This window comes from Calonectris borealis, chromosome 2 (genome assembly GCF_964195595.1).
Source record: "Calonectris borealis chromosome 2, bCalBor7.hap1.2, whole genome shotgun sequence".
Taxonomy (NCBI): domain Eukaryota; kingdom Metazoa; phylum Chordata; class Aves; order Procellariiformes; family Procellariidae; genus Calonectris; species Calonectris borealis.
Window position 1 is genome coordinate 98,694,012 of NC_134313.1, and position 71,663 is coordinate 98,765,674.

General features: G+C 44.3%; 1 protein-coding gene across 1 annotated transcript; it reads right to left on the minus strand.

The window, feature by feature from the left end:
• Positions 1-10,747: 10,747 nt before the first annotated feature.
• On the minus strand, positions 10,748-44,060 carry ADTRP (androgen dependent TFPI regulating protein). Its single transcript, XM_075140706.1, has 6 exons — positions 43,859-44,060; positions 36,721-36,855; positions 35,187-35,288; positions 23,129-23,244; positions 18,050-18,201; positions 10,748-11,893 (listed from the first exon to the last, which is right to left on the minus strand). The coding sequence occupies exons 1-6, from the start codon at positions 44,009-44,011 to the stop codon at positions 11,850-11,852; spliced, it is 702 nt and encodes a 233-aa protein (XP_074996807.1). The 5' UTR covers positions 44,012-44,060; the 3' UTR covers positions 10,748-11,849.
• Between the last annotated feature and the right edge of the window lie 27,603 nt (positions 44,061-71,663).

Consider the following 71,663-nt stretch of genomic DNA (forward strand, 5'->3'; position numbering starts at 1 on the left):
GTCAGCAACAAAGATGTTAAACAGTACTGACCCCTGAGGAACTCCACTTGTCACTGGTCTCCGCTTGGGTGTCGAGCCGTTGACCACAACTCTTTGAGTGCAACCATCCAGCCAATTCCGTACCCACCAGGTGGTCCATCTGTCAAATCCATGTCTCTCCAATTTAGAGACAAGGACGTCATGTGAGACAGTGTCAAATGCTTTGCACAAGTCCAGGTAGATGACGTCAGTTGCTCTTCCCTTATCCAACAATGCTGTAACCCTGTTATAGAAGACCACCGAATTTGTCAGGCATGATTTGCTCTTAGTGAAGCCATATTGGCTGTCACCAATCACCTCCTTATTTTCCATGTACCTTAGCATAATTTCCAGGAGGATCTGCTCCATGATTTTGCTGGGCACAGAAGTAAGACTGACCAGCCTGTAGTTCCCTGGGTCTTCCTTTTTTCCCTTTTTAAGAATGGTGGCTATGTTTCCCCTTTTCCAGTCAGTGGGAACTTCACCGCGACAACTTCTCAAATATGATGGATAGTGGCTTAACAACTTCATCTGCCAGTTCCCTCAGGACCCATGGATGCATCTTATCAGGTCCCATGGACTTGTGCACCTTCAGATTCCTTAGATGGTCTCGAACCTGATCTTCTCCTACAGTGGGCGGTTCTTCATTCTCCCAGTCCCTGCCTTTGCCTTCTGCGACTCGGGCGGTGTGGCCCGAGCAATTGCCGGTGAAGACTGAGGCAAAAAATGGTGTCTCCTTGCATTGTAACATCATTTACTGCCACATCGTTGCCAAGGCACACCCATGTCGCCCCTGTCAAAATGTCAGTTTAGATCGGTACAGCGATGGAACGTAATTCAGCTGTCGACATGATGCAAGGTCACTGCTCACAACAAAGCAACAATGAACTGCTCCAAGCTGGTAAGCTGGCAGTAGGGCTTGGGAGAAGGGAGGGCAGGAGAGGAAGGTGAGTGTGTGTGAATAAAACAAATAGGGAACCGTAACTGCAACAAATGTGCTTAGCTTGATTACTTGATAACCTTGGTTTTCAGCTCAGTGTGACCATGTGAACTCTGTGGCCAAAACTTCACTGAAACAATAGATAGAGCTGTGTAACCTTTACTAATTAAAACCATAATAATAGCATGTGACTGTATGGGAATGCATAGCTGAGTGGATGGCCAAAGTTAAAGCCCAGTGGAAACATTTTTTGCATGCATTGATCCAAAGCCCAGTAAAGACAAAGGGAATGAAATGAGGGTCTTGTGCCAGGAGCCAGAAGACCCAGATCCTCTTCTGATAAGTCGGGAGTGTTCTAGCCAGGCCTGTTAGCTTCATGTGTCTTAAAAGTAGCTTTTGGTTTATATGCTTTTCTATTTGAGGATAATCCAGTATGAGACCCCTACGACCTGGCCATCAAAAGTACTGCCAGGCAACTATTTCCCCAACTTCTGTTAGGTTGAACTGTACTGAAAATCCAGTCTAGATGCATTTTCATGTGCACCCATCCACAAGCAGTGGATATCATGGATTACCTGGGTCTTGTCTTCTCAAGACTCAGTTTCCCTGCTTGTAAATGTGGTATTAAAGTATTTGTGCTATTTTTAGGCTTAATTAATATTTTTTTGATATTGAGATTTTCTTAGATGAAAGAGCCACAATAGAGTTACATTATGCCAGGTCAGCAACTCCAAACTTAAACTGACATGATCCCACTAACTTCAGATAGAGCTATGCTGACACCCAACTAAAGTTTCTACCCAAAGTACCTGGAGAGCTGTGCAAACGATAGTTTAATATCCTCTTAGGAAGAAGGTCAATCTGCTGAAAAAGAATTTCTGATTATTATCCTTTGACATTCACTCTTGCTTAAAGCTGCAAGGAAGCTGTGGCCCTGGGATACCAAAAAATCTATTAATATATAGCAAACTATGGACCTTTTCCTGAATAACTCTTCATTATCTAGAGTTAATAATGTTTTATAAAGTTTCCATGTCTGCCTCGGAACAGAAGTTTCGAACAGGAGAACAAAGAGGAATAGTGCTTCTGGGAGGTCCTGAGGGGAAGGAGGAGGGAAACTTGGAAAGGGAATATGGCTTTTTGTAGAGGGTTGGTGATTGCCGACTGCTAGGGAGTCAAGTCTGGGATGGAGGAGGAGGAGGAAAGGAGGAAAAAAAGAGGTAGGAAGGCTTCCTGTTAACTCAATCTGTTTAAGACAGGCATGGAAAGTTTGAAAGACAGAAGAAAGGAGAGGTGGTCCTAACGTTTCCAACCCCTCCAGGGGACAAGGGATGCTCTGGAGTAGAAATTGAGAACCAGTTACAGAGGCAAAACTTAGATTCAAATTTAAGTGCTTTCTTCAATATTTGGCTTTTAGAAATGCTTTCATGAGTGGTCAGAGGGATAGATTGGGTGATAGAGGTTGAAGTGGTGGCAGTGACCTGTCCTTGGACATCAGCAGCCTTGTCATGGAAGAAATTGTGAAGTTTTCCTCGTGGGAAGGCTGGGGGAATAGAATGGAGAAGAACAAAGCGGGGCACCTGGAAGCAGATTGTAACACTAATTGGTGATTCTTCTGTGTTATATGAAATGTTGTCATACATTTTGAGGTCTAGTAAGGTAAAGGGAATTTTAGCAGGGCATACTCTGGTACAAATATGAGGGGAAAAACAGATGGAGTGGTTTGAGAACAGGACAAAGCTTTTTAGGAGTGTGAGGATCACAAAAAGATAAAAACAGTAGTCATCCTTGGGGTGGCTATACCCATCAAATCGCAAGGCAAAGACCACTCAGATGTATTCTAGTGGCGTGGAACTGCAGCATCATCTGAGATGTCAGAGGCTTAGTGGCAGTGAACCGTTAAGAAAATCATCCTATGGATAGAAAATATTAGGGGGAAAAAAAAAAAAAAAAAGCTCTCCTGCAAAAGAGAGGGTTTCTCCCAGCAGAAACCAAGGCCAGTGCTTCCACAGGGGAATGCTGTGCAAAACCAATATAAAGTATGTGCAGAAATAAAAACTATATGCAAGCATGGTGAGGCATTATGGCAGACTGATAGCTGCACTGTAGGAAAGTACAATGCGTTTCAGAGTTGAAAATTTGAAATAACAACAGACTTTTCCTAAAGCACAGGGCACCTGCTAAATTTCTTTCGCAAGTAAGTGCAAGACAGCTGAAGAACTGCATCCTTTGCATTATATTTTCTCTCCCCTTCAGCAGTCGCTGCTGGTGGAGGGCACCCAAGGAGCACAGATCCGCTCCCCATTGGATGGGCGAGCCGTTGTTCCTCGAAGCTGCATGCCAAACCAGGAGTCGGGCACGTAGCAGCACGCTCGTGTCGCTTTGGCAGCAATGGAGCAAGCCGTTCTCCTTCCACCCCCACTCCCCCTGACTCCATCCTCTCCTCGCACAGGAATACCCTAACCAGGGAAGTATGCACGGGCTGTTTAGCGAAGGGGTCAAATCCATTTGGATGAAATTCCAGGGCTGCAGGGATAACAATGGCAGGAAGCGAGGTCCTTGAGCTGGCCCGCGCTGCCGGCCCGTAGCAGCACGTTGTTGAAAGACGTGGCCTGCTGCCGGCCGCCCCGCGCTGCCCGCCCTTGGAAAGCCCAGGCTGCTCCCGACACCACCAAGAACCGAAAGCTTGCCGCAAGTGGAGTTAAATGGCAGGAACTCCTCAGTTAATTATGAAATTATTAGTGACCGTACCACTTGCCCAAACCTAAATCTCCTCTTTTTAACCCTTTGGAAGAATCGTGGGATTGTATGTTAGCAAACGGTGAATTCCCCTTTGGCCCTTGCTTCCTTCCCAGAGGAAAACCCTCCTACACGAACCCCAGTGTGAGCATGCTTTGCATTACAAGCCCAGGTCTCAGATATTTTCGGTCTGTCTGAGGGAAATCACGCTTTACTGATTGCTCCTCAAAGCATGCAAAGCAATACACAAATAAGATACAGCGCACGGGTTTCACGAGCTTGTTACTGATGTTTGATACAATGGTTTATTTTTCATTCCTTCAGCTACTGTTTTTTCTGCTTTGTTGAAACTCCCCATTAGTTAAGGTAGCAAACCCAGGGCACAAGGCCGCTGTAGCCTGGGAGACGTTTCTCTATCTGGCTCTGACCCTGAGACGAGGAGGAGGAGGGACCGGAGGGCTAGTCCCAGTTTTGAAAGAGCATAAGCACATTTTTTCATTTCTAACATGCCATGCAGTGCTCCGATTGCCTGATAGCGACTGTATGGGAAAATTCCATCTTATCAATTTGTTAAAAATGTCTTTCTCATTGGGGAATAGGAGACGGCACTCACATGCACAAACAGAGAACGTAGGAGTGCTTTGTGAGTGCTCTGATAATTGGGAAACTCCAAACCCCAGTAACTAAGCAAAACAAACCAGAAACTCCTAAGGCACCACCACCACTGAAAGGAAATGCATTTTTTTCTGTCTGCGTAATGACCAGATCAACCTCATTTCCATTGTGACTGTTTTGTTTGGGGTTTTTTTCCAGCTGATGACAAGAGCACACTGGTGGAACGACGTCCCGCACCATTTCCTCCAGGTCGTTTCCTTTTTCTTCAGCTCTGGAAGCAGCTTGCACCGTGTGGACTCGGGTGGTCGGACCTGGACCCATGTGCTTGTTTCTCTAGATGTATAGATGCCGGCTCCCCCGAGGAGGAAGTTGCTGCAGCTGTATGTTCAGTGGAACATACTTTTACGATGAGCATATAGACACGCCACCAGGGACAGAGATTGGGGGATGCATCTGCATGGCACAGGCTTTGCCTACAGTCCGTGCTTCACACTGGTAATGTTTTTCTCCCTTATAAGGGAGGGTCATATTTGAAGAGAGAGCATAACTGAGTCTCTCCCACAGTCTGGTCTTGCTGGCCACTTGGGGTTTGGGGTTTTTCTCTCCCCTCCCTCATCCCCCCCTTGTTTCTCTACTATTCTTCTGTGACCTTCTAGCACTGCAGATCATTTATCAAATAGCCAGTAATAGCTAAACAGAAGCCTATTATAGCAGGCATTTGCAACATTTTGTTAGCAATAAATATGCTGTGGTTAGTGAATATGTTGTAATTGGATAGCATTACATGGAAACATGAGCTTCAGTATTTGCCAGAATTTCAAACTGGACTTGAAAGAAAAATTTCAAAATTAGCTTTCATCTGAAATAGTGGAGGTGACTTTTCTTAGCCCATTTTTTTGGTTTTCCTACACCTTTGATTCAGGACTTAGATCAAAGTTCAGCTCTAAATTTGTGTCAGGACCTAGAACTGAGACTTGGGGTGACTATGTAGACTGATGACTGGAAGTGGAAATACGGAAGAAAACTTGAAAGTCAACCTTTCACACAATGTACACTGTGCATGTGGATTTGTCCTTTCTTTCAGGGCTTTCTTTATTGGTAAGATAAAAGTATTACTGATGGAAGATGAATGATCTTTATTTTATATCAAAAAATGCATGCACAGACAACCAGCAATATGAAGTTCCACTGGTTGACCAAGATGCCTCTACTGTGGCCTGGACTGTTGACAGCAGAAAAGCTAAGCTGATCCTTCACTGGTATTTTTTGAACTACAGGTAGGAAATAAATTTGGTAACTAAGAAGGCGTTTTGGAATGACTCCGTTTTGTTTCCTGGATTTTCTGCAAAGTTTTGAATTCAGTGCAGACCGCCCATAAGCCACAGGCCGTGTATATTTAGCTGTGTGTCTGTGATGCCTATGGTTTCCAGATATTTCGTCTTCAAATAACTTTTTTCCCCAACCAGGAGGGGTAGCCATTTTATGTTCCCTTACAAAATGATGTTTGTGTCTTGAGAACCAACACTGGCAAAGTTGTAGTAAAAGTTGAAGAAAGGGGAAAAAAGCTAAAAGAGAAAACTACTTCAGCCTTCTGTATCTTTTTCCCTCTTTGCAACTCATTTTCTTTCTAAATCAGAGCCACATAAAAGAACCATTTAAGGTGCAAGCACACAACTACCCTGCTCAAGAATAATACGCAAGTCTTAATGATATGAGCACATAGACAGAGTACTCAAATATTTGTGATTTGTTTTCATCTACGCAACAACATAAAAACAGCTGCTTAACTTAAACGCTTTGCTATCTTTTAATATAAACTCTTCCTCATAAGATTTTTATTCTCTTCCATCCCCTACCACTTTCTTATTCCTACTCCACCCACTACCAATGTTTCTACCTGCTTTCCAAGTTGTTCCGCTCCTTTTTGGTTTATTTATTTGTGCTGTACACCATCCATAAAGTCATCTCTGGAACTTATGAGTGCTTTTGCAAAGACAGCAGTGGGAAGGCAGTTGCACATCGTATTATTTTTGGCTAGATCCTCCTGGAACAATGGCTATTGTTTGGCAGCTAGCAACAAGGAGGCTGCTTTAGCGATGTAATGGTTTAAAGCCTGGGGGTTGTTCTTCAAAAGGTTGTGAGCCATTTTAAGGTATGTGTGATTCAAGGTCAAAACTATTTGGCAACATCTGTTCTAAAAGAAAAAAAGAAAAGAAAAGAAAAGAAAAAAAGCAAAAACCAACCCCAAATCTGAGATATGGATAAAAATAAGGTATTCCATTCACTTTTGTTTCTTTCCTCTTGCACATGTTACATGACCAACTTTCTATTCTCCCTGTGATTTTGACTTAATAACACAGTACTGGTTGGTTGTGAGACGACACAGTGGGACAGAACGTGGAGGTTTTCTTTTGGGCTGGGCCTGGTTTGGACTCCCAGATGTGCAACTGGAAATAATGCCCGCGCCAAAGTCTCCACCGGTGCTTGAGGAGTAAGTGCTAGCGCATCTGTGGCAAATTCAAGGTGGCGTGCCTTGTAATGAAATATTAATTAACACTGCTTATAATGCTGAAGTGACACCCAGTTGCAGCATCCCTGAACATCATAGTTAACGTTGAAATAACCCGCAGCTGCAGCTTTTTCCGCAGCTGCAGCTTTTTCTGCAGCTGCACATAATGCTGCAAGGTGTGTGTGTGTGCGCGGGCAGCTTTCTGGAATGAGGCACGGCCCCTCCTGGCGCTTAGGGCCGGGCAGCAGCCGCGGGACTTTGCGTGGGACCCTCCACGCCCGTGTGCGCGCCGCTCCGCGGGGGCGCGGGCAGGCGGCGGCGCCCGCGCGCCCCACCAGGTGGCGCTGTGGCGCCTCGGGAGCCGCGCGGCCGGGCCCGCCCCCCCGCCCCGCCCTCGGGGAAATTAAAGAAAAAAAAAATTAAAGAGTCAAAATGTCCGAGCCTTCCATGCAACGAAGGTGCTGAATTTTGGTCCATTTTTCTGGGGCGTGAGAGCCCAGCGGTAGCAACACCCCCGCTTCAGAGTGTGTTTCCTCCCTTTCGGAGGCACACTTCCAAAATTGTCCTTCTCCCTGCCAGCGTCTAGAAAAGCCTGAGGGAAACAAATGCTTAAGCACGGAGCCCCTCTTCTTATATACACGGGTCCTCACCTCCCGCTTGGGCACCGATGCCTGGGCGCGCCGAACCCTGCTGCGGCCGTGCCGCGGTGCACAGAGCTGTCACGTCCCCGCAGCCTGTGCGAGCTCTGACTCGGGAGCTGAGACTCTTCCCGTGATTTTGGGAGTTCCCGCTGCTGGCTGGGGCAGGGAAAGGTGATTTGTGGGCCTGGACAAGAACAGCCCCTTGCAAGCCTGTGGGTGAGAGCTCCGTCAGCCAGGCAGGGAGGTGTGCTGCCCGCCCCATTGCCTCTGCCATGGGAAAGGTCACCTCCGGGCCCCGGGGACGGTCACCTCTGCAGCAGAGCGCTTGTAAACTGGGGGCCTGAACTCTTCACAGACGGACCCTTTCCCCGCGTGCGTGTGCCATGCGGCGCGCCTGTGCGCTGCGTCAGGGCCAGGGGATGCTGCTACCAGAGCTTTTGATCCTGATGTGGAAGAAAAGCAGCAGAAGGAAAAACTGGTGTTTCCACACACAGGCAGGAGTGGCGGTGTGTTGTGGCACACGGACTTTTAGTAGACTAAGTGACGAACGTGTCTTTCACCTGCCAGCTGGTGATGGCATCGTTGCTGAGTGGTTCCATGCCACAAACTTGAATGAACAACTCAAAATGAAAAGCAGGTATGTGTTGGTATATGTAGGTTTCCGTCTCTTCTCCTTGAGGAACGTAGTCCTTACCGACAGTGACACCAGATCGTCCTGCGTACTCGGAGAAGGTAGTTCTGTTTGTCTCAGGTGTAGGAAAAAGCGTTACTTTCTTATATATGCGCTGCTCTCTGGGTAGCGAGGGGAATTACCCTCTCAAGGCGAAAGGAACTTGAAGGTTTGCTTAAATGTATTGAGAGCGTTTGCTAGAAGGTAACATTTGGAACGCCAAGTAGTATTATTAAATTTTATAGCTCAGAACTGTTACTGGGTCATATCCTAGAGGTTTTACTCAAACCAGTGTTTTTAAACACTGATGTCTGGAAGTTAAACTAAAGTGTATTGACATCAAACACCTTAGATATTTGGTTTGCTTTTCAGAAGCATCGAACTCCTTGCAGGGTGGGGCCTCTGGAGACTTCAAAAAGGCAAAAATTTCACTTTGAAGTTTTCGACCACTTGGTACGAGGTCTCACCTATTGTAATCATATTTGGTTTTTACCTGCTGTTTTTTCCAAAAGGTTAATTCGATCACAAACAGTTCTTAGCTGTAAGCAGTAGCTTTAGTTCAAGAGCAGAACTTGATATTGGGGTTATTCATATGACTCCACACAGCCAATAACCTCTTCCTCTGAGGTAACCAGATAATCAGTAAGGTTAATTATTATGAGCCCATATATGAATGCAATGATTTTTTCCAGTATTTACTGAGTAACTTGCCTGGGAAATGGGTCTTAGTTTGTGTCTCATGGTTGATTCTAAGCCTCCTCTTACCAACACCCCTGAGACTCTCTGGTTAATTTTGTGGCACAAAATATTTAATTATGTGCTCTGCCAAGTGAATACAAGGTCTCAAATTGAATTTCAGCCTCTCTGGGCAACTATTTTAGACACTTTGGTAGAATGTAAATGCATATTTTCTGCATGCCAGATCCCAGCCCCATATCCATCAAAGTAAATCTTCACTGAAGGCTTGGAACAATCCTCAGTTATGTTATTGAGGTCAGATTGTGACCCTGAAGCTCTGGCAGAGACCCAAACCAAGAAATTTGTGTGGGAAATTGGGGAGGGAATAAATTAGCACTTGCCTATGCTTTTTGTAGGAGTAAACTGTTACAAAGGTGTGAGCTAAGATGAAAGCTCCTAATCGTGGTGGATATTGCTTTCCAGCTGTTTCTGCTGGAAACAGCTCTCTGTGTGCCTATGGGATGGGTCCTTATTTTTCTCATGATGCTCTGTCTCAAATAACAACCAATTTTACTTTTACTTCCCCTGACTGTCCCCGACCCCCTCACTTCCTCCAAAGAAAAATCACTTAAACTTGTAAAAAGAAAGGCCAGGGCTAGGTTCTAGTTTTGGGGTTTTTTGCTCTGGTGAATTTTAACCTTCATTTTCTCTCTACCAAACAAAAGTGGCAGGTCTAAATAGTATTAGGAAATTGTGGTTGTCATATTGCACACTGTACTGCAGAAAAAATTAATTGCTGTTTTTTCGCCCGAGGGTTTAAGCGGCGGTCCCTTGGTCTGACTGGGAGCGTGTCATTTTCCTCCCGATGGAGATTGCGTACCGTCGAGCAGCATGAAAGGATTCCTGTACAGCTGCACTGGGTGAGTGGGCGGGCATCTCATTCAGTAATAACATCTAATTTATACAGCCATGAAAATCTACAGCTATAAATAAACAGTTCTGACTGATTTTGCATACTTACTCAAAATAAAATGAGAGAGACAAACAGACTGGAAAGAGAAATCTAGTGTAAATGTCATAAGGGCCAGACCCTTACTCAGTGTACCGCAGTAAAGCCTTTTTGAAATCACGGGGGAAATGTGGGTTTGTGATCATTGACGTACACTTGCCTCCTTATAGGGCTTCGTGTGCATCAGAGAAAGGAGCAAAGCAAACCCGAGATCCCGGCAGTTGTGTTTTGGGGAGAGGGGTTCCTGATTGCTTCCCCAAAGCGCATGACTGGGATCCAGCCTCTCCATGCAGGACAGAGAGCAGGGCCTCTTCTGAGCCCTTTTTGAAGAAAGAAACCCCCCGTCCCCCGTCCCAAAGGTAAATCTTGGTGTGAGCGGGAGCCAAGGGAGAGATCTGCCATCCGTCTCCTGGCTGGACGTGGAAAGAAGTGCCCCTCTGTGTCAGGGCCCAGGCTTTGTTTTGAGTTTCTGACATTTAAACTGCTTGCACTGGACTATTAGTTTAAAAAAAAAAAAAACAACCCACACACCAAACACAAAAAAACTCACCAAAACAAAAAAAAAACCCAACCTCCAAAAACCCCACTCCAACAAACCTGTACAGGGAGTCTCCTGAACTTTCTCCTCTTCCCTAATTTCCTTCATGGTTTTTCCGCGTGCCTCTCTGAAATACTTCCTTCAGCATCTTTCAGCTGAATTCTTTCCATGTTCTCCTTTAGCTTCAAAAGGAGGGGGAGGTGTGTGTGTAATTGCTTACATTCCCTTTGCGAAGTTAGCTGGAGCGAGTTATCCAGATAAGCTGGGAATTATTGAATGCGCGCACGTCTTTCATTGAGTTAACTTAGTTTACAGTCTAGCTCTAGTATGTTAACTTCCCAGACTAGAATTTTATCAGGTGCTTAACATGTGAGAAGAACAGTCTTATGTATACACATAATTTTTTTTATTGCTCACAGGCAGCTTACAATGTGTTTCGTTTTTACTAAGCTCCAGCAGCATTTGAAAGATGAAAATAACACCCTGGTGAACTGCGTGCACAGTAGCTCTAAGCTAGGGGGTTTGGCAATGAAGATGGAGTTAGACATTTAAGTACTGCAACTAGTTTCAAATCCTCGTTTAAATGCAAGGCTAATAACAGAGATCTTTCTTTTTCATGTTGACCATTAAGGAACACTTATGCCACTGTCGGTTTTGCCTGTTTATTGGAGGTTTGCAAAGCAGATCTCCAGTGTTTTAGATGTTAACGAGATGTTGAGGCTAATAACAGAAATCAACTATATTGAGCAAGATTAGTAAACATGTGAATGGAGTGTAATTATATGGCAGGCAGCTTTATGTTAAACAGTGCTTTAAATTAACATGCTTTCTGTCAAAGCAATCATACAGTCAGTATAATTAGGTTACTTTTGCTGCAAGATTAACTGAAACCAAGAAAAAGGAAGAAAGTGTTGCGATCAGATTTCCTGTTAAAATGGAGGGGAGATATTATGCATATTAATATTCCAGAATGTTTCTCGTTAGAAGAACTTGGCTTCATGGTGAACTTTCTGAGCAGACATTCCTAATTACAGTCCTTGTTAGCCCAATTTGTTATCTAGCTAGCTTGGAAGTCACAGCGCTGTTAAAATTACCCCTCCTCTTAATTTTTTCCAGACTTGATGAAGGGTAATCCAAACAAGAGCTGGCTTGCATTCAGAGGTCTTTTACAGAGTTGTGCCAAGCTCATGAGGGAGTTCGTTTACCAGCGACGATTTTTAACCATGGACACATCCTCACGTACATTGTGCAAGAGATGAGAAATCTGTGTAAACAGATGAACACAATTTTCTTATTCATAGCAGTTGCAGAGTTATCATGTAAGAGGCAAACATTTCATATTTTCCACCAGTTTTCCATATGTCTGATGACATAATGGCTTCACCAGAAGCTGCAATGCATTGGAGAAAGGATTTATCACAGCTGCATTTATTTTCCTCTACTTCATGGCTTCAGCATTCATGGAGACGTTGTTTGGCTTGAAGAGGAGGATTCACTTGCCTTTCCGCCTGTAGTCCAGTATTACTACTGAATCTCCTGTTTGGAGGCAGAGGAGAACAGATTATTGGGAAAAAAGGCACCACGGAGAAGTCCTCTCTCAGACCACGCATGCTGTTGGGAGGAGGATGTGAACCTGGCCCCAGCTTCCCAACATCCCTGGGGAACCGAACCCGTCTGGGAGAGGGAGTAAGCCGTGAGTGCATGGCTTGGACCAGCTGCTAATGCCAAAGTGCTGCAGAAGTCGAATGAGCCTGGGATGTCCCTAGCAAGTAAGGGATTACTTGCCTACTGAGGAATGATTTGAAATCTACCGCGGGCCACATCCCTTGACAATAAGGGTGCTTTGCTAGTGGGGAAAAAGTATCTGCTGCCAAACAAGCCTAGCTTGGTGCAAGAATACGTGAAAAGCTTTAAAAATAAAGTTCATCTTAAAAGGCAGCAGATGATTAATCCCGCAGCTAGGATATCTGGAGCATCCTCACGTGTCTGGCCAGGATGGCAGAGGACCTACCAAAGACCCACAGCTTTCTGAAGCACCAGCTAGAGACCAGATGTGCTACTGTGGGGCACCAAGTGTGGCAATAACCAAATATATTTGGGTACCCTTATCTAAAGCACTCTCTCAGCCTCTCTTCTTCCCCGTTGATGATCATTCACCCACAGAGAACCCTCTTTTAAAGGTGCTTTCCTTCTCCATAGACCTCAGAGGCTCTGAAACACTAATTGCTGTATTTTATTTATCTCCAGCCTGCACAGCATTTGGCAATTGACCTGATATGGAACAAAATTCTGGCATTTCTTCCTTCCCAAATGATCCTGTAAGAAATAGAAATTTTAAAGATGAGAGAGAAAAAACTCCACCAAAAAAGAGACCAGCCTATTAGGCCAGGGACAGCATATTAGCAAGCACCTGCTAATGTCTGGCCTCCAGTGATGAAACCGTAAGCCCTGGGTTGCCAGAGCTTCCGATCCGGTCTCCCTCCAGTGGATCATCAGATAAACTTGTCAGCAAGAGTAGGGCATGTGACAGATGGTGCAGGTGTCCTTTAAATAGCTAGACTCCTCTACCCGAGGGGTAAACTGCAGCTTGGGGGAGTGACAAATATGTAGGTTATAAATATGCCATCACAGGTTTGTGGCACAACTAGGATGAACGGATGAGACAAAAGTAAATATTTATATTTAGTTTGCAAACTCTAGGCTGTAAATCCTCTTAAATTTGAGTTCCATTCATCACTAGCAATACGGTGAAATCGTAGATATAAACATTATTTGTTCACTGAAAGAAATAGATATACCCTGGACTCTTATTCTTTGTTTTTAAAGGCATGATAGAACAAATGAAGATATCTTCTAGAAAGGAGGCTCAGTTTAAAAATCCCTCCTGGACACTATAATAACAAAGGGTGGAACCTGTATCTGGATTGATAACTATCTGCAGAACATGAGCGTTTTACCATTCATAAGCCTGTACCAGTAGAATGGTAGAATGACTTCGTACCCTGTACTGTTGCCCTTTGCATCCCTTTATTTGCCACTCAGGTTTCTGCAATCTCAACAGCTGCTCAGAAGAATGAGAGCATCGAGAATTCAATCTTATTATAGTATTTGTATCACACAGATTCATGCGCTGTCACATAGGCTGGGTTTCCCAATAGCTGACTACAGGGTATTAAGAGAGCTTGGTTTCACAAGCATGTAAATACAAAAATAAAACACAGGGAAAACAATCAGTTCCTAAAACATGTCCTATGTTTCTGGAAAATGCATTTAATGCAAAAGTACTCCAAAAAGAAGAGGAAAAATACGTTGAAGGGAAGATTGCCGTTTAACTTTAGCTCAGCCTTAGGTGAATACGTTTCAGCAATGTCTCTGCAAGATATTGAAGAGCTTGTAGAAGAGCACTGGGCACGAGGAAGTTACTCCACCATAAGTTTCCTCTTTTTCCTGAGAGCAGTGGCCCTTATTCTTGTTGTACTGCCTTATCCCTCGCTTTACAGTATCTTTAATTCTGGCTTTGTCCCCTTGGTGTTCCTCAGCCAGCTGCTGGCCGAAGCTTTCCCTTCTGGAGGACAGTGAGCATCCAGGCATGGGTCTGTGGGAGCTGCTGCCCGCTCCGACAGCCAGCCTCCCTTTCTGCTCCATTTCTCTCCCAAAGGTCGGTTCCACCACCTGGGGATGAGCGTTTCTCTGGACTTGGCCGAGGACTTGTGGCTGTAAAAAAAAAAAGTGGTTTGCCCAGTGTCCCTCAGCAGGCATTTGAATCACTGGTGGAGCGGGTAGCTGTTGCTAGCTATAGCTCCTATCCACCCGCATTTCAGAGTCTTGAAATGAAGCAGCCGATGAATGTTGTTTGGGTTTTTTTTTTCAGGTGTGTTAGATGGAAGACAAATGAATCCGCTCCATCTTCAAATGCTGGTGCCAGAGAAGAGACCTCACCTGAAATGTTGCTCTGTCTGATGTGGAGAACTTTGATTCGAATTTCTCCCAAGGATCTGGTTGTCTCACCAGGAGCAAAACCCGAGGGGAAACTGCTTTGCTTTGTTTTTGAGGGTTCTAGTTTGACTGGTCAAAGTAACATGAGATCAGTTGCCTGCGTGATGTTTTCTACCCATTGGGAACGGGAGAAGCTATAGCACTGTTCGTCTTTGGTACTCGGACCGTGCAGCCAAATTCTTGGCTGAGGTAAATTTATGGCAGTAAAAGAATCGGCCCATTGTTTCCAATTATCCTCTTTGGAGTTTCTGTATTGCTCAACATTGTCTAGTACTCTAGAAACTCTGGGATTTAAAACAAAAAAAAGTCATTACTGGTACTATTTTCTGTGCCTCTCAGGCTGTGCAGCTGGGTTGCCTTAGTTACCACCAATCCAACTGTGCAAGGGGAGGGAGAGGCACATGAGAGATAATACATTTTTAAAATCTACAATACTGTATGAAACAATTTGGCTATAAATAATAAAACAAATTTAGGGTCTGGCATCTTTTGGTTGTTCTGAAAAGGAAAAACAAGGTTATATTATTTGACAGCCTGGATTTTCCAGCTCTCAGAAATGACACTGTATCTTTTTGGTCAAGCACAGGACATATAGCTTTAAAAATTGCTTGCTTGAAGCTGGAAGCTGCCATCCATAGGCTTTGGAATAAGTTGGAACTGAGTATACCTTTAAGGGTGAAAAAGTAAGTACTTACAGAGTTGGTTTTAGGAAAAGTGATAGTGGCCTGAAGCTATAAAGGAACATGGAAGAGAGCCTATATGAAGCATGGTATGCAGTGGGACAAGCTTCATTTGCAGCCTACGGTCTGCCACAGGATGTAAGTCCAGAAGGAAACCAGCCTTGCCACTCATGCGGAGCTATTTGTTAATCACTTCTTGCACCTTCGAATAAACATAACTTATCTGGGCGCAAACTCAGCAAGCTTTCTTCCTTCAAGTGGGAAAGAAAGGAAAAGAAGAAGCTGCCCCAGAGCCTTTCCCTTTGGGGCGAATCCTGGTCACAGCAGCCCAGGCAGGACTCTCCGCCTTGGCAGATGCCACCAGCATCAGCTCTAAGTGCTTGGTGGCTACAGGTCTTATTGGAGAAGGTGTTTCCAGATGTGCCTATAGGAACCTAGTGGACAATTGCATTACTCTGTAACTCAAACTGTGCTTTTGGGAGACTGAGCACGAAGCAAAAGAGAGGCCAGAAGTGCCCTTCCACGTCCCCTTTATTTTGGGGGAGGGAGGAGGTGGGCAGGGGGGAGGGTACGGAGAGATGAAGAGGTCTGTCCTCTACCACCACGGATTATTTTGCTTTTTGTGTGGGTTTTTTTTTTTCTGCAGGGTTATTTTAACTGCATCATCTCCCTTATTGTGTGAGAAGGTGAGACAGGAAAGGGTAGGATGAAAAAAAGTACGTGGAGCCATTTTTGCTGTGAGAAGAAAGGTATGTTGGAATCGCGTCTTCATTCAGTTTGCAGCTGTTTTTACTCTGGCAATGCTGAGCCAAAGATTTGTCTCAGTCAGGAACATATTAAGACTCTGGCACACTGTAATTTGGAATAGCTTCCCTCTGGCTGTGTTTCAATGCTTATTGGGACCTTGTTATCAATACCAGCTTAAGGAAGTTCTACCCTTCTCTTGGGTGGACACAGCTGGGAAATGGATCGAGAAAATGATCCGAGTTGAAAACAGCCCCTGCTTGCAAGAAACAGGCATGTGGGGGGGGGAGTAGGAAGGAGCGAGGGGCCGTGGGCAGGAGCTTATTGAGAAGTTATTGCTGCCAAAGCCCCTGTATTATCAAACTGCAGTCTCAGATCCTGCAGAGCTGCAGCTTCTTTTATCAGCGTACAGCAAATCCAGGGAATGCTGCCAGTCCTGGGGGTGAAGAGCTGAGGATGCACGTGAAGTAGCAAGAGTTTGCACAAACATGGGGAACTGTAACTCAGGGGGAGTGTCCTGCACGTGGATGAAAACACCATGTAATTAAGGCCATGATTTTGTGGCTCCTTTGAAGAATATCAAGTATGCATGGAGAGGCCAACCCACCACACACAGGAGGCCTCCATGGATTGCAAGAGCACACCAGATACCAACAGAGGATATCGTGTATGCTGGGTTTATATAAATTCTCTGAGGTTACATTTGTGCTATCACAACTTTTTCAGCCTTTTCAGCCTTTCTATGCACAGAAAAGAATCTTGAGTGCTTGCCACAGTTTCTTTAGAAATCTCTTAAATTAACATCTCTTAAGTGAGTATATTTGGTCAGCTGTTCAAAATGCATCTAATTTTTCCAGTTAATTTGATCTCTGCTTGGCACAAGCTTTTGTCTGATCAATCAACACCTTGGAAGTCAAATTATTTTAATTCTGATTATCTCCAACTTACGCATCAGGCATACTCTAGGCCTGAAATTACTAATATGTACTCAGCGATGAAAAAATCTGATACCTAGATGTATCAGATATCAGATCTCATATAAAGACCTATACTGTCTTGTAGTGATGATGTGGTCTTTGATTAGTAATAGTTACTATTTATGTGATGCCTCTTAAACCAGAGCTAGTGCAGAAAGGCTGCAGATCTGTTTTCATTTACCAGCAATACTCATCTCGTATCGTGTTTATGCAAGAATAGAATTCGGCCAAAATTTCCAAACATGGACATGTAGAGCAAGCATCTTATTTGCAAAGGTATCAAGCGGTGAAGTTGGTTATTCAGCACATTTGAAAGTCAATCTGCTGCTTTTAGGTAGCTGAGTACGGATGGTGAGAGACTAGCTACAGACACTCTACTTTGGCTTGACAAGCATGTGAGACTTCACAAAACGGATCAGGCATCAAATGTTCCCTGAGAACAGAGAAAGGTTGTCTTATTTTCAGAGGTGTTTTCTTTCATCAGAAAGCTAGTTTAAGAAATTGCAAATGTTCACGCATTTGTCCCAAATAAAATACAAGCGTTTTCCTGACAGAAACACTTTCATCCTCAAAAACTTAATCTTGAATGAAAAAGGAGAGAGGAAACCAGAATGGGGGAAAAAAATATATAAATAAATAATAATGTCCCATGCCAAACCCCCAAAGCTGTCTGATCAGTTCTTTCTTTCTTCCACCTGTTGAATGAGTCTTCCTAAACTACTTTTTTTTTTTTCATAACTGCCCATTTGCCCAAGAAAGCTGCCTTTCATTTTCTTTAAATCACTACTGATTATACCGCTACCGAAGCAGAAGGGAGGTGATCTCAACAGTTTGTAAAACTTTCCGAAGTGCTGTTTTACTCACCGAGCTGCTGCCATGCTTTCACTTGGATACACTAATACCTTCCTATAAATTGTCAGTAAACAGTGCCATTCCCTAGTCTGACAAACGCCACGTGATGCAGGTGTAAGAGGGATTTGGCTTCTCTGGACCCTTGTTTGAGAAGGAATTCAGAATCCAGTGATTGTGCTGGTGAGAGGTACTTCTCGAACCACATTAGAGAAACCTGGCCCAGCCTTCTATCTGGTAGGGTTGGGATTCTTGCTCTGTTTGTTCTCTGTTTTGTTCTCTGTTTGTTGGCAATTGGTTAGGACCTCGCAATCTCTATCAGACAGCCAAATACCACCCCCCAGTGCCCCCTTCCACTCCCCACCTGCCTAGGCCATCACAGGAATTCATTTTAGATAAAATTTCTTTTCGTATGGATAGAAGTGAAAACCAAAACTTGGACTGACCCCATATCATACGGTTGAGGAACTCCCCGAAGTTGTAGAAAGACATGATGATGGCAAGGCTACCGGCGAAAAAGGCTGCTAGCCCGGCCGGGCTGAACAAAGCAAAGAGAGGATATACCCACTCTCCCGTTACAGAATAAATCCACAGGACCCTAGGCAAGGAGAGAAATGACCTTTGGTTAGGACCATTCAGTTAGAATGAACCACTTCATGATTTCTAACTCCTGAAGGGCCAAGTTATCAAAACAATCTTGATAGAGAGAAAATTAGCTCAGCTGTCGATACATGTCCTCGGCATTTGGGCAATTTGCTGTGAAGCACACTTGAGCCGCTGCTAAATTAGGTGGGTTTCAGTGCAGGTTGAAATGCACGCAATGTTCTGCTGTCACCCTGGTGGCATTGGCTATTAACGGCAGTAAAATAACAGTAGAATAGCAAAATGCTCAGAAATAGGGATGTGCACTTGGCTATTCTAAGTGAAGCTAATTCAAATAAGCTCTCACATATGTGTTTGCTCTTTAGTTACAACAGCTTTTCAGCCCCTATCCAGATCTCAAGGGTCTGGGAGACAAAATGCTGTTTCTCACTGTCTCTATCCTGCCGCTGTTGACCGCTGTTGACCACAGTTTTGGGGAGTGGAAAGAAGTTTTCAGGAGGCGAGAGGGCAAGGGGAATTCTCCAGCTCCTTTTCTCTTGGTCTAAGAGGAGGAGCAAGTAGGTAGGAAACAGATGTAGCTGCTTTGCTCCTTTGTGCCAGAACCATTTGCAAAACACTGTTTGGAAAAGGGAAAGAAGAAAAGGATGAATATGCCTGCTTTATAGGGCTTCTTTTCTTTGACTTAGGCCCTCTCTTTCTGCCTTTTTCTTCTCTCAGAAAACATCTTGTAGCGGCTGTCAGTTCACTGATATTATTTTCATTGTTTATGGCTCGTAAGAGTGGCTGGTAGGAAATGCCTGGACTTAAGAATATAAAAATGCTCTTTATATATTAAATATAGGAAAAATACATTTTTATAGATAAAATTATATATATTTGTATTAAATATGTAAAGCATATAAAAAATAGGAGAGGTCTCCAGGGATTGTTTTGAGGATGTGTCATTCTAACAACGGGCAGCACTTCCCTAAAGAGAACCTTTGGGTCCAAAGAGTCCTAAAAGGTTTAATTCTTGATTAAAAAACCCACATCTGAGCAGTATGCCATGCTTTCCACCACCAGTGCTAACATGGGAATGCAATCCCACTCTCTCTGATGGCACCCAGCCTGCCACCTTACACTGAGCATCACGCCTCAGAGAGAAGTGACAAACAGGCTGCCCCACCAGCCTGAAACTGTGTCACGAAACTGAGGAATGGGAGAGTGCTAAGAAAAAAAAAAAAGGCTGAAAAGACTATTTTTTCCTTTCTCTAGTTAGAGAAGGAAGGGTTAGGGCATAAAACTGCTGGGTTTTTACCTTGCCTGTAAAGAGAGATTGACTAATCCCCACCTAAGGGGTAGGGTGGAGAAATGGAGGGGGTTGGTAGTGGAGCTGTCTGGGCTGAGCATGGAAATTTTAAGTGTAGAGACTCATTTTCAAGATTTAAGGTTCTTTCATCAAACAAACAGGGCTAAGTAATTTAAAAAAAAAAAAAAAAAAAAGCCTGCACAAAAGGCCACAGAGAGGCTGAGCAGCAATACTGAAGACCGGGTGCTAACTGGAGCCCGTGCAAATGCCAGCATGTGTTCTCCACTGCACAGGGCTACTATTTTCTTAATGTGTCTCAAACGGTAAAACAGAGAGTGACAATCGCCTTTATTTTATATAATGAGGAACTAGATTATCTTGATGCAATTTGGCCAGCTGGCGTGCCTCATATGAAGCACTCTGACCCATATTTTTGAACCTAAACAAATGCAGGAGCACTAAAACACTTGCAGGTTTCTGACTTGGTGGGACCTGTGTGTTGCCAGGTTTTTTATCATGGGGCATACCTCCAGATTCCTGAACTTACTCATTTTGATCACAGAATGGTTGACAGTCTTTGATTTTGGTTTTTTGGGGTTTTTTTTGCTAGGGATTTCATAAAATGCACCCCACAACTTGCAAATACATATTGCTCATTTTTCATGGGTAATCACCTGTTAAATATACATGCAGGATTCAGAGGCTTATTATTCTGAAGATTTCATTTCACCAAATTTCAATTTTTACCAAGAGTTTACCTTGGCTATCAGTGAGTAAGTCAGAAGCAGACAATGCCCAGAATTATGGGGAGGATAGGTTGAGATAACAGCCCTGGGTATAACCAAAGTTGCCAAACTGCTATAGGATAGAGGACAGCGTATAGATACCAGGGAGAGGTGATGTGCTCTCGTAGTACAGCTGGGTGCAACTGGGGGATTTATCCTGTCCTCTCATTAGCCATCCATTAATGTTAATGGGACCACCACATTCACTGAAGGAGGAAAAAAAAGTATATCTCTAGGGAATTATTAAATGGGAAAATCCAGAAAGGAGAACACATATGTATTGGCCACATATGAGCTCTCTGAGACTGTGGTTAATTCAAAATTAAAAGGTTGTGAACTGAAAATGAGCATGCAGTGAAGGAAAAATATTTTGATTCCTAACAGAGGTGGAATATGGACATATTACAAGAAAGCCATCAGTCTCTAAATTTAATTTGGTTTGGGTTTTTTTTGTATTTTAATTTTGTATAGAGAGTGCAGTCTATGATGGTTTATATTCCCTTGCAAAGGTAATTTGAACTTTTATCTGAAGGCACATGGAAAATTGTGAAGATTAAGATTTATTTTATATTAATCTATTACCACTGAAATGGGAAAGGACAATCTATTGTTACTTCCTTTTTAAAATTTAAAATGCCAGTTCTAAAATTTACATATTCTTCACTGTGTTCAATGTGATGACTCCAGGAGTAAGGCATTACTTAAGGCAACCAGGAGATGCAAGATCCATCCTTGCAAGAATTAACTAACATGCCTAACGGTTCTCTTAGCCCTGGTGTCCTGCAACTGAAAGCCACCTTTCCTTTTTGAACACTATGGGTATTCAAAGCTGTAGTGAAGCCCCGCTCAGAGGCAGGTACCTGGTGCAAGGCGTCACCGGCTGCTCGGTTTCTCTACTGTCTTGCAGGAACCAGTCAGTTCTCAGCCCATCGACACTGGGGAAAGGGGAGCGCAGCGACGACAGTGACAGTTCAAGGAGAGGCTTTTAGGAAGGACTCTGTTGCTTGTGAAACATAAGGTGCCCGAATGGGGCTATTAAATCACCAGGTTGCAGCACCAACCTGGTGTACACGTGTTAAGATGTGTACACGTGTTAAGATTTCAGTGCACAGGCTAAAAAAATTTTCTGTTAGGTGAAAGCTGTTGTCTGTGGTTGCAGGGAGCCAAGACAAGGAGGCAAGAAGAAAGCAGACAGGAGGTTTCTTGCTGCCTCGGGAGGAGAGAAAGCAACAGTATTGAAATCCTAATATCTTTTGTCCAGTTATCAGGGCCCTGGGACACAGGGGACAAGTGCTCTAAGGGACCACCTTCCACTCAGGACCCCAGCAGCACCATGCAACATCAATTCAGAGAAGATACTGGGAGGCCTCAAATGTGTTGATGCTTGTGTTGATCCTCATCCTTTGATGAGGATTCAGGTCCTGGCATGAGACATGTCTCCTGTGGGGTGAAATTGCTCAGCTGGTGGGGGCTTTAGGGGAAAGCATGACTGTAATAGTTGCCTGGAGAGCTGTCCGGTCTCAAAGACAGTAAAAACCAAATGCTGTCAGAAGACAAGCAAAACAAAGCTGGCATTAAGCAACTGGGTGAACCAGAACATAGAAAAGAAATTTAGGAAGCTGTGGTCGTAATCCTATTAGGCTTTGGGCTGGATTAGGATAAATGGCTCCTAACTTGTTTACGTAATGTAGCAGTGAAGTCCATTGCTTCTACAGCCACTCTGATGGGTTTCAAGTCACAAGAGCATTTCATCTGTGCAGTTTATTTTCTATTTTAATTTTCATTTGGTGGGCTGAAGGTCGTCTCTAGCTGAGAGTGAGAACTGATGGGTAGGAATGGGAAGGATGGGTTCCCCCATAGTCCCAGTGACTTCTCAGAAATCTTTGCATGAGGACAGGTCACCTCTCTGCTGAGCAGTTGTTCTGTATCCTCCACCCTAGGGCCCGGGTTTTTCCTGAGCTCTGGAAAGCGATATCGCAGCGTACCCTGAAACTATACGGACCCGTTCCTGAGCTGAGTCTCAACATAAGGCACCCTCAGAGTGGTTTGGAGTGTTGGCAGCTGCCCATAGTTAGATGGAGCGGGCAGTGCCTCCAGACCCCGGCACTGCAGCCGGGATGCAATGAGCAGGAGCGGATGCAAACCCAGCTCCAGGGGTGCATGACACACACACAGGAGGTGGGTGGATGGCTATGGGCTGGGGGGGCCTGGTTAGTTATAGTTTATTCTCTCAGGATCACCCTCCAACAGGTTGGAAATCAACTGTGGCACATTGCTGGAAATGTAGGCGGTGTCCACCGGTGGAGTGGGAGGTGGTAGTGGGGCAGATGCCTCCTTGCTACCCGTTGGTTTGCACCTGGCTCTGAGTATCATTTTCTGTCTCAAGTTTCTAAACCCAGCCATGTGTCCCTGCCAAATACCAAACTGAGTTTTATTCCTCTTCTGCTCCCGTGACCCCCAGACCTTTGAGATTTGGTGGTTTTGCAGTGAGCAAGACAGCGAGCAGAGGTAAATTTCATGGTACTGGTAGAAATGAAAACTCCAGCCCAGCAGAAATAACTCAAAGTACCCCAGAGTTTATGGCAATTTAGTTGCTTTTCTATAAGAGGCCTTAGAAGAGCAGGAGATACTATGTATGGTCTCAGGACCTGTATTGTGTTTGAAGAAACCTGCTCTGCCTACGTCTGGAAATAGTTTTCAGGGGTCTCGGCTGAAGTTTAAATGACATCTCCACAGAACAGACTGCTGTCTCCCACATGCCTGGGAGGGAACTTAAATCTAAGTACAGCGTTTGGCCTTGTTTTACAAAGTAGATCACTTGAAAATGTTTTAAAGTACGTAATTCTTACCAACTGATATACAGAAAAGCGACAAATCCTAATAGGATCAATCCCTTCTTCTTTGCTGGGTAACGGTGCGGCGTGGCAAGGATTTCCAGGACAGCAAATGGCAATACAACTGTGTGCTGAGGAGAAAAGAGAGTCCGTCACTGACCGGTCGCAGTGCCTCGCCTTCGGTCATTGCTGATCACAAAAACCAAGAGCCTGCCCGTGAGCAAAAGATTATTTAACAATACTGAATGTAATTGTATACAAATGTGCATACTTCATTTTTTTTTTATAGTGAAGAAGTACCCTTGCAGTAATGAGCACGGAAATTTTCTTGTTAGTATGCTGTAAAAAGTACTGTAATGAGCTCTGCCTGTAGAATGATCTGCGTTACTTTATAATGGGTGAGTTTTCCTTTTACACTTTATAATGCAATAAATTTTTTGGTAATTCCCATTAGAGTACAAAAGATATTGAAGTCTATTGTTATGTGCGCTTGAGGATGTCAGAAGTCTCCTCCTTGAACTCATTAAGCAATTGCTGAGTTGCCTTCGTGTTCTCTTCAAGTCGTTATTATATTTTATATATTGTCATTTATTATTTACTCCAGTGCAATTGCAGTGTGTTGTGCTGCTCTTTGTAAACTGAAAAACGTGGTGGTAAACATACAGAGGACTTAAGTTAGCTGTGATTCAAGATGATGAAGGAACTTGAAACGAGCTTAACCAAGAGCTAGTAAAGAGTTAGCTTGCTGGAGAAGCTTTTTTTTCTTCTCTCTTTTTTTGTCAAAGAGTTTGAATTGTATTAAGCAGCTTCAGTTTCAAGGGCTTTTATGATGATAACTGTCTGAGCACAGAGGATTTTCAGCACAGGGCAGAGAGCTTGGTGGCACTGGCTGTTTTGTGGTGGGGAGGCTGCCTCCAAGAGGGGTGCTCCTCACTGTCAGGGGGTTGGGAGCACAGCAGAAGTCCTTCTGGGCTTGGATGTTAAACGGACAATGTGGAGCTCTTGGGATGCTAATGCCTCAACTTGTTGGCTGATCTGTGGCAACTTCAGAAAATAATTTGTTGGGGTGAAATTTCCCCACTAAAAGTTTTTTAATTTTCCCTGTGCAAGCAAATGATAGCTTTAAGTTGCAATACCTAGGACAGAAGGCCTAAATAATGCTGAGGAGCAACACAGCAAAAACAGTCAATGAGGTGCAATGGGAGAAAACTATAGCAATAACTGTAGCTGACTAGTTGGTTAAATTCCTATTAATTAAGCAAATGGTTTCACGGGTATATGGGGGGAGAAAGAGGGGAAGGGCAGCAGAGAAAGATAGACTTTTAAACAGGAAACACCACCAAACTAATGATTTTTTTTCTTCACTGAAGGCATAACCTGCTGGGTGTATGGTATGAAGTTTCCTCTTGTCCTCTTGTCCCACTAGAAGTGGTTCTAGTACCTTCAATGTACGTATTTGTCAGAAGCTGTGCTGTGTATCTGATATGGTAGTATGGTGTTGAAGTTTTGTTGCTGTATATTTATAGTATAAGTTGCCACAAATACACATGAAATTCTTTAAATGCACATCGAGCTACGTATAGCATGCATGAAAACATTCTTTACCTATTCTTTTAAGAGGCAGACATCCATTTTTGTCTGCTGCTGCCAAGTGACAGCTCACTGGAAGCTGCACGTCCTCCCTCAGCCCCCCCAGCACGCCCCCAGGAGCTGCCATTCATACCTGGCTGTCCTACTACCAAAATAACCCTTCCATCTCAGTTATCATTTTTTAGAGAAAAGAGATAGAAAAGATTTATTTGATGTTCCAGTTCCTCTCCCTCATTGGCACTGAGATTTTCCTCTGTTCTGTTTCACAAAGATATTCTTCAGCTCTACAACCCACTTGGTTGATAGCAGAGGTCGTCTTGTATCAGTACAAGTGATTCCTGGATTCATTTAACCAGAAAAATGTCTTTGGTGCACATAGTTTTCATATATAATCCCTGTAACTGTCTTTTAGTCAGAAATCTATGTGTTAAGCTGCTTTTAGAATGATTAAAAAAAAGTTTATTTTCCATAGGTGGTCAATAGTTTGTCTTTGAATAAAACCAAAATGCCCATGGAAGACAGCAATGATGGAAAACTTGCACTTTGTCCTCATTTTTAGGCTTTAGCCTTTCGCAGTGGATTTGTCCACTATGCGAAGTGGATGTAAATCCTGGTTTTCATCTGACATCCAGTGGGCCACAAAATTCTTTTGGGATACATGAATTGTCCTTGCTAGTCTTTTAATTAATTTAAACATTTTTAACAACTATAAGCTGTTTGTTCCAGCTGTATTATTGCTGTCCTACAAGGGATTTAGTAGGAGTGACCTGGTGAAATAATCCTTTGTTGAAGTGAACAGATTTTATGTGGGGGTTATTTTATATACTTATTTCCTTAGTTTGGGGCTTTTTGTTCTCAGAGTGAGTCTTAAATAAGTACAAGTCAGCAGTATGATGCTGCTTTAATAGAAAAAATATGTGGCATTCTGGGACGATATTAACAGGAATATTGTGTGTAAGAAAGACCTGGGAAGTAACTATGCAGCTCCGCTTGAATTGATGAGGTTTTGGCTGGCACTCTGTCTCTGATTTAGGGCACCCCATTTTGACAGGTGCAGATAATTTGGAGCATGTCCAGAAAAGGACAGCACAAACATCAAGAAAGTATGGACAGGAAAGCAGTCCAAAGACAGGCGTTGAAATCAGGACTGAATGCGTTGTTGTGTCTAGAGAGAAAAGGAAGATGAGAGAGGTTTCAAAGGCTTGAGAGGTTGATACAGCGATGACTGCGATGGGCGAGTTCTCCATGTCCATTGCGGGTAGGACAATTGGCTCAGTTTTCCTCCAGAGAGATGTAACTTTATACTGGGAAATATGTAGCAAGGGCAAGCAGGGAAATGACCACCTAGGGGAGCTGGGCAAGCCCTTCATGGGAGAAGCTAGACAAGAAGTTGAGTGTGATTCTGCCAAGCACTCTCTGGGCATCTCTGACCCAGCCTCAGTTTTCTTCTGAACCAGCTACCAAGGGCCGTGCAGACTCCAGAGCTGGTGCAAGTGCACGCATCCAGAAGCAGAGGATGAAATGGGGGCTCTCCTCTTCTGACGGGAGCAAGCTATCGTGACTAAGACCACCAACGTCTCCACTCGCTTAGCCAGCTTCTTCTCTTCCTCAATTCATACATCTTTGCGCTGCTTTACAGTACGTGAATCCCGCAGGAGAGAGGGGAGAGGAGAGAAAAGCAGCGCTTTGCACCTCATTTACAGTTTCTCATTGCCCCACGGGAGTGAGCGGCACCGCACTGGGTGATGGCCGGAGGCACCCTGCAGCAGCACGCTAACCACGTGCGGACAGCGTGATACGGTCACAGGGAGCGACAAGCTGGGGGTGGCGAGGAGGAGCCCGCTGCTCTAACACACGCATTGGCACTGTGGATGAGTAGCAAACTGGTAGTGGTTGCGAAAGACAGTTGGGAGCTCTTCTTTTTATTTCTAAATTTATTCTAATTTAGAAAATGCTGATTTGCTTGACAAGTCATTTTTTGGTGGGCTCCTCCACTTACGGAGGAGTTAGAGAAAATACTCAAGGGCCTGTAAATCAAAAGAAGTTTGAAAGTTACTGGCAAAGCTGGAAAACTTGGCTGCTTTTGGAAATAGCCAAGAGTTTAATGGAAGGGGTAGGCCAACCGTATCCTGGGCTGCATCAAAAGAAGCGTGGTCAGCAGGTCGAGGGAGGTGATTCTGCCCCTCTGCTCTGCTCTGGTGAGACCCCACCAGAGTCCTGCATCCAGCTCTGGAGCCCTCAGCACAAGAGCGGGTCCAGAGAAGGGCCACGAAAATGATCAGGGGGATGGAACGCCTCTCCTGTGAAGAAAGGCTGAGAGAGTTGGAGTTGTTCAGCCTAGAGAAGAGAAGGTTCCGGAAAGACCTTATTGCGGCCTTTCAGTACTTAAAGGGGGCTTATAAGGAAGATGGGGACAAACATTTTAGCAGGGCCTGTTGTGACAGGACAAGGGGGAATGCTTTTAAACTAAAAGAGGGTAGATCTAGACTAGCTATAAGGAAGACATTTTTTACGCTGAGGGTGGTGAAACACTGGCACAGGTTGCCCAGAGAGGTGGTAGATGCCCCATCCCTGACATTCAAGGTCAGGTTGGACGGGGCTCTGAGCAACCTGATCTGCCTGAAGATGTCCCTGCCCATGGCAGGGGGGTTGGACTACATGACCTTTAAAGGTCCCTTCTAACCCAAACTATTCTATGATTGTAAATTTCTGCTCTGCCTGATTTACACCCCAGCTTCCCACTGCATGGACGAGTGTTTCCACCTCCAAGAGCAGTGAAAGCATTCAGGAGTGGGGCTGTCTGCCTCTTGTTTTGTGAACAGTTTGTTAAAGGTCTTGGATCGATCCTGATTCAGAAAAAGAAATTTGTGGCATAGGAAAGCTGCTTTCTTCCCAAGTCCAATGATGACACTGGCACATGACTTATTAGAGTGTGTGCTGTGTCTTCTGTGTAAATAATTGTATCTTTTAAAAAATATTTTGCCAAATATTAATCCAATTTTATTTATTAATAGATTATTAGCTTATTTCTAGTTAGAGAGAATCACTGGATATATCCACTAGATGTGCTTTTTGTAGGGCCATTTAAACTTGCCATGCAAATGCCTTTTTGAGACAGATTTCTACAACAGTTCTCAGCTACTTCATGCACCCCTAGGATGAAAATTTTTTGATTTAGCATTTCTCCTGTGTGGATATAAAGCTTCTTTTTTTTTTCTTCCCCCTGCTTCCTTCCCATGTACACACACGCCCCAGGCCCAACAAACATATGGGAAAATCTTCCCTTGCACTTCTGCTATCCCAGAGCATACTGGTGACTTCACGGATTTCTGCCAAGACCATTTTGTCCATTAACGGTAAAATCACAGTGGAATTTCTACCGAACAACCAAGCATGTTTACGAGAGCAGATGCATATTTATACAGCAGACACCAGAGGAATGTGTGGTTGGCCTTTGCCTACGACATGCAGTTGGCTTTCCAAATGATTTCCCTCTCACAGCTGATAGACGTTGACTTTGGCAGCATCGTTAGTGATAGACCATATATCATGGTTAATCATATCTGTTGAAAGGCTTTAAAGACTTCTCGTATCCTTCTCAACAAAAAAGATGTATTTTCTCATTCGTGTTATTTTTACCATAGGTCTCTAGTGCATGGTTATTAAATATACTTTCAACCCTGTTTAGCTGTGCTTTATATCCTTAAACTGATGTATGTCTGAAGAGTGCGGTATTTGTATGGGCCCAAATTAAAATATACAGTTTGCCTCTTGCTTTAAAGAAAACTTAATAATTAAGCTCAGATTGACACAGATCAAAACATTGGCAAAAATTGCTGGAAACAGTGACTCATTTTTTATTTCAATTAACAGTTTCTCAGTTTCACATATAAACAGTGAAACTGTCAAAAATAATTATCACAGAGGGAGAAAAAAACTATTTCACTCTCAGGTAAGGAAAACAGGCTGAAACAATAGCTGTGTGTACTGATCAGTCAATGAACCAAACTGAATCAGAGAGCTTTTTCCTTCTCTTGGCAGGAATCCTGTTAGCACTTATTTTTATGTTCTCTGAAATATTAATATATTTACTTGTCTAATAACCTCTGTTGAGAAAAGCTTTCAGCTTACAAATTTTGTAAGGACAGAAGTATTTTAAATGCCTTTTTTAAAATTTATTTGTAGAGTGGAAAGATAAAAGTTATGGGACTTTCAAAATTATTAGAGACATTTTGTTAACCTATCACACTTATAATCTGAATTCTGATTCCAAACATTTGGTTAAAAATCCTCTGTGGCTCTTTTTGGCACTTATTATGATTTTTAACTTGGGTTTGGTTTCTTTGCTTTTATCCTGACAAACTCAGGTGAATCTGAACTAGTTATAAAATTGCAAAATTCTTTTTATGGCTCATAAACTCTGGTATATGAATACAGGGGGAAGAAAGTTTCTTGAACGTATGCTGAACTTTATCTGAAGTATTGGCACGTTAATTCATCTCCTGTGGAGAAGAATGAAATTATAACATTCTTCTGCTTCTTTATTTTTTTGTTTCCTACCCTATGTTGTATGTTTCCCAGGATACATTTCAGGTTCATGAGTTTAAATTGAGATAAATAGTCCTCTCTGGATATTATTTCCACTGTTTGGTAAGACCATATGGAATTTTTACTTCCCATATTTTGAGTAATTTGTGTGTTTATTCAATGTTATATTCTCGTTTTGCTGTTGAGAATATAAGTAAAAGCAAGTTTATTGGGGCTGAGAAGACAGGGTTGGGTAAAGTTTGTGTTCAGCTGCAGGCTCCATCCTAGGCTGAGTTTTAAGCCCATGAATAATCTCCCCAGAGCTGCTGAGATCACTCGTATGCCTAACGCGTGCGTCGCAGTTTGACTCGGTTTGACCCTGTTTGACTCCAGAGAGGAGGAAACGATGCCTCGGTTGACCATAGCTGTTTGTTTCTAATTCGTCTGCATTTACATACCCTCTGTGTCTGCTTTCCATTAACATGTGAGACTTTAGCGGGGGATTTTTCACAAACAGTTACCACTGGCCAAACTAAACTCCACTGGACACAGTTGGACACCATCAAGTGCTTTTGAAAAATGGCCCGTGTTTCTCCTTTCAGACAAATTCCCCGCAGAGCTTGTGTGCTGACAACCACTCGTGGCCGAAACTCATGCTTCTCTGTCGGTATGTTACTGCAAAGAAAAAGTAAAAACCCACTTCGGTGCTGTCTATGAGGCTCACGAAGCCGGTGTTCATTGGTTGACCCTTGAGGTGTTTACTCAGTTATTCAGCTCGTCCTCTTGTCCATGGAAATTTCCTTGGGTTGGATGCTTTCATAAACAATTACAGCCTGTGTTATCTGAGCGTAATAAAACTAAATGGCTTCCTGTCACCATAACCTCTATTTAGTTTTATACTCCTCATAATTTTCTGAATCTGTGTATGCTCTCTCCTTTCTTGGCTTCATTTTGGAACAAATTCCCTCTTTTGATTTATTTTGCTATGATACTGCCTTCATTCAAATGCCTCCTTTAAAATCTTCTTTTGCAATCTGTCCTTACACATTTTTCTTCCTCTCTTAACCTCTCTTTATTTTTCAGAGTGGGAGGGGCTTAGGCATTATTGTTCATTTTATTTCTTTAACTAGTACATTGCCATATTTAGTTAAAGAAATAATTCTCTCTTAGAGTTACTACCTGTCTTTTATATTCTCAGCCATCAGTGCATTTTCAGGGAACCACGGATTTATTTTATGGATAGAGCGAGAGGCACAAGGAGTCTTATTACTGAGCAGGTGTGGTGACAAATTAGTCAGGAAGCTATTGCTCAATTTAACTCCAGCAGCTCTCCTCTCTGAACTGTCAACTGCTATCTGTTTCTGCCCTTTCCAGGTCCATACATGCTTGTCTGAAAAGCAACATTTTTTTTTTTCTGCTTTTTCTGAGACGTGTAGATAGTTTGGGAACGTTATTGTGAAAAATGGATGAAACATCAGACCGATTGTATGACCAAAGGTAAAAGAGCTTCAGAGATAACATTTCTTGCACGCACGCATGCGTTTTTGGAAGTAAGGCCCTGGCTGAATATCCTGTTGCTTACTAGCAAATGTTTTGTCCCCGTGTCAATGCCAGAATTTTAATTGCATTTCTCCCTGACATTAGATACGTAGTCTAAGAAACTGATGTTGCACTGCAGCTGGAAGCTGACATGAGACTGAAGTGACACATCCTTCGGTGTGGAATATTTGTCTCCAGCTGTTCCTTCGCGGGGTGGGTTACGGAGACTGCACCTGTGCTCGCCGGGGTAGCAGCAGCCAGGGAGGATTCCCTGCCATAACGTTTGTCTGTGAAACACATACTTTCTCCCTGAGGAAATGGGTTTATGACAACAAAAATAGAAACTTCAAAAAAATATATATGCAGTGCTGGGAAAAGCTAAGCGTCTTTGCTCTTAAATGTGTGGGGTGATTAATTTCATGTGCCATATCCCTCGCACACACATTCTTCTTCTTTGCCAAAAGCTGAATGTAATTGGAAGCCTATGAATGTCCATAGTTGCCAGACAGCTTAAAATTGAGATACCGTGAAATGCAAACAAATGGAAATGTTTCTCTCTTGTGTAAATATGCAAGAATTATTAAGCATTATATGCCAATTGCAAGGAGAATCATTTAAGATGGTCAAAGATGAACCTGAGGTGGTTCTTGTGTACCCACCTGGAGCAGGAGTCCAATTAGAGCGGCCTGGACAAGCGGGTTCTGCTCCACACAGAGATTTTGCACCCCCTTGGTTGGTTAGTGTTGCAGCAGCTTCCTAAAATAGCTGTAGGAAAATATAATCCTTCACATAGATGCCCTCACATAGGAGTAAGAGTAATTTGTATTCATATAACTTCTTTTTTTTTCCAGATGGAAGTAAGTCATACTGATCCAAAATAACATTTCTGTTGATGTAGTTGTGTCCACACGAGGGAAGGTAATGGTTTAGCTAGGTGGGCAGAACACAAGCAGCTTGTAGATACCAAGAAGCTCCAAGATGAGAGGGGACATGGCAAGTCTTGCTGGTATTCTTACTGTCAGGGCATCGGTGGCTTGCTTCAGTGAAGGAAAATTACTTGTGTGCACCTAGGTTGTTCTTTCACTCCCTTGCATTTTCTTTTGACATTCAGATACTGCTTAGCTACAATGGGACAAAGTGCAAAGGAGCTTGAGAGGCTGAGGCCATGTGGGGTCTGTTGTTGTCTTTGATGAAATTCTGCCAGGTAAGTCATTTTTCTTCTGTGTCTCCATTTAATATACCTCCTTTTTGATTCCTAGTTATTTAGCTTACAAGGTCTTCAGAACATGTAGAGTTCATAACTGTGTGTCAGTAAAGTGCCCAGGACACTAAAATGCTGATTTTTGTCAAGGTGAGAGGATAACATGGCTACAGAATAAATTAGGAAAAGAGACGGCTAAACTAAACTTAGCTACAGCCTGAAAATAAAGAAAATTGTGTTTTTTACAAGAAAATTTGTGTTTTACAAGAACTGTGCCTTACAGACTGAAAATATAAACCTCCTTTAAAAAAAGGCAATTGTACCATTACCATTTTTGTGAACACGTCTGGTCAATGTTGATGTGTCTCTTTTGTTATAGATTAAAACGGTTTTGAGTGATCTCTTCTGACCCACCATTGCCCCTCTTTGTTTAGCATTCAATTCTGTCAGCCCCTTCAAAAGGTAGTGTTCCCCTATACTGCCATTAAGTTGAATAATATATGCATATGATTTAATCCAAGCTGTCTCCAGCAGTTAGTTGCTTTCTGGAGAGTATCCAGATGTTGCTTGAAAAGAGATGACTGGGAAAGAAATAAACAATTTCACTTGACGAATTGGCCAGCCTATCTTTTATCTCAGCCATCTTCCACTTGGAAAATCTTGTTCGAATAAAATAATTGTGCTTGAGACATAAGTAGGGGTGGGCTTTTTTCATCCATGAAGCTCAAAGCTTTGTATAAAGATGGTAAAATATAATTATCCCAGGCAAACAGAAGTGGAAACTGAGGCACAGCCCTTGGGTTAAACTCAGTAGAAAGGCAAAGAGAGAAACCCAGCTGGTCTGGAGTATTTGGCCTCCTTCAAATATTAGCAAGATTCCTTTCTGCATTAGCCGTCCTTTCTGCAAAACAGAAGATGTTTCTGCTCAGAGTGCAAAAACATGCCTAAAATGTAATGCTCTCTGTACGACTCTGGGCTACCAGGTGGGCGATGACACTTTCCCACTGTAAGAGCAGTAAATGTGAGAAAAATAAATGGCTAGTTCATTTTTGCAAGGAAGGTGCTGCAGCATCACTGCGAACTCAAGGAGCTTGGTATTCCTGAAGTGTTTTTGCATGATTATTTTTTAGGTTCACTCTTCAGTTACATAACAACATATGCTTTCCCTATTTACAATGTTAAAATAGACCGAGATAAAAAAAAAACACTCCCACTGCAAATAATATGGCACTGACGTCTACTACTGATACACTGACATCTTTTTCCACCAAAGCCAGCTAGATGCTGCCTCAATCTGCCATGAAATGTCTGTAATCTCAGAGCCATAAAGTATAGCAATGATGTGCAAGGAAATGAACCCAAAGAAAAAGCGTCTGCTTGGCAGTCAGAACTTGGAGACTGTCCCTTAAAGTGTCAGTAGCTGCCTGGATCTTCCTAGTGTTCCCAGCGGATATTTTGGGCTGGAAGAAAGAAATGCCTCTGCTAAGCCTGAAGGCACCTGTTGGAAGGTGTCCCAAAACGTGGGGATTGTCAATAGCGGGGATCAGTCTACGCTGGTGGTGGCAGATGTTTTGCGCTCGATAGTGACTGGAAGGAAAATTTCCCACCCAGGAACTGTCAAGCACAGCGTATTAAGAGCTTTAGAAAGAAAATTCTAGGTTGTGATAGAGGTTTGCTTTATGTGAAGTTTCTCTCTCGTCAAAATAATTTTGGGGAAGAATTGTTTTCCTTTTTTAACACCTGTTTTTGACATTTCTGAAATGGAAAAGCTTTTTGTTGTTGTCAGAATGACTCTGTCATGAAATGTAGATGTAGGTAGGGTAAGAAAGAAGTTATAACAAATTCGTTTGAGGGATTCCTGCAAAGAGTTCTTGCACATGAAATAAAAATGTACGTTCTAGCACCTCTCAACCTTCCCATGTCATAAACAAATGTGGAAATGGAAAGGGCAAATTCTCAGCTGTGCGCCGGGATTAAAACAAGCAGCAAAGCCCATCTCCTCTCAGCTCCACCCTGTGCCCTCCCTTCCCCAGCACCTCCGCTACCGTGAAGATTTTAAACTTCAACCAGTCGCCCGTACCAAATCCCAGACCCGAAACCGGCGTGATGCTGCGGACACAAGGAATCTTTCTTTTTGGTGGACGATGGTTTTGAGAGAGAGTGGTGCCCGTCTGCGTCTGTGCGGAGGTTTGGGCAGCCACGTAAAGGCCCTGTGGAGATGAATTGGTGGGCAGAGAGCAGGTGATAAGGTTAAAAGTGCACGATGGCTGCAGTTTATCACTCGGATATCAGTAATGCGGACATGCCTATGTGTGTTTGGATTCCAGGCACATGTATCTGAATACGCCTGTCTAAATCAAGTGGCTGCTCAAAACCTTTAGCAAGTGTCCTCAGCCAGAAACCCCGAAGCCTCCCGCATTTACCTTCCATACGCATCGGGAACTGCTGCAGTGGGTTGCAAAGCGTTGGGCTTAAGAAATGAAGTCTGGAGAGAAACTAGTCTTTTGTGCGATTATTTCATACTTTTTGGCTTCTCTGATTCAGTCTAGCGCTGAACCTCTCCCTTCTCCCCCCCTTCCCATTAGCCCCATGAGGCCCCCCTGACCTTACAATCCACCCACGGTTTCCATGTTACTGTCAGCCGCCTTACACTTGACTGATGAGAAATATGTGATTATTCAACACATCATAAAAACAGCCAGAGCAAATGAAGGAGAAATCTGGAAAGTATTTATAGAAAACCTGTAAACAATCATTGCAATTCAGCTATTCAAAGCTGTGCACACATTAGCTTATTAGCTGTAGAGCTGTCAGATGTTCTTTGGTTCTTTCACCTTTTTTAAAAATTAAGATCTGCTTTGTTATACTCCCAGCCATTTTGTATTTCATAGACTTCTGTTTGCAGAAATAATTTATTTTTGAGCTACAATAACCGATTTTTTTTCCTTATGACTACACATCACTTCATTGACTTCAGAGGTTTGACAAGCACCGATTCACTGACATTTCTTGTGTGCTAAAAGGCTTCTTGAGGCAACTTCAAGCACATGCATCTGTTTGCTGCGTACAGCTCAACATCAGATTCAGATAAGTAGGAAGGAGGAGGTGAGAAAGAAGAAACCGTGAAACTCTTCTGGAAAGCGACACAATGCAACGGTGGGACATGCGTTGCAAAGACTCTCTTCTCTGCAAGAGGCAGGGGTGTTTCTTACTCACCATAGCATGATTTAACCAGAGGGGGATGACTCCATCAAGGCTTTTGGGGTAAACCAGCTCTCGATTGAAGCTATACAGTGTCCAAAAGGATATAGACACAAACTGGAACCAAAATACAAAATGAAAGAAATTTCAAAATGAAAGACAAACATAATTGATAGGATTTGGCTAGTGCTTTCAGTTCTGAGAAGGCAAAACATCTCCTACATGAAAAATGGTGATATTGCCAGAAAAACTCCCATATCTCACACGTTACAACATAAAGAAAGGAATTTTCTCTGAGGTGCAGTGTTCTGTGTTGATACCGCGAGAAAAACCTCCTTTATAAACTGCCAACACTGACATTTTCTGTGGAATACTGGATTAGCTTTAAACTTTTTTTTTCTTCCCCCCCCCCCCTTTGCAGATGGGATCTTTTGATGGTCCAGAAGTTCTCCTCGAGGGATTGGCTGTCAAGCCACAGTATTTGTTCTGCTCAGTAACAAAGTAAAACCAGATCTTGGTAAGACAGTTCACATAAAACTTACCCTTATCTTCGCAATTCATAAGCCTAATTCCTAAACTGCAGGTGCAAGCTGCACTGTGGGCACCTATTTTTTTTCCCAACAGAGGAGGATTTAGCTGGAAGAAATTAACTCTGGTATCAGTTACTGATACCTGGAAGCTGATTTGCATTTTTTTGGTCTGGCTTTGTATTTGAGCACACTTTGTGCTTGGGGTTGGAAATCAGGGATATGAGATGCTGGAAGAATGAGACTACCCTGTGCCTCTGTTCTGCGGGCACAGTGAGGATGCTGGGGGGAAATACTGCTGTGCAGGGAAGATAAATTAACCAGTCTCTCTGTCTCCATCCCTGGCAGGACTTTTTTAGTGAGCCAGCTGACTGAGCTGCTTGTGGACCAGATTTAAGCAGCGCTTCTCAGCCCTTTCAGATTCAGAGGTGGCTGCAGGCTTCACTCACACAGAGCGGTACCTACGTGTATAAGTAACCCATTAGTTCCCGTCCAACCCCCAGAACCAGATAAACAGCATTTTGATAAACAGCATTGTGTGTGAGGGAGTAGGTGACCCGTGGTGAATGTGACGAAGGCTGTGACTATAACTATTGTCCTGTGAATCTGTTTCTCTCCAGCGCTTACTTAAAGCCACACTGGAGTCAGAGACGATGTGAGATTTTGCTGCCTCTTAGGTACCCTCTCATGCCCTCCTGGCCCGTGCTGCCCTTTAGAGAAATGCCCTAAGTCTATAAATCCACAGCTATTTGGACCGTGAGATTAATGGAGAGGTTACACCTCATTCACCCTTCGGGGTCAATCTGTGTTTGCTCGGGGACAGCAACCCTAAAGTTTCTGCAAGAGGCTTTGGATTCAACCATGACAGACTCAGCGCTGTTTCTTCTTCTAAACAGTCCAAATCCATTTTCAAATAGTAAAAGAAAGCCTACAGTTCTCACCTGTTTTATACATGTGCATGTTATGCTATACACTCCTAGTCATTTATGCAAACATTATTTTTACATACAGAGGTTACTTACTGTGGACACTGGGAAAGCCAGGACACCGAAAAGAAGGTCTCTGCTGGAAATTACGCACTTAGCACATCGCAGTTTCTTAATTAGTCTCAACACATCAGCCAGGAAGGACACCCCATAGAAGACAGCCTGCAAAACCTAAAGTAATTACACCTAATGAGGGAAACTCATCCAGCTTTCATTAGCACGTTGCTCAATGAACTCTGTTCTTGCTCTTCAGGGAGCTGTTTTGTTCGTGAGCTGCAAGCCTGCCTGAGGGAAATAGCTGTTGGCTAAATTTTTTCTACTAACTGAAACTGATTAAATAAAGTTGTTAGGGAGATAACTTTAACAGTATCTCATTTAATAGACTAAACAGACATGTGTGATGTGAGTCAGATGGGAGAGGTGGAAGGACACGTTGAAAGCCAGCCCCTTCACACTTCCTATGTTAATTGTTACCTTCAATGTATCTGAGCAAGAGCAGGAGAGAATAAAACATGCCAGGAAATGTTTCCTGTAAAGCAATTGCTAGATAGCTTCTCCCACCATTTAGCTAACACAGGGCCTTCTTTCCGGGGACTCTGGGTGCAGTTGATCTCAGTGCCAAGCAGCTCAAAATGCTCTGACATGAGAATTAGGTGCAGAAGTTATCAAAGCCAGAACCTCTTTTGCTGAACTCAGAGGGATTCAGGAAAGTGCTTAGAAGCAGAGATCCAGACTTCACTAACTAAAACGGAATAAGTTAAACTATTTGTAACTGATGAATTTTGGAGTTGGGGGGGTGGGTGGGTTGTGTTTTGGTTTGTTTTGGTTTTTTCTTTCTTTAAATCATTTACACGTAATGAGGGCGGGGTTGTTTGGGGAGAGCGCTAGGAGGATTTGGTAAAGAATTAGGTAAGTGCACAGTGACAAAACAGAATTCCACGAGTTGTATATGAAATTGTCGCAATATTGTGGTTTAAGCCAATATTGCTTTTCTGATTACTTCATTTTCTCTCCTAATGCTACACAGCGGATCAAGCTGAACCAGATTTGTCAGATGCACAAAGGCAAAGCCTTGCAGAAAAATGTTTTGCCCGCTACCTTGCATTCAGGTCTTGCACTGAGTCCAGTTCAGTTCTCTTAACTCACGGGGTGGCCTCTTCTTTTTAAGGCTAGGTTGTCCCAGAGTGATGCAATATGGGAAATGCAGCCTACTGCAAACGCTGGACCAGCTAACCATGCCTAAATGGAAAGAGCCTGTGTTACAGCTCTCAGGATGAGATCTCTTTTGCCATGATCTTACTCTGAATCAGATATTTATTTAGAGCGAAGTGTCTAAAGTTGTGGCCGGTTACTTCATCAGTTTCTGAAGGAGCCGAGAAGGGTGGTGTTTGGGAGGGGACAGAATTAGTGCAATGCTTTTCCATCAGAAATTCATTTATTATCAAAATATCTGCGGGAAGGTGGGGACTATGATTTCACCATGCCCCTTGCCAAACAAGGGTTTCTGCAAGCTTTAGTCTGCAGAGACTGAGTCTTCCTGGGGAGAAAAATGGCCGTAGTTTGCATGACCAGAGCATCCTTACAGTTATACACAACCATCCCCATCCATTTTGTGGCTTCCCAGCAAAGGGAAAAGATACATCCTTCCTTCCCTATCCTTTCCGCAGTCCAGATGGTCGCCACGGTAGTCTGCAGCCAGGTGCCACCAGTGGAGTGTCCCCCCTGCCTGGGCAGACCCACAGTGGTGGAGGTAGGGAGGTGCTGACGCAGGCTGGGTGACTGGCCCAGGGTCACCCAGGACGAGGTATCAGAGGTCATGCACCACCCCTGTGTTTCCTCGCAAGAGCATGGGGTGAGCAGCCATATTTTTACATTAAAAAAAAACCCAAGCAGCTTGATCAGAACCCACATATGGTTTTGTTCAATTCTGAGGCACCCAAACCAGCTTTTTTAAATATGTGGTTTACTCTCCCTCTCTCCCCATTATCACAATTAGCCTCTGTAACTGCAGGCACAATTTCAGTCAGTAGGGATTCAGCCCTCCAAGTCACGGGGCTAGTTCAGAAAAGTCCATACTGGAGTTTTCTGGACAGAAAAGTCCGCAGCGTACTTAGACCCAAGCACGCGTTCAACCCAAACATCTGCCCCAGTCTGTGGCCTCACCAGGAAACCAAAACCAAGTCCTTGAAGAGCTAAGAAAAGCCTGGTAATAAACAGAAGCTCTTGTTACACCCTGTAGAGTCAGCACTAACTTTCTGTAAAAAGCATGAAAAATGAACATGAGGATGGTGACAGTCTGGTGACACATGGTGACTAATTGCCAATAAAGCAATTAGGGAGAGGCCTGGTTCCCAGAGGATGGGGCTATTATTATCTTGCTCATGGTCAGCCTTACATTAATCATGGGACAGGCATAGGCTGCTTCTTCCCCCCGTTCAAAATTAACTAAACCAAACATTTCTGAAAAGAAACAGTCCCAAAACAGCCACATTCTCAGCCTGCATATTCTGTCATATGCAGGGGAGGACAATGTTATCTTCCGTATGGAAAATGCTTATCTGAACGTAGCCTGACCCATTTCTCTGGCTGAACATGGGGAAGAACAACTCCTGAAGAAGTTTGAACTCGGTCTCAGGAGCTTGTTTTTGCGCTGCTCGTACCTCTACCCTTGTCCGTCACTGTGGGTTCATAAGGGTTTCAGTCAGTTCGTGATCACCCTGTATTTCCAGGAGCAATGGAAGAATATACAAGTAATTTTCTAGCCAGAAAACTGAACCTAGCTAGAACCATCCCTAGTAATGCTCAGGCTGGCAGGGTGCACTGCTGGTAGACTCAAGTCAGAGCTCCAAACCCGTGCTCTTCCAGGCTTATTCCTGTAAGAAAGGTGCATCCAAATCTCGCAGCCCTTCACTAATGGGACGTAAAAAAAAAAAAAATTGACATGAAAACATCAAATTATTCCAGATGTCCTGTGAATTTTCCAAACAGCAGTGCTGGCGCTCACAAATCCATTGCAGCCACTCATGGAATATAAATCCGCTGGCTGTAAATAAAGAGGATCCCCTAAAGTATTCCCACATGAACAGAAGGAAGACTGGAAGCACTCAGAAAGCTAATGATTAACCCAAAGAGGAGAATATGGATATGATTATCCCTGTTGGATAGATGCTGCTTTTCTCTCTAGACCCCGCAGAGCTCCATGGTGCTAGGTCCTGTAGAAATGCTTAATTTGGCCATATCGATTTTCCAAACTGAGTGTCATAGTGACAAAGACAAACCTTAATTTTTATCTGCTGCAGTGATCAAAGGGGTGCTTCTGTTTAACTAACCTGACATGATTTACTTTCGCATATAAGATCTAGCCATATGTGTATATTGAAATCTCCAGCTAGTACAAATAAATCTGGCTCCAAGCTCTGCCCTTAAGGGGGGATAAATCCAATATTCTGAGCAGGCTATTAGACATAACAGTCAACATTTAGTGTAGACACACATCCATTCACATGATAGCGACCCGGAAAATATGTATACTAAATACTGGGTCTATTTTGAAATAAATAAAAAACCGCTTTCAGGAGAATTGAAAAGTATTTCAAATATGAGAGACAAAAGCGTAAGCAATAAAATGGGGCAAGAATGCAATTAATAGTTCTTAAAGGTGCAGTGTGCTCATTATGCAATGATTTGCTAATAGATTTACAGCAGTGAGCAGATTTTTATGAGCTCGGATATCTCAGGCAATGAATGATTCAGCTTGTACTGTTCTGTGTTACAGACAAATGAATACAAAACTGGTTTTATCTGTCATTTCTGCTTGTTCAATAATTGGTCAATGAACTCCTTTGATACAAAACCCATGTATCTTTTTTTTTCCCCCTTACAGAAATATTTCGTTTCTGAATCTTGATTGCTATGATCATTAACTAGATAAATGAATCTGAAGTAACGTCAGAGCAGTAGCTCTCTTGGGAGAGCCGCATGACTAGTGAGAATTGAATGAGGTGCTAAAAGAGGGTCATATCTAGAAGAAATTCTTCCAGCATCCCTCCAGCAGAGCTAGGAGTCAAGCTGCATTTCCATCCCCAGAAAATGTCACGTTTCCCAGTATTTCCATTTCGGATCAGAGCGAGTGGGCCACAGCAGTTTTCCACAGAAGGAAATTTTTAAATGCAATTCCAAAGAGCTAAGAGGAATTTTTGGGGGAAAATTTCCAAGTGATTCAGCCAGCCGGTGCCAGAAGCCAGGCAATCGCAGGCTGGCAGGAGACAGGCAGAAGAGCTGGACAAGCGCTCTGCGTGCCGGCTTCTGGGGAAGCCTCCACGGCACGGCCCAACCCTGCCCAGCGCGGCAGCTCCACTGCACCAGCACAGCCCAGCAGGAAGGTTTTGCCTGCTCTTCTTCCCTGGGACCATACCCCCAGGCATCCCGAGGAGTTTCCTGGGATTACTTCCAAAGGCGCAGAAATGTAACACATCGGGTGCGCAACGTCTGTGGTTGACAGCCACCTCTTGTTCCTTGATGTCCCCTCAGTAGCAACAGGGAGTGGTTTAATGCCAAGCCATGGGATGACTCTTCTAGGTCCTGTGGAGCCCCATATTGTCTTCTCACCCTCTTCCTCTCTTATACAGCGGCTCAAGACACTTTTGCCACCTGGAGATACCAACAAACGCTGTCCAGATCAACGGGAGAAGGGGGGATGAGAGCATTTCTCTCCCCTGGCCCCTTTCCCTTTTTGGCAATCCTTTTTTGAAAAAAAACCACATCTCTCTAGAAGAAGGACTACCGGCCATGAAGGAGTGATTTTGCACACCCTGCCCCATTGCCACGTTTCCTGCGTGAGAGATAGGCAACATCTTCAGCCCAAGCCACCTCCCCGTTGGCTGACAGCTCCATTTTAACATCGTGATCGGATCAATAAGTGGTTAAAAGATGGGAGACAAAGGACTGGAGAAGTGGAACAAGGGTCCCCGCTCACGGAGGTTTAATGAGACCTGAGCTGTTCAGCAGATCCATAAATGAGCTGGGGAAGGGAGCAAACACTGAGGTGGTAAAGCTTTGTAAATATTTTTTTTTTTTTTTCCCCTGTCAAAGCAAAGCCTGACGGCAAAATTGCCAAAGAATCTCAGGATACTGAATGCCTGAGAGATCAAATAGCAGGCAAAAATCAGTGTTGGTAAATGAAATGTAATACATTTCAGAAAAAAAGCAACTTTAATTATATATTTTTCAACAGTGGGTTCTAAATTAAGTATCAGCATCCAGGAAAGAAATGTTGGACTCGCTGTGGATAGCTCTCTCAAATTGCCGGCTCCTTGCTCACCAGTAATCAAAAAAGACAAATAGAGAGTAGAAATTGTTAAGAAGAAATAAACAATACACAAGGAAACACCTTTAGGCCACTGTATAAATCCATGCTGTGCTCATAGCTCAACCACTGCAGCCTGCCCTACTTACCCCTTTCTGAAACTAGAAAAACTACTGCAAAGGGCGACAAGGATGCTTTAATGAAAGAAGCAGCCCTTTGTGAAGAGAGATGAAAAAGGCTTGGAATTCCAGCTTGCAGAAAAGAATAAATGAGGGGAAAATCTGGTAGAGGTCTCTAATGAGTGGCAGAGAAAAAGTGAACAGGGACGGACGATTAAATTATAACAGAGAAGTAAAGAGGTATCCAAGTCAGTTGTCAGGGAGCAGGTTTACACCAACAAAATGAACTGCTCTTTCACACAGGGCACACTTGCCTTGTGGCACTCATTGCCACAGGATAGGGAAGGTACCAGAAGTATAAGCAAGGATGTTTTTCCTTTAGACAGGTGAAGGGAAGGCTTTGAATGGGTATTAGCTATTAAGGTTGTTGAATCCTGACCATTTGATAGCTGGTGTTTCAGAAAAATTAATTTTTAAAACATCACAAAAAGCCTAGATGTACTGATACAAAGACAACATAGCAACAAACCATACATATGCCATCCTGACTGCAGCGATATATGTGCCGTCATCTTTCCACAGCCGGCTTGGCCACCAACAAGGGCGCTGTGGCTCCCTGAAGCCTGGGCTGTTGTAGCCACCTCACATGCCATTCACCTCCTCTTGGTTGCAAACATTTCACAGAGTCACAGAATGGTTGAGGTTGAAAAGGACCCAAATTTCCCAACCCCCTGGATATCTCCAAAAGCCCCACTTGGAGCTGGGGAACGTCTAGGCTTCCATTGAACTCCACCATGGGGTGTCTCCTTCTGAAGAGTAAAAGTAGAGACAAACATACTCCGGGCCAGACCTCCCACTGATATTTAACTCAGACGGTCACACAGAATGGATGAAAAGGTATGGAGGTCCCTGCGGTCATCCTTCAGATTAGCAAGTGTCCCTGAAATTTGTCCCTTGTAGGAACCCTCTCCCCACGCCCGGTCTTTCCACCCCACTGCCACCACTGCCACAAGTCACTGATGAACCACTGGGACTGTGAACAAGCCTTCTCCCCCAGGGTACCTCACGTGCTTTCATTTTGATTTCTACCTTGTGAAACGTTAGCGTATTAGGAGAACCAGACGCATTACGATCTACGTTTTTCTGTGTACTTTTAGGAAACACAGCAAGCAGTTGATAGCACTGTTAAAACACACGTGACAGCGTCACAAGCACTCCTCTCCGCAGGCTGGAATTTCTTTCCCTCGTGCTCTCAACTGATTGATTGTCAAACTAAGCATGTACTCTGAATGGCTAAATTAGCACTGTGCCATGCTTTGTTTTACCTTTTCTGTAATTTACAGGTCATAAAAGCCTGTTAAAGAATTGAAGTAAAACTCCAAGCAGCATTATAATGTGTATTGAATTAAGGGTTAGATAACATGCATCAAAATTTCACGTGTCCTGGCTGGACATGCCCTACCTTTCTGTCCCTCTCCTCACTGATAGCTTGTCTCTTTTACAAGAAGGCAGCTATCTTCAGAATACTTTCTGAAAGCCAAGCAGCTCGCCAGCCAATATTCTTGCTACATAAAACCTGAATACATTTCACAGCACAAGCATTGATCCCTACTTAGTTTCCTTTGGGGTATAAACCGTTAAAGGAAGCAGTTTAACAGCAGCAAATATACCAGCTGCATATGTCTTGAGGCACAGATGGCAGACAAACAAATAGACATATTGGTATCACTGTACAACACAATTTGCTTACCAGATTGAGGACTGTCAAATATTTCCACTGCCCACCGTAAAGGAACACTTCAGATGGCCGCTCTTCTGTTCTTACGTGCGTGATTGAATAGGTGACAAAAAAATACCAGACAAAAGCAAGGCAATGGTATGTTGCGAGAGTAGAGATTTCCATGCTTTAGCTAAGAGCAAGTGATAATCGGTCCAAAAGCAGCTTTTCTCTTAAGGTCCTCGGTCGCTGTGCATGGGAAATGGCAGGGCAGGAGGGTTTACTTCGGAGCAGACTCGGGACACATTGCCACTTTGCTCTCGTCGAAAGGAATATTCACAAGGCTGTGAACTTTGCTTCTGTTTGTTTCCCTTTTCACTGTACAGATAGGCTGGGGGGGCGGTGAGAAGAATAGGCTTATTTCCCGGATTTAAATGCCTTGCTCAAGATTAGCAAAGATTAGTTGTGGAGTTACATAAGTTTTGGGGGTTTTTTTTTGTAAAAGTGGGGGGAGCTTTGCTGCTGATTTTGTGTAACAGGCTGTCGTGCTTTGGACAGCAAGTGAAAACAAGGGGCATTTTCCTCGCTTGTAGCTATGGGTGCAGCCATGTCTCCAGCTCAGCCTGGGAAGCCTCTGCAACTGTTTTTAACTTGTGCCGAAGGAAGAAGTGGGAAACGTAACGGTCTGTGAAAGAAAAACAGAGTTGATTTGTTGATAGGCTATGGAGGTGGCAAGGAAACTGAGAGGATTCGTAGGCAAAAGTTCTTGGGGTTGAAACTCACTGCAAGCCTTGACTTTTTTTTGTGGGAAAAGGCTCTGCCGCCTTTACGCCGCTCCACGCAGCTGGGATCCATCACACCCGTGCATGGCAGGTCGGCCAAACCCCGAGTCGCTTTGAAGCTCTGGCAGGGACGGAGACATGGGGCAAAGGCCTTGGGTGACAAATCCTAAGCACTGAGCAGGGCGTCCCGCCTACCCGCTTCTTTACTTGCTGCCATTCACCTTCAGACAGCCCCCCTTCCCCGGCACGACATTATCGCGCCGTCGGGGCTGGGGTGCAGAAGAGAAGAACTGATACTCATGCAATAATCCTAAAATGAAGCGATCAAAAAAGTTCCCATGGAAATGCTCATTTTTCCCTCCCCTCCTGCCTCGCCAAGCAGCCCTAATTAGCACTGGAAAATACACACGGCTTTTCCTATTTGGGCCAGAGCCTCCGTAATTGCAGTGCTGTCAGCAGTAATTGCCACCTGAGTGTTTCACGGGGGCCTTGGCGGGGAGCAGGTACCATGCCCCAACCCGCGCCCGGACCTTCCCCACGCAGGATGGGGAGAGGGGGTGCTCTTCTCGCCCCTGCGGAGGCTCTCCCCATGGGCAGGGCTGGGCTTCGGCCAAGCAGACTCCATTAAGGGATCTCTTTTTTTTTTTTTTTTTTTTTTCCTTCTAACTGGCCTACAGGCAGCATTGAGCAATCTGCTGTGTTTTGGTTTGTTTTGGTTTTTCTCTTGCATTTTTTTTTCCCCCTGGTACCGGACGTAAGGCTCCATGTGGGATGATTTCCTATGAACTCAGACAGCAATGTGCATGCATGTTGGGAAACAGCCTTTGCACTAAGGCGCTTCAATATCCTCCTGTGTTTCATTGACTTCTCCCCTAATTCAGATTACCCGCATCCAGATTGCTCAGGCATCACAATTCCAATGAAATATTTCTGCCTCACTTAGGAAAACTAAAGATGTAGATCCTTTTGTGGTTGTTTGAGGTTGGAGGAGAACACCCCTTGCCAGGAAAAAAAAAGAAAAAATAAATGGGAGTATGTTTTTTGGACTCTGAGAACGTCACTGGTCTTTTCCTAGGAAATCTAGCAGAAAAGGGTTTTCAATGGCCTTTACAGACTTTCTGGGGAAGGGCAGTGCTGTCATGAGCTGCTTCCTCTGCTCCTCCTTATTAAAACTCATCCCTGTGACAAAAGGCAGGATCAGAATAGGACTACGGCATGGAAGGGCCCTTTTTATTAGTGATTTGCCTATCAAAGGCACCAGGCAGTCAGCACTTAACAAGTTATCTTCACACCAGTCTTTCTGAGGTTTTGCTATACTGCAACTTTAAAAATGGGAAGGCATGTGCTTCTGCTCAGCAGGTGCCCGAATGCATGCAAACGAATGTAAATGTATGCAAAATGGCAAGGTATGTTTTTTCTTTTCTGGAGGATCTTGGCCAGTATGGCTGAGAAGGTGTCAAGTACGGTGACAGTTTTCTGATGTGGACACCTGTCCAACAGACTGAGACCATCTGCGTTGTTTTCCCATATACGAGAATCAAGACACATATCCTTCAGCCTAGATAAGGCATGAAGTTCAGAGGTAGAAACGTCGCAAAGAAAGGATGAGCGCCAGCTAGGATCTGAAGTCTAACACCCCACACTTCATGGAGTCTTTCTTACTTCAGTGCCAGCGTGTTGCAGTGAGCAAATACACTGGAAAAGTGGTATCTTACGCCTTCTCTCTGTGGGTATGAACATCTACTGAAGGTTCAGTGCAACTAGAAATTCAGGCCAAAACTTTTTGCAGGGAGCAGGGCGGAGGAAGAAAGAAGGAGCACATAGGGGCACAGGCAGATGTGCTGCTGCAGATCTTGTGGGACGGTTTAGGGAAATACCATTTTCCATCTGCTTGGTACCACATCCCGAATCTGCTGCTCCCCTGCAGCTCGAATCTGCTGCTCCCCTGCAGCTCAAATCTGCTGCTCCCCTGCAGCTGAGCCACATTTATGTTCTCTGCCAGTGCTCCTCGTCTGCTTCGGGGGCTCATCTGATTTCAGCAGCGACAGCTGACTTTGTGCTGAAGCAAACTGGGAGCTCCCACTAAGTCCATTAGCTGAAGACCAGTTAACAAGTAACTGGAGCTGTAAATCACCTTGTATATACAAAATGTCCTCTGCTCATGCCCTCTTCTAGGGGAGTGAGTTAGGCCAGCTTGTCTGACTTTGCACCAAAATGGGCTTGACTCACTCATATTATTAGCATGGTTCAGGTACAGAGGTGACAGCAGACGGTGTGAAGTGGTAATATCTCAGACCAACATGTCTGTCTGTAATGTCATTGTGTGTCTCCACTGATGGGCATGGTATTTCCTATCGAGCAGTCCCCCGTAAGTCCATCACTACCATATAGTGCTTGGCTACCACCTCAGCCTGTCTCTAATGAAGCAGCTGGTGGAAACAAATATTCCTGCTTCCTCATGGGCTGACGATTTGTTTAGAGACCAGTTAGGAACCTTTCAAATATGCTTCAATATTTTTGCACTGGCAAGGTTTGCTCTCTGTCAGGGCAGCCTCCAGTGACAGCAGAACAAGCGAGATCAAGGCAGGAAATTACTGGCAGGTGACAGCAGTTAAGGCCGGGTGGGAGGAAAGGATTCAAAGCCAAGCAAAGCCCTAGGAAAGGTTTGGGGGCCTAAAAAACAAAACTGGGTCTTTGTGCCTAGTTCTCTTTTCCAGGCAATCTAAGAATGAGGGACTGATATGCAACTGAGATTTGCCTCGATCAGAGGGGTTTTATAGAGTGAAGAAAACATGAGGAGCTGGGTAAGTACATTTTTTTTCTAGTTTTCTGGCACTTGTTTCTATCCTCAATGCAGTTCTGTTATCTCATGTGTGGATTTCATAATTTATTTATTTTTAATTTACTGCTGTGGTAAGCTGGCTTGCATTAAGAGCACCATTCCTTGGAAGTGGGACCTAGTGCCATTCTTGTACAACATCCTCTGTGTGTTATGTGAGTGTGTCCAGATTTAATAGACCCTATCTCTGCTACGTTCTGGTTTAGTTGCAGGTAATGCAGGGCTCTGTGTGAAAGAAACATTTTCTCATAAGCATTAGCTAAGAAAGCTTTTTAGCATGTAGAGTGAGGCTGCCTGAGCTCTATGTCCCCAGGGACATCTGTAATAACGATTCATTCTGCGACTGTCCTGATGTATGAAATGAAACATAATTGACAAAATTGCAAGCTTGGCATAGTCTGCTCCAGGCATCTTCAAATCCTGAGGCAAACTCCACAAAATCATGTGGTTAGTGTAATTCACAAGATTTAATTCTCTCTGGTTTTGTTTGTCTTGGGCTTTAGTAGCTTCCAGGGGTCTGAGTTTTCCAACTCTTCTTCACAGCTGTGTGAGTGATGAATGTAAACATGTTTTAACTGCTAATAAAAGCTGAGAGCATTGCCCAGCGATGCTGCTGTGATAGCGACAACTAATGAAAATCAATAAAAATATCCTGAGCTATTTCACTAAAAATCTGAAAATGGGCAATGCTGCAACATCTACCTGCTGTGTACGGCAAGCAGGAAAGTTATACACTTGAAAGACAGCTTATGCATCCTCCTGCGTGGGCCTCTCTTCTTTATCTTGTGTGAGATCTTTTTTTTAAATATATATTTTTAAGGAGAAGACAGGAAGTGGTTTATCTCATCTTGATATGCTTGTTCTGAACTGTTTTTAAAAAGTTGTTCCAAACTGCCAAAATCCAGAGGGATTTTTCAGTGGTGACTGGTATACAATTCAATAGTTGGAAATACTCGTTCAGGTTTCAGAGTTTCTTCCTCCCGTTGAGTTCCATTGGCTTCTAAACTAGATGTTTTTTCAGACTTTTAAATAAAATGTCACTTTGATCCAGAAACAAAACTTTCTGTGTAACAATGCTTTGACTCTTCTGACTGTTTTGAATGAAGGAAAATGATGGCATTAATCAAAACAAAACGTTTTCAGCTAACAACTTGGGTTCTAAAAGTAGGTATGTTGAAAATAAGAAACATTTGATTGGAAAAATGCTTGCCTATCTCATTATCTCCAACTTGTAGTGAAATTAGTAATTGTTTGCCTTATCACCAAACCCCAATAGTGTCTCCTCTCCTGGCAAGGTGAATACTGCTTAGAAATAAAAGGCATGGTTTTCATTGATTCTCAACAGCTTCCAAGCACTTACATACTTTTAGAAGAGAGATATAACATTGCTTCTCAATTTTACCTTTTCCCTTTTCTGTCAGAAATGCACAATTAATCTTTGACCTTTCAGAGAGATTGTGCACAAACAACCTCTCAGAAGTTCAGAGCGAAACAAAGATGCCACAGTGTACTAGGGAAGAAATGGCGGGGTATTTTTTAGATCTTGGATACACGAGGTATGACTGGTTCTCACTAGACTCTTTCCTGCTAGAAAATTGTGGTGGGCAAGTTAAGAAATGCGTTTATCTTAATTTTTTTCTTTGCCCTTTCTAGAGGGGACCAAGAATGTACCAACTGGTCTTGCAATATGTGTGTTTGATAACATACTGCATATCAAAATGTTTTATGATTTTGTTTCTTCATCTACCACTGAAACTCAGCAACTTCTAGGGCAGGACACAATAACTCTCTGATAAAAGAGTTTCATAAAGATTTATGAGTGGATGTAGAGAGCACCTTGCTGGACTGATGGAATAAGAATTGCAGGTGGCAGGATAGGGAAGCCAAGTAAGTCACTCTTCTTTCATGACTATAAGAAGACATCACTTGTGGCGCTTTTCCACTTGCCATTCAGAAGATTAGCAGATCTAGTGTATGTTACTCTTGACTTTCTATGGTCTATGTATAATCGTAAATAACTATTCCATATACAAGGCAATAGAGAGTCATCCAACACCGACCCCACCAATCAGTGCTTACTGAAGTGTTGTAGTTTATGTGCAAATCTACCTTAAAGAGCAGATACTGTTACAAATGGGTATTAGAGAATAAAATAAAGGCCTATCTATAGCCTGTATTAGTCTAGTACCTAAATCTGTTGTCACAACCTTTGGTACTTAGATTGCAACAAATGGTGGAAGGAAAGAACTCCTTATCCCTGCTGTATGCATGCAAGAAGTGCAACCCAAAGCAGTGAACTGGTGTGTCCAAGGTCACACTGAAAACCTCTGTTGAAACACAAATCAATGATTGTTCTCCTGAAGTCCTTATATCATCTAAAGCATGTTGGAGGAAGGATGTAATTCTGCAAGAGATGTTGAAGAGGTGCTGGTTCGCTCCCCGCCACTGGTATCACCTTGACAGAAGACTCAACAGGTTATAAAACATGCCACAACCCCAAGTGCCTCCCAAGCCCTGCTAGATGCTGGGGACCTTGCAAGTTGGCCAGAGTGGCAAGTACAAGGATCTCCTCTCCTTGGGGACATTAATATCCTTTGTACATTAAAGCCGTATCCAGTTCCTGCTCATTGCCAGACACTGAAGAATAAAGTAAATTTTTCAGTCTGTCAAAAGCAAGGGTAAAACAAAGACTGCAATGTTTTAATGATGCTGACAACATGATGTCAACAACATAATGAAGTTCAAACCACTGGGTTGGTCAGATTGCCTGTCTAGCAATGAGGACAGAAAGTGGGTTTCCTACCTAACACCAGTCACACCATTGCCGCTGTGTTCATGTAAGATATCACCAGGGTCTGACACAGCTTGTGGCTCTGGACCCTACTTGTGTGATGAGCAGTCAGCTGCTAGTGGTCCCTTACTGGAACAGGGGTTACTCAGGGCGCTGCGCAAGCTCAGGTGCAGCCCGCACATCCCTCAGGCTTGCCTTGGCAATCAGGCTCTAATGGGGCACTGTCAGTGGGTAAGTGTCCAGTTTACCAAGTGAATGCCACTCTTCATCTCCTCTTTCTCAAACCAAAGAGCAAATCCTGCAGCAGGAGCTGCATGGATACCAATGGTATCTCAGTGTTTTAGCTAGTGGTCTTCAGCAGCAATGTATGAGTACTCCTGCTACCGTGAATGGCTGGCAAATTGCTCCCCATCACCTAGCCCCTTCACCCTGGGAAGGTGTCTCTGAATTTTCTTGCCTCTTTGTTGAAGATGGGATGGGGAAGGGCATCCCATCTTCAGAGCAAGCCTCTGTGCATGTCATGCCCTGCTTCCCCAGACTGAAGTGGCCTACTGCCTCCTCTCCATTTCTTCTTAGCCTGATCACCAGGACCAACCTTCACATAAAGATGTTCCCCAACACCAACATCTTTGTGAGGGGGTCGGTTCACTTCCCCCAGATTCCTCTTAGCTCTCACGTGTATACGTGCTCACTGTAGTTCTTAATTTGCCCAGATCTTCCTGTCTGGGCGACTTTACCTTTTCCTACTGCCTCAAGTACTGTGGTAGAGCATGTGTTATCCAAACAGCTGTGCTAGGTAGTACCCTGTTCTGACACGTAGCACCTATCCGCTATCTGTGCGTGCTGTAGCAGCACTATAGGTGATGGACATGGCATTAAGAGCACTTTCTGTCTGCTCCTCAGCCTTGCTCTCTCTGTTTGCAGGCTGCCCTCGGGGCACAGCTTCAGCTTGCCCTGTGCAAGGGAGAGAGCTGCTGCAGAGAGATGCAGCAGCTATGGTTTACCTTTGCTGCAGCCAGGGCCTCTTGATGTAGCATGTCACGACCTTGTGGACTGGGTTGATTTAGTGGTGGCTTCTTGCAGAGTATTTTGCTGTAGCTATTTACAAGGCAGGCTATAACAAAAAGTTATCCCTCAAAAGTTATCCTATGTAGAACTGAACTTGGGTGAGGGGAAGAGCAAAAAAAAAAAAAAACCCGAATACACAAAACCCCCAACACTTTTTTACATCCTCCTTGACAAAATCCACCTTAACTTTCCTTCTGCCACTGTCAGTTCCATTACATGAAGCACATTGGCATGTTTCCTTTCCTTACAACTATTTTTAGTGATGAGAAAAAGTGCCTCTAGCTTTTGCAACACTTCATTTGGCTATTGGTCAGATAATCAGATGTATTTGTAAGGAATTTGAGTTTGGAATAAGGCCATTTGCTACAAAACTCTTGCGCTGACCCCTTCTTTCTCACTGCCCTTTGAAAACATCTTGTGTTTCATTAATACTAAATGCGTTTGAGGGATCTGAACTTTCTCGGTCATGTGCTTTAGCTGCTTAGTGAAAACATAGGTGGTTTGTATACCTTTATGTTTCTGGGATCAGCTGGTGGAGGGAGGCGGTGTTTGTTTCCCCTCTCAAAGGCTTGGAGTTTTCTTGCATTCTTGCTTCCTAAAAGTGGGGGTGGAAAAGAAACCTGCCCTTGTCAAATTCAAGATGCTGGTTATCAGCTAATTCTACTGTTTATTGTTCACACAGCTAAACAACTGCTTGTGTTTGGCAACGAGCTCGAGTTCATCTGCAGCATGCAGGACAGAGCTGCCTGCTTGTTTTCATCAGAAGCTTTCTGCTGTTGTTTAATTGTAATGCTCAGCGGCGAGCTGCAGTACTGCTTTCCACTTGCGCGTTTCAAGACACTTTAAAAAGGGAGGGTATCATCACCCTTGCTTTGAACAAGGAAACCCGAGCTTCTAGACAAGCTGTGCAGGGGTGCTGGTCCCAATACCTTAGATGGAAGTTGGTGAAAAGTCAAAGAACAGTTAGGAATTCGGAGAAGCCTGTTTCTTCCCAAATCGTGTCCCACGACAATGGCGTTGCCCACGCTAGCATGCGCTGATGCTGAGCGGTGCTGCTGCAGGTGGCTGTGAGGGGGAGTCTGACTTGTGATGACTCCTTTCTGTGCTGGTGATCAAGGCAGGAAAATACTTGAGGGGGGGAAAAGGGGCAAGAGTGGAAAAATAGTAAAAAGTATGCCAGACCTGGATGAGGCTTTTCCTTGGGTACAATCAGCATCAGCCTCATGTAAGTCATGCTGGAGTTTTGCTGGGATGCCGAGGCTGAAGCTTTTCTTGCAGCCAAATGTATGCAGGGCTGAGTAGCACTGCCTTCCAGCAGTGCCAGTCTGGCATGGAGAGGAGTGCTGGTGCCACCTAATGAGGTGCCAGCGCCACCTCTCTCTGCACCCAGGGCTGCTAAGAGGAAATATTGGCCTCTGTGTCATTAGCGATAGCTTCATGTTGTTGAACGAGTCTTTGATCCCTTCCTTCTCTGCAAAACTGCACAGTGGGTGGTAAATTAATCCCTGGAGTTCAGCCTAGCACGTATGCAGAAAGCACAGGGGGAAAAGCAGGTGATCCTGCGCTGATACTAAAAGCCCAGAGCTCGCCCCTGCTCTTGGTTTTATCTTGGTGTTATTCCACTGACTTTGGTGGCAGAAGCTCTCATTTGCACAGATGTACATAAGCATAGTCCGTGTCTGCCGATGGGGTCATACAATAAGCATGAATCCAGATGCCACTGCTCTTCTAATTAAACGTGTAGTCACTGTGGAATGAAACGTCCTGGTTCAGTCTACCATGGCTGCAAGGAAAGGTGATGTTGTCAACTAAGTGGGCTTAGTGTTATGAAACCAGACAGTATTTTATGCGTGCTTCATGATGAAACCAGGGGCAAAACAGAAGAGAATCCAGGTTGTCTGTAGTAATGAATGAAATCTAACGATAATCGAATAGCAAATGTAATTAGTTAAAGGAAAGGACCTAAAGTTCACACCAGAATGGGAGGGACAGAGACTGACACATCAAAAGGATCACTGTTCCCAGTTTCACTTATTTTGCTCCCTTATCCTTTTCTCTCTGTCTTGCTCTCCTCTCCATTGGGATGTAAATTTCCAAGCTCAAAAGCTAACATTATTTTAGGACACTTAAAGGGGAAAGAAGTTTTGCTTTGTATGGGACTGGGAGACAGAAAAATATACTCCTACCATATAAAAGGCTGCAAGTTCTGTGATCTGCTAGCCAGCTTGGTGTTGGAGCTGAAGCATGTTGATGCTGCGCTAGAAAAGGCTTTGCTGAGAATCCCAGTGATGGGATCAAACTACTGTCTGCTGAAAATGTCTGGTTCAATCCCCCGAGCTGTAGCTAGGATGCGGCACATGACTGCAGCACATGCCGAGGATGCTTTGAACTGCCTTTTTTGCTCCTTTTTTTTGCTTTTTTAAAAAATTGAGCTGTAAAACATGCAGTTCAGGAAGGCCGAGAATCACGTGTGAATATTGCTGACTGTACAGCACAGCGAAGGTCTGTACTAAATGAAGTTGGGCCTCTGTGGTTCTTTGCAGATATTTAGTAACAACCTCGAGCAGAGCATCTTTGCTTTCCACAACAGTTCTAGTTCAGCAGACACATATTCCTCTCAAAGAGCAATCTACATACCCTGGCAGCTATTTTTGAGTAAAGCTGTATTTCACTTATTAAAGCATAAAAGTTAGGCTGTGTACATTTTCAGAGAGCCTTGTTCAAGGCAGAATAGCTACTCTAAAGACGGCGCCATGGGATAATGACTTCCAGACTGTCCAAAGCTGCATTCCTTCAAGCTTCTCCATCAGTGCAGTAATAAAGACTCTGTGAGCCACCTGGACTGCATCTGTACTGTGTGGGAGGTAGAAGCCGTGGTGCACCCCACAGCCTTGCTCCCCTAGTTATCCAGATGAGGCTTGCTGTTGAACTTCTCTCCTACTGTATGCCTGAGTCTTTTTCCAGTGGAGCCAGGAGCAGCGTGATGGTGTGTGTGCCCGCACAAGCAAAACAGACAGAACATGACCTGTGGAATAGCAAGGGCTGGATTATGCAGGAGATGGTTTCCATGAGCACAGCAAAAGTCAATTAGGAGAAGTCCTGCAAAGGACCAGAAGGGGTTCCTGCCCAGGACAGCTTGCAGGTTTAGGACCCAAAGCTGACAGAGGGATTTACCAGTGCAGCTTTGTATTGCTTTGCTGGAAACCTGTTGCAGAGGAGATCTTCTTGATCAATAAAATATTGAGCAGATCTGACTTGTACCTTCATAAGATAGGAGCTTGTTTCCCAACAACAGAAAAGTCAGGGCATGCAAGGGCTTTGCTATAGATTATTGAAAACATTATCTGTGGGGAGTAATCGGTTAAATTGGGGGGGGGGGGAGAAAAGCTAGGCTGCATGGCATTAAAATCCCAAATCTGTCTCTTCCGCAAAACTTGTTTTTGTGGCTCCCCAGTGACTCCACAGAATTCACGGCTACAGCGGTCTTGCAGAAGCCGTTCCAATACTCCAGCTTACAGGAGAGAGAAGATAACAGATTTCATCAGCAAGCCTTGTACAGTAGGGAGAAGCAGACAAGCTCTGAGAACAAAAGCCCTTCTTTAGGTCTGCAACAGGAGCCTTGCACTTCAACATACAGGGACTTTGAATACATACAGTCAACAGCAAATGGTATATATTGTTTACTCTTTGGTCTTCTGTTTAGCTATATAGCGAAAATATGAAATAATGCCAGAAATGCCATGTGGAAATATGGAGGAGAATATAGATTTAAGTGAGCTATTTGAACTGACTCAGTAGTGCAGTGGTCCGGGCATCTTTAAACGATGGGTTCGAGGATTGTTGTTGCAAATCTGAAGCTACCCACATAATTCTGTGGGACACGTACAGACGCTTAAAAATGTATTTGAAGTATATTTCTGCAGTGGAGAAAAAAGCCCTCTGTTCTGTGTAATTGGTCTCGCTGAGCGCGTCTTCTCTTTCAATGACTCTCAATGGTTAGCTTTGCATTTAGGCCATGGAGAGAAGTTTGGCAGGCAAAAAAGATGAAGTCAAGGAGTGAAAAATATCCTGAGAACTACAGGAAGAAAGTAGGAGGGCAAGGGGGAAAGTGGCATAAAAGAATGGAAAGAGGAAACAGCAAGCAGTCTCCAGGAAGCTGGGGACTAACTTTTTCAAACTGATTTGCTTTTCAAATGTAGAAGATCACCTGTGCAAGTAGGTAGCTATGTCAGGAGCAGCAGTTCAGAGTGGCCTTGTTACCTTTTGAATATTGTTTCCTTAAAGGAGGATATACTGCTAAGGCTGTTGCTTTAGAATCAAAAAATGATTTGATGAAGCAGGGAGAGGAATTCGGTCTTCTGGATTCCCTGTATTTATTTATTTTTTTATATATGTGTGTGTGTGTAATATATATATAAAAAATGATTGTGACGACATGCTGAATGACCTTACATGGGTTGCTTCATTTCTGTCGGGATAGTGCTATGATGGAAGGAGGAGTCTCCCTGGATTGGACTTCTGTATGACACCATGGTGTTAGCCGCTCCTCAGTCACAAGTCACATTTAACTTGTAGGTTGCTTATTCTGTGATTACGCCTCTACCTAAAGCAGAGTGAATTGAAAGCTTGAGTAAGTCCAGTGTATTTCCAGTGTGCTGCTTAGTATTTGTAGCTGGTAGCTTAGACATTGGTGAGAATGACAATTTCATCAGCCTCGTCCCCAAACCCAGGGCCCTGTGTGACTTCAGCAACTGGTTTATACTAAGCTGAAGGCACGCAGAAAGAGCAGAGAAGCAATGCACAAGAAACGGGGGTTGCAGCTGCCCCTGTCGAGTTTCCGCTGCCCCCAGCAGATTTGTACAAAGCCAGCTGAAAGTCCTTGCAGAGGCCGTAGTCCTCTTCTAGTCAGGGAGATGCATTAATTGAACGTGTTCTTGTTTGCACAAAGTCGCACCCTTCTCCAGGGACGCTATACTAGCCTTGTGGAAAATCAGCCTTCGTCACCTGGCCCTCCCCTCCCTCTAGTCCTTTCCTTCCCGCCCAGGCTGCCATGGGCTCCGCACCCAGCCAAGCGCAGGCATTTCTGCCCATTTCACCCCCTTCCCTGGGGACGCTTTGGGCTGCACCTCAGCTGTGGCCTGGAGAAGGGCCATCCCCAGAAGATGCCAGGCTGAGATCTCCAGGTCGCCTCTAGCACCCCGTGCCTCAGTGCTGCCACCTGCTAGGGGAAGCTGCTGGGGCTGCCCCAGGGGTGGAACGGGCCTGCCCAGCCCCCTGGGTTGGCAGCATGGGCACTGAGATCACTCAGCAGCCTCAGAGCTACTCAAAAAAGGAGATTTCTTGTGTGTTGTTTTTTGTCCCCCACCCCTGGCCCCTAAACACCTCTTTTTTTTTTTTTCCACTTTCAACATTTCAGAGGCCAGAGTTCATCTAAGCATGTGCACATGTGGCCAGCAAACAATTTTATCTGAAGGCGGTAACTTGGGTTTGACGGCTCTTAAGAAATACAGACGCTTTATGCTGGTTAAATGGAAGCAATGTGATGTCTTGCCCTTTCTCTAGCAGCTCTGCTTTTTGGCATTACACAAGTCTTGCAGAAATGGCACGTTTCGAGGAAACCAGTGGAGGAGACTGATTTCACACATCCCTTCTCCACGCGTGCACGATGTGTCCCTTGCAGCCGGGTGTCTGCCCACCGCCAGCGCGGGCTATTTTGTCAAAAAGTTGTGGGAGATCATTAGCAAACCTTCTCGTCTTGTTCATTTTCCACCCAGGTAGTTTTTTGGGGGTAGGAGTGAGAAGATGTTTCCCATGCTGGTTGTCTCCTGTGAAGGAATAGAGGCATAGCCCAGCAACTTTAAATTCAAGTGAAACACTAGAGGGAAAGGATCTGGGCTCCTTAAGGGTGCCATATGGTGTAAAGGACTGTCAAGCAAGCCACTGAACTGTCCTGTCACTTCCTGACCTGCCCCAAAAATCAGGGCATCCTAGCAGCTGCCTATGTGGACACTTGCTCTGCATTAAGGTGTTAATTCTTTCCCCCTTGCTCGTGGCCATTTTGTCCCAGGGACCCTGTGGGAAGCTCTCTTGATGCTGGGACCTGGGACCTGCTAAGGTCTCTCTGTCCTCAACGGCAAAACTAACTAATTTCTCTTCTTATTCTTGATTGACTGTTGAGGTGAAATAGCAACTTACAGTAATCAGACTCTTCCTCTCTCTTAATAGAAATAACTTTTTTTTTTCCTCTCTGCCCTAATGAAGGAGGCTTTGTTCTCTCGATGTAACCCTATCTCTCTCCCACTTCTCGTGGAATCTTCCATTGGGGAAAAATCTGTTTTATTTCTGTAGTGGAGGGGAACCAGAAAGTAGGCATGCTTTTTCACGTTTGTTTTGTTTCTGTTTTGCTTTGTTTGAAAGTCACTTGAAGCTCACTGGCCCAACATGTTTATTTTGGAAAGAAATGTTCCCTATTAAGCTACAGTGGTAATTGTATGTGATATGTATTTTTTTAAGTGGGTAAGTTATCCACAAGTCCCAGATATGTCTTGCAGAGAAGATGCTGGAGTGGGCCAAGATCTCCTTACGAAGTGAGAAACTGTCATCGGAGGGCGAACAAAAAGGAAATATTTGCTCAGGGGAAAGAAACAACCATCTGACCTCGTGTTCATGCACCTCTTCTTACTGTAGCTTTGAGCCCTTCTTGAGTACTTATTACAGTCTTCCCTCTGAGACTTGAATGCATTTATTTGCTCCATGTTTGTGGTGGGAAGAGCAAGGAAAGGCAAAGTGACATGACCTGCATGCAGCAGAGCTGGTGCCTCCCCTGCAACCTCCGTCTGCCCACATCCCAGCTGCGCCGCGGGGCGATGCTGCCCCATCCCGAGCTTCCCACCCCGAGTATCGCTGAGGTGCCGCACCACCCCTCAGCCCTTCTGGGATGGTTGAATTTGGGATGCTCGAATGATGGTGTTAGATTGAAATGCCTGCGGAGAGGAGCTGTGCTTGGATGTGTTGCTGGGGTATGGCGTTAAGTGTCCGCTCCACGGGGCTGTGCAGCCAGCAAAGGCAATGACTGCAGCTGCCACCTGGGGAAAGTGGCCTTTAAAATGGAGAGGGCTAGGCAGGCTTCTCCTTCTGGTTTGTTTTTTTGTTTGTTTGTTTTAGTTTTTTGTTTGTTTGGGGTTTATGTTTGTTTTGTATTATTTTTTAATTTGTTTTGTTTTGGTTTTTTTTTTTTAAGAAATATGAAGTTTTGAGAGTCTGGAGTCTCTCCAAGCCATCATTTCTTGGGAGTTACCATTTTTATTCTGGGAATGATTGTTGCTGTTTTAATCCTGCTTCTTGTCCCTCCCAAACTCCTTGGTTTTTCGGTCTCTGTTGCATCCCTCCCCACCGCCTTCTCTTTACCCTTTCAGACAAACTGCAGTACAGCTCGCCTTGGTTAAGAAAAATCGGACTAGACAGGATTGGGTGAGGCTCCTGACTTGTCACATAAAGGGCAGGGAGGAAGAAACGTGGCTGCAGCTGAGGTTATTTCGGAGACAGCCCGCTCGTGCCCTGCCCTTTGCCCGGGTCCTGCCGCAGGCTCCAGCTGTGCTGGGGAGACCGGCAACGTTGAGGGGCTGGTCCTCGCAGAAGAAAGAAGAGCCTGGAAATCCCCAGTGCGAAAGAGCAAATGCATTATTTTATTTCAACCTGGGAAATGCAAGCTATGTGCTTTTTTCTTTTGCTTCTGTGTTTTTTATTTAGAGCAGAGGAGAATCCCTAGACCCAATTAAAAAAAAATAAAAAAAATTTGCATTCCTTTCATTTTGACACATATGTCATGATCTGGATATTCCTGCCGTTCCAAAATAGTGGTTTTGAATGCGCACAAGCTGAGGAAAGCCAGTACCAACTGGGACGGTTCAGCAGGAGGACGGGGTTTCCCAGAGCCGTGCCCTCCTCAGGGCTTTGCTTTTCCCTTGCCCTCCCCTCCCGTCGGTGCTGTGAAGGGGCTGATGCCTCCGAAGATCGATGGTCTTGTGCGACAGCTGCAAATCATCTTGTAAATCCATCCTCAGGACGGCGAACTCTGGGACGGAGCGGAGGAGAGCGCGTGGCTTGGTTTTGTTTTGTTTTCCCCAAGTGTTGCGCAGGCTGCGGTCTGCCGGCCGAGGCGCCGAGCCCCAGGCAGCTTGTGACTCAGGGCGCTGGTGATGTTGGCGGGCAGGAGGAGGGCTGCCCGCGGCCCAGCCCGGCCGGGGAACCACGCTCCTACGTAGACACCGAGCTCAGGGCTGGGGATGTTCCTCCTCCTGACGTGGAGGAGCCGGGAAGCTCTCCGTCGCCACTGACAGCGGTTAGGCACGAGGCGTACGTATTTACAGAGGTCTTTGGGAATACAGCTAAAAAACAAACTCCCTTCCCTTTTTTTCTTGGTGGTGTTTTTTTTTTTTTTTCCCTCTTGCAACACTTAAAAGTCCCCTGGTACTTCGCCCTCCCTCGTAACACTCCCACAGCTCCTCTGCCAGCATCTCCCTTAAAACCACAGCCGAGCAATTACTGCCGCTGCTCCCAGAGCACTGGCTCCCGGAGGATGGTCCCGGGGGGACCTCCCCGCTTGCCTGCTGGTTAGGTTTAGCGAGGATGCTACGCCGGGGAAACCCCATGTGGCTCCTCTAAGGGGGTAAATCAGCCAGGCGCTCTGTCAGCCTTCGGCTGAAAGGCGCTATACGCTCTGTGTGTGTGTGTGTGTATATATACGTGCATGTATAGAAAAGATACTATTATTTAGCAGCGTAAGCCCTCATTAAAGGCAATGGGATTTGCGTGGCTTACAGCCCCCATGAAGCTATTTGATAGCTTACTCCTAATTTGCAAATCTTTGAAGCCAATTGCCGTACCTGGTGATTAAGGTTTTTTTAGTAATAATCCGGTGGGGTGAAAACAGAGGCCTCTCGATGGTTTGCATGAAAAGGCTTCTGAGTGAGCCCTGTGATTCACGGGCCAAAAATAATATGCTCTGTTTAAACAACGTTAGCTCTGTGATACAAACTGACAAAAGCCAGTGAAATTTAAAGGGACCCTGTCAAAGCGGGTCTAAAAATAACTCCAGCCAGCTGTGTTTTGGTGAGTGGGTGCGTGCGCTCACGTGGTGCGCTCCCTCTGCTCTGCCAGCTTTGTCTTGGGCTGGTTTGGGTTTTTTTTTTCCTGAAACAGGCTAGCACAACATTTGAGCTCTGCCATCTGGTCGCTGGGTCTATGAAATGACCCCGTCCTGGGAGAAAGGGTCTGGCTTTAGCACAGGAGAGCCCCCCCCTCCCCATCCCTGACCGCAGCATAGCCCCCTCCCTCCGCTCTGAGGGAGGTGAAAAGTCACAGGTTTGGGATTCGGCATCCTAAAAGCGTGTTGCAGCAACGCTGCTGGGCACCATCCTTTCATACAGCGCAGGGTCCCATCCATGCCTGCTCATGTTGTCCTCATCATGCCCGTGTGTTTCCAGGGAAGGGAGGGCTCCGATGGCTGGGGTGTGTTGGGATGTTTCTATGGGGCTGGGAGAAGGCTGGATCTGGGGCTGCTGGGCACACCGTACCCTGTCACCAGGGACTCCCAGGCGGCTGTCGTCTGCGGTAGGCCACAGCCCGAGTGCCTGCAGGCGCGCTGCAGGAGCGCAGTGTTTGTTGGGAAGCCTCAAGATGGAGCGGACCCCCTCTTGTGCTCCCACCTCCCTGGGTTTTGGAGGCCTCTCTCTTTCCCGGGGAGTGGTGTGACTCCCCCTTCCCTACAAGTGCCCGTGAGATGGGCTCCTCGTCATAAGACAGCTCCTGTTTGTAGGACAAGGCTTACTTTGAAACTGGGATTCCCCCTTGGAGCTGCCAAAATTACCCTGCAGCATGAAAAGGCACAGCTCTGCCAACTTGCACCTTGTCTGACCTTGCCTTGCTCTTCTCAGGGAAACAAACCTAGGCTTTATATCTCTGTAAATGGAATCATTCCCCTCACCCGGTCTTCCTCCTGGGCACACGAAAAGATGCCTAAAAGATGCATGTTAACTCTGTGTGTGTGTACACGATGCAGCTGCTTTGAGGAGCAGAAGCAGGCTTCAATTAGTTTCCTCATCTGAAGCAGAAATGGGAGATAGAGAGTTGGGTATTTCTCAGTGCCATTTACCCGTGTGCTGAATTTCCCCAAGCCCTGTTTTTTCGGTCGGAAATGGCAATAAAATAGCTGCTGGGGAATTCCCTCCTGCAGAAACTTCAGTTAAATACCTTTGCCCTATCCCCAGAAGCAGCTGCCCTGTTTGCCCTTCCCTCTCCCACATACCCATCAACTTTCCTGCTACCCTTTCTGTGCTCTTGAGGTTTCTACCATGGAAGTCCCTGCCCCGAGGTTGTTCTGTCACTGGCAGCAGGAGGTTGAGCATCTCCTTCCCCCTTGGGCAGAAGCTGCAAGACCCAAAAGATCCTTAGACCTTCCCTGCCAGGAAAAGGAAAGAGCTTGAACGTGTGCAGCATCTGAACAACCACACCCTTGCTGTCGCACCGGGAGCTGGGTGCAGGATAGAGGTGCTCTTTCACCATCTCTTCTGAATTTTTTTCCAGGTGTGATTTCATGCTGATTCACAATAACATCCCCAAATTGCACTATTCTTGACCAAAATAATTACAATAATAAAAATTATCCCAAATCCTCCTCCCAGCATGCTTCAGAGTAATTGAAGCATTTCCATCCCACTCTTTTTCTTGAGGGTATAGGTAGGGATTGCACCTATTGACTGATTGTATCTGATTGACTGAAAACTGAAGCAAAGGTGGTTTTGAAATTAAGTTAAACAACTTAATTTTAGCACGCTGAAACTGTAAATACTACTATCAGATTCCTTTTTGGTATTGACAACATTTACTTTTTGATGTTATTTCCAAAACAAAGTGTCAGTGAAACTTGACGTCTTGGCATGACTTCGTGCTTCTCTGATTTTGTTGGAAGGCTGTTTTCCAAGGTAGCTCGTGCTCTTCCCATGGTGTTTGTTTTTTTTTTTTTTACTGGATACTTACCACTTCAGTTGTCTCTCACGTGTAGGTGATTTGTGTATTTTGCTGTAACAATATAAGTTGATTACAAACCCTTCTAGTAATAGGATATTTATACTGATGTTTGCATTCTAGTAGTGGATTTTTTTTGTTCTAGAGCATTCTTCCTTGGCTCTGGGCTTACAAGTGTAGTAAAGGGCAGCAGTGTCCAAGGACAAAGAGAACATCTGCCATGAGAGGAAACGTGGCAGATATTCAGAATATCAGATAGCCTCTGATATTCTTCCAGGTATACACTGCGGGGGGAGGGGGCGGGAAGTAAGAAACCCTTCATTTTGATCTCGTTACTGGCACTGAAGTGACAATGGAGTTCAAAAGGACTTTTCATCTTAAGAAGGAGAAAGGAAACTTTCAAGATATTCCTCTGAAAACAGTTAAAGGGAAGACCCCCAGTCTATGGTCTTTCACATCCATTGATCTGATCCTAGGCAAAAAAGACAGAGCAGGAGGAGGAAAATAATTCTAAAGCACTTTGACTTGGTGTCAGCAAATTGTCCACTGTTCATCAGCATGAATTCATTATTTGTCTGAAAAAATCAGGGTCAGAGCAAGTGTTGCAGAAAACTTTTCTAAATTCCAAATTTCTACAAGAATCTCCTGGAACACATCCACCTTTTCTGTTTACTTTCTGCAAATGGGTTTGCTGGTGAGAGTTCTGTGGAATTTAAAAAAAAAAAAGGGGGGGGGGGTGCAAAAAACCAATTAAATATTAAATATCAGAGTAGTCCCGAAAAAGCAGATTCTGAGTTCATCATAAACATAAGTGGTTTTTTCCAAAAAAAAATGGAGTTAATCATTCAAATACAGCAAGATGCTGGCTGATTTGCGCGTTCAATCAAGACTAATCACCACAGCTTGAATTTTGAATATTAAATGCTTGTGGAGTCTGCTCACAAATTATCTGCATAATTTTTGTCATGTAGATTAAGTTATTTGATGAATTATGTCAGACAATACATACGTCTAAAAGTTGGGATATGCTGGCGGCCAACCTGCAAACAGAGGAAGAGATGAGTGTGAAGGAATACACGATATAATTTCCTATGAATAGTTCATTCATTTCTGAGTTTGATTCCAAGATCTACAGATTTTAATTTTTCAGCAGTAACTGTTGATGTATGACTGAGTTTTTACTGGGTAATGTTTACGGGTGAGCCACCTCCCTTTGAAGTTAAGGCATTAGAAGCTGTTATCTGCTGCTACGTTGCAGAGCTGCTTCCTCGGAGCTGCGTAGCTACGGCCTGTTTGGTCTGCTTGTGTCTTGCATCTCCTTCTCGCGTTGCTGCCGACTGCAGCCCGGTGAGGTAGGCAGAGCTAGTAAAAATGTCATTGGCATCTTGAACCTACCGGAATAAAACAAACAGCCTTAACTATATAACGTGATGGTTAATCAAGCAGAACTAGGAATTAGAAACCAGCTCGCTGAATCAGAGAGGAGCAATGGCCCGATTAAAGAAATCAAAGTGAGTCGGTAGGTGAGAACCAGTAAAATGCAGGACTTCATCAGCATGCAAAACCAAATCAATTAAGTAGTGAATGACTATGTAAGTCCTCAGGAAAAAGATGCAAACAGTATGGTGCTGCACCCAGGGCAAGGGTGGGTTGGGTTAAAAAGTGCGTTTTTTAAAGTGTTGCTAAGGTGCTCTCGCTGCATTGTGCAAACGGGGCAAGCTGTGTTTTAACGGAGTCTGGCTGCCTGGTGCCCTTTCCTGGGATATCCTGGCTTTTCCTTGGAGCAAAGCATTTTAGCACCCCTGAGATTTGCTTGTAGATAGTGTTTGTTCCAGGCAGAAGCAGGCAAATTCTGTACCTGCCCCTTACTACAATTCCCTTCTTGTTTACCTTGTGCCCATGGCTGTCGTCTTGTTTGCTCGTGCCCCTCGGCTGGGCGGCATCATGCAAGAGGGATATTTTGTATGTCATACCAACGTATTGGAGCCCAAGCCCATCTAGGGTATGAGCTAATTTGAAACATGTGAATTCAGACTTTCTAATGCTTTTTTATAGGGTTAAGGACAAGAGTAATGCTGTGTTTTGGACTTGGATTGCTTACACAATAGACTGCACACTTAATTGAGAATTTCATATTTTGGCACAATTTGTGTTTGTGGAAAAAGCCTGCAAACAACCTGACATAGCAATCAAATGTATATGGTAGGAATGATAACATACGCAATATCTTTGCCAAAACATTAATTTGAAGTAGTTTTGTCAAATTAAATTTCACCCTCAATTCAAATCCTAAAAACACTAGAAATCTCTTTGCAGAGGGACCCCAGGTCCTCCCATTGCCATCGACTTCCTGTGATCTCCAGAACAATGAGAGTCTTCTCACACTATCATCTTCATCCGTAGGAATGTGTTTGTGATTTGCCACAAATTAGGCAATGATAGGCAAAGAAATGCAGAAAATGTCTCTCATTTTTTTAAAAATTCCAATGTCAACAGCTGGTTTTCATACAGGGCTCTGTCCCCTCCCTGCTTCAGCCTTTGCAATTGAATCCACCAGTGAAACTTAACGGTAAATAAAAATGAAATCAACTTGATTATCCAATCTGAGATACAAAAAAAAAAAGTGTAAGCTGACACAAGCCAAATGGATCATGCTTCCCCCCGCATTAATAGGATTTTCAATTATCAACCTGAGCAAGTACATTTATTATTATCCCATTTATTTGGGCTGTTAAAGTCACACCATCTTTCTAATGCAGAATTAAGTATGGTAACAACTGGGATAAACAAACCTATAATACAAGACAGGATTATTTAAAAAGCGCAGGCACTGCCGTGCCACAGTACTAGATCTCCCTGCTACTAGAGGTAAGAGCAGGAGGCTTCAGTCCTGCAAGAGAAACTTGCAACTTCAGCCTCCTGCTGCCCCAGCCACCTTCCTGAATAAGACTCGCTCACAGTGTGGGGCAGCTCGTTGTGGTATGCTTTTACAAAAAGTCTCGCACAGCAAACTGGAGGCTTCGTTCTCAGCCTGTTGAAGCTCGGAGAGATGGCTCCTAATTATTTCAACCGGTGCTGTAGCAGGGCTATTACTGCACCTAACACGAAAACGAGAAAGTTCTGGGGAAACTGTGCTAGCTTCCAAAAAGTATGTAAGTATATTGTTATGCATACGGTTAAGAAGGTTTCCTACATAAGGGACAATTGTCTGCAAAGCTTGTTACCACCACAAGCCAGCGAAGTCAAAAAGTTAAGTAAGTTTCAATTAAAACAAACAAAACCCCAAAACAACCAAAAAAAACCCCACCAAAACCAAAAAAACCCACACCAGATACTCTACCACCCCCAAAAAACAACTACAGGGTAGTTACCTGGATAACAAGACCACGCAGAACTGCACTAGTGTATGTTAGCAAAATTTGGAAATGCATGGATCAGTGGCTGAAGGAATCCCCAAATACTGGAGATCAGTGAGAGATCTGGTCGGGTAACCCCATCTTTAACCGCTTCTGAATTTGTACATGAGAGTTACATTTCCCCAGGGGAAGGGCAGCAAGCTAGTTGAACTGAAACTTGCTTAGTTGCTCCTTTGTCCACAAAACCACCCATCTGTCCCCAACCACCCATCTGTGAAATTTCCAGGTTTGTCACCCCTACTACCCCTCATGATGGGATAAGGGGATCAGACAGTTGGCTGTGCGGTTCTTGGGCGTCTCAGAACAAGGATCCTTCAGTCTCAGTAATCCCCTTTGAAGGCCCAGTGTCCCAGGCAAAGTGTGGGTGTGTGAAGGGGCAAAAAGATAAAGGGCAGAGGAAAGAGAAAGTGGGATCATTTGTTTCTCACATAAGCAGTGAACGGATTGGTTGGTGTCATGGAAGAAATGAATGCCCATCCTGACTGTGCAGTACCTGCAGGCTTGTTTGATCTTCCTTTACACTGGGACCTAACCATCATCTATGGGATTTATTACTTATGGAAGGATGGTTTGGGTAAAATAAGGCACTTCATGCATTTACATGAGGAAAATACTTCTAAGGGCATAATCTCCATCTTTAGAGATACTCAAAAGTCTTCTGGATGTGGTCCTGGGCAACCACCTCTAGATGAACCTGCCTGAACAGGGGGGTTTGACCAGATGATCTCCACAGGTTCCTTCCCCCCTCAACCATGCTGATGTAGTCCACCTCCAGTCTTTCCACTGAAAGCTTGCAAGGAGTCCATGTCTTCGTTAGGAAATGGTGGGTGCCAGTTTTCAATGCGAGAGAGAGAATAATAACGAAGCGAAGAATGGCAGAGCCTTTTCAATGCCTCAGGGTAATGAAAAGTGAACTCCCTTTGTTTTAGACCATGTTGTAGTAATTGTGTGTGCGCTTTCCCTATTGATAAATGTCTCCCTAATTCTGGCTGCAACTTCTCATAACAGGAATATCAGGGAAAAAGATTAAATACATGTCTAGCAGCACAACTAAACTAACAAAAAAAAAACCACCCTCGATGAAGCCTTTTCCAACCCAAAGCTTGGAACACAAAAGGGAAAGCATGCCAGAATCCACTTCATTCCTCTAAAAGCTGTCCTTTCTCTACAATTTCACCCGCTCTGGAGAAACTACAGGAAAAACATGATTTTGACTTTTTTTTTTTAAAGCTCTTTTTCAATGTTAGGTACTCTCTGCCTAGGTTTTCTTTGACCCTTGCAATGCACACGGTGTTCATTAAGTTAGAGAAAGATGTGGTCAGCCTGCTTACATCTGACAAGAGCAGTGGCTGAGATGGGTAATTAATGGGTACCTGCTGGTATCAACTTCTTCTGTCTTTGCTGCTGAAAAAATTGCTGAAGGCCCAGGATACATTAGAGTGGGCTTTGCCAAAGACATTGTGGGGCAGATGCTTTATTTTGGAGCGAAGTGGCACGGTAAGCTAAGGACTAGTTGAAGAAAATAGTTGAAGCCAGGATGAAAAGTTGAAACCCCACTAAAAGCAGAGCATTCTTGGTTCTCACAGTTTTGCAAAGAAATGTTTTTGCAGAAGTCTAGAACTGCAACATCCCAAACTCTTCTGTAACCCTATACATGGCCCATTTCCTCCTCTTGCTAGGAAAAAAAAAAAAAAAATTTTAATCTATGACTTAAGGATAGCGGGGAGTTTGGTGGCATCTTTGCTTTCTTGCTGGGGAAGTAAGAGATGTGGCAACAGAAAACAATGTCGTGGAGTGGTTAATGGAAAGGGAGGTACTTTGATTTGGCATTTTCCATGGCACACAAGCAGTCATTTTAGAGATGCTTTTTCCATAGGGATGAGTGTCAGCATTGCTAGCAGTTTTTTCCTCTCTACTTTTAATCAGCACTGTGAACAAGATGCGAAACTGTATTCACAAGTGACTATACATACAAGCATGGCATACAATAGATGTGCAGGCTTGAAAACGAAATTCAAAGAACGAATCGTCTTTGTTCTTATTACAAAACAATCTTATGATGATGCTAGTATTTTACTGAAGGGATGATGTGTTGTTTCCCAACCTCAAAAAAAAAAAAAAACAAAAGCTGTTTTGTTGCTATTTCATTTCCCCTGGAAATGAAATGTAGAGTTTTCCACCTGGTGGATCAATAGCTTCTCAACATCTTGCTTTTTCTTGCGTTTCCCAAATGAATGCCTGTTATTTGGAAACATAACATAGAAATAAGACAGAAAATGACTGCAGGAAAATTTGAAGCGAAGTCTTTCATTTAAGCAACTGTAATACAAGAAGCAGCGATGAAATCTGATTTTTTTTTTTCTTCTTCTTCTTTGCAGTGAAGAATGCTATGTTACCGCACAACACTCTTGATTTGTGGATGTTGGGCTAAGCAGGCCCTTTTCTAACGTCAGGCAAATAGCCGGAGTTGGTGTCTTGAGGAGCATGCTCCACAGTAGCGTTTCCAAAACATTTAACATAGATGTCCCCAGCTTTTGCTAGTTACCTGGTACTGAATGCTTTGGGTAGGTTTTGGTGGTGTTTTTACATGGACAGCTGAGTGCATGCGAAGTGATCCTAGTAACACTTAAGCATTGCCAAAAAAACCCCAGGATTTACCCATGGCTGCAGACAGGTCTCCAGGAAAGTCTGAGTTCTGCTCAGAGGGAGGAAGAGAATCTGGCTGAGTTGTTCAAGCAGTAACGCAAAGGCATTTGTTATTTTAAAACTGCAGTTTGATCCTTTTTGGGGAGCAGAGTTATGTACATGTTTTTCCTTTTCCTTCTTTATACTCATCTGTGGCGCTGCACCTCTAACCTGATACGTACATTTGCCTCCTGCGGCCTCCCTGCTCGTGTGCATCCCTGCTTTGCTGGTGATGCTCATCCACTGATGTTGGCAGAAAAGCGCATCTGCCAGCGACACTGAGCAGGGGCCTTAGAGCAGCACGGTGTTTTCAGTGAGTTAACAAAGCGATGTGGTTTGAACAGCAGCTGTTAGGGATCACTTAATGGGGCTACACAGAAGTGGAAACATTTAAAAGTGTGGCCAAGCCCAATGCTCTTGCCCCACCAGGTCATAGCAGGGTGGTTGCTTTGCTGAGCAGCTGGGTGGGCGGGAGGCAGGTTGTTGCATGCTTGGAAAGGAGGTTTTGGAGCAAGGGGGTGACTCTGCCTGGCCTCACCTGATGACTAAGGAGATGCAGGGAGAGCACTCGCAGTCCCAGCGGCCGCATGGGTGCCAGGCCACGCTGTCCTGCCACCCGCTGGGCCTTCGGTAGGGGAGCGTTTGCAAGGAAGAGGGATCCAGTTGCCAAAGCGTCCATGATGCAAGGGCAGCACCTTGGCACTGCTTGTTTCTCGGGGCAAGTAGTTTGCTTCCATATGCAAGCAGGGATCAGTGCCTAAGATAGGGCTGCAAAAAGCTGCCAGCTGCCTGGAAACCCCCAAGATCGTCAGGAAGGCTGGGTCTGACCCTGATGCCACAGGATAGAGACTGGCCGTTACATTATTCACTCTCAGCCCTTCTCTTTGGGAGAAGGCAGTCACTCCCCCATAGCGCCAGGGGCTGCCTTCACGGTCATGGCATGAGCGCTGGGAGAAGACCTGAGGAGAAGACGTGGACAAGTGACCAAGCGCCAGCTGTAGCAGGCAACCACAGCCCACCCTGGCCAAATCTGGCAGAGGTTTGCCTGTCTCTGGTGGGTACGCTCCCCAAGCCACAAAGGAGGGTGAGGAGAGTCGTGGAGGGGGAAAAGCAATGGGTCTGGGTTTCTCAAACATCTGGTGGGTGGTTTTGAGGACTCAAAAGGGAGGCGATTTAAGGAGCAATGGTTTTCAGCAGGCTGCAGGTCACTTGGGCTATATAAGGCTCATCAGGCAAGACTTGAAGCACTCCCAGTCACTAAAGTTTGTATTTCCAATCTTCGCCATGTTTTATACTAGCTATCACCCTGGATGAATGTTGTCTTTTATTCAGGACAAGTTGTCTTTTCAGCAGTGTTTAAATGTAGTCTTAATGTGAATTATCATGTTTTATGGTACAGCCTCTGAAAAAGAAAGAGAGTCTTTAAGAAAGCTTTTTGCTGACAGTAAATTAGATCCAAGTTTCTGTGATAAGCTGTAATAGCTCTTCAGAGCAGATGAATTCAGAGCTTGAATTCAGCTCTTCAGAGCAGATAAATTCTTATCAATTTAAGAACACAGACTGAGAAAACATGTACTATGTTCAGGCTCTTAAAAATGTATTTTCATGTTAGTGTGTACACAGTCAACAATAAATCTATAGAAGCTATTATTGTCTTTCAGTTAAACATGATGCAGCTTGCACTGTGTCTGTTATTTACACATAGGACAACAGAGGCACTTTTTAAGCCACATGTTGCTTCTTAAGGCAAAGCTGGGTACTGGCAGAAATTATGGGCTACTGGCCCAGGTTTGGTCAAGGGAAAAGGCACCCTCCAATGCAGATAACCCACCCACATGCTGTTTTGTAGACCCACAGTACATGGGAGAAACATCTCGCGGTTATCTGCAACCCAGTTTTCTGGCATGGGAGCCTTCTCAGCTGCTGCGGTTGCTGCTACACATGGTGCGAGACATGCCACTGACACCACCTTCCTCCTCCTTCTCTTCCTCGTCTGTGCTCCCAGCCCTCAGGGAGGAAGGCTGGCATTAGCTGCCAGCTTGGGCTGTGCTGGACCCACAGCCATGTCCCTCATGCCAGCAACCCGCGTCCATCTCGCCTCACTCAGGGGCACAGCTCTGAGTGGTGGTGATAAGGCTGTAGGTGGTGTGGGGAAATGCCAGCTAGGTTGTCCAGCCCTGTAACGTTGGTCACCTGAAAAGTCAACATAGTCCCAGTCTCCCAGGTGCTTCTGTGGCAGGTCATGTTTGTCTGAGGTTTTTCAGAGGAAGTAGGTCCACCTCTTCTGGGTGTTAGATGGTAGGTACGGAACATGGCCCTCTCCGTTGCCTTATCATCTTCCTCTCTTTCACAACAGTGTCAGTCTGTAAGTGAGGTGGTTTTGCTCACTCCAGCTATATAGGTTGATGAACACTGCCAACCAACATTTTTTTTTGCTTTTTAAATTTTTTTTCTTGAGAAGAAAGTATTTTGAAGAGAAGGCTGCTCAGTTTTGCACAAATTTTTATCTGTTTTTCAACTGGGCTGTGAAAGTAGTCAACAGAATTTCCGTGACTTATTCACATCAAAAAAAGCAGGCAAATGGGGGAAGGTTTTGCTAAATGAAGGATTGATTTTGGCACCTCTGTAGAACACAGGGCACCCATAAATTGAGACAGGGGCCCTGAATCTCTAGGATCTTGCCAATACAGGTTGAGTGACTTCTGCGAACAAAACGCTTTCTAGTCCTACTGGCAAACTAGTTTGCTAGAATTAGAGAATTCAGAGAACAGAAAAGCAGCTATTGGAATTTTATTATTTTCTAGCATGGTTTTCCTAAGGAAGCAACTCTTATGCAATCATGTTGGCTGCCTGGCTTGGACCTCTCAATGTTTGAATCCTTTGGTCATTTTCAAGCACGTTTTTTCAGAAGGGAAAAGGTCTGTGACATTATTAAATGCCATCAGTCATGTGAAAGTTAGAGCTCTTGTAAAATAAAAAGACAAGATGCGTGCCCCAGTTCAGGCAGCATCTGCAACATGGTCGTATATGGTGTTAACTGCTTGAGCACCTGCATGAGAGGGAGACTTTATGAATGTCCCAACCACAGGAAAAGCTTCCCTGGGAGCTTGAAATCCACCACAAGACACAGATCTGCAAGGAGCCAGATTATGTTACATTTGGGTGTGTAAGGGAGTAGTTTTCAAACGTCTACGTTTCCCCTTGCCAGTGCCATCCCTATATCATTTGATTT

What these genes read in the sequence shown, in the direction of transcription:
- ADTRP (XM_075140706.1), bottom strand. Translation starts at nt 44,011, where the DNA reads ATGGAAATCTCTACTCTCGCAACATACCATTGCCTTGCTTTTGTCTGG. An exon ending in GCTTTTCTGTATATCAGTTG is followed by an intron (nt 18,202 to 23,128) that starts GTAAGAATTACG and finishes CTCCTTGCCTAG; the next exon opens with GGTCCTGTGGATTTATTCTG. An exon ending in CCTCAACCGTATGATATGGG is followed by an intron (nt 11,894 to 18,049) that starts GTCAGTCCAAGT and finishes GCCTCCAAACAG; the next exon opens with GAGATTCAGTAGTAATACTG.